Genomic DNA, 60,948 nt, shown 5'->3' on the forward strand with positions numbered 1-60,948 from the left:
TTAAGATACGGCAGGAGGGAAATAATGCCTCCATGCCGGGTTGGCCTGGTTAGGCCAATGTCTGCAATGGTAACTTCCATAAGCTCCACATTCTGAGTAAGATGCAAAGTCGTCTTTATTTTATTTTATTATTTTATCATAGGTTAGACATTTCCAAGACCAGGTTCTCCTCACCCTCCCTTGGTCCGCTCTTGGCCTCTGTTCCAAGATCCTTCCTGTCTCCTTGATGACGCCCAGCTGGCTTCACAGAGGCTGGCCCCATCCAAAATTCAGTAGCCCTTCTAGGTTGGCTTAGGCTAATGGTCTGACACCGTTTCCCCCCCCCCCAACATGCTTGGAGGTGCGGCTGTCTCACCATCTGGCATTTGCACCTCACTCGTTGCTTCTGGGTTGGGGTCAAGTGGTCAGTGGAGGCAGTTATCCCTACCAGTACTAGGCTTCAGATTGAGGTTGACAAAGAATTAGTTCAAAGCACCTTCCTTGTCCACCGCCATGTGGGAGCCAGAGATCAACAAGAACACTGGTCCTGGGGCCCTTGATCCAGGAACACCTCCCTATAGAGAGCTTCCTCTCGCTACTCCACCACGTCACTCTGGTCTGATGCCCTCTTCTTCCGAACCAGATGGACCTGCTTGTTTCTCACCACCTGCAGTCCCTAACTCCCACCTCACCTCTGGTAGCATACAAGCCCCTGATGTTGCTTCCCCTTCCCCTCACTCTTCCTCCAGATTTGTTCCTGCCAGTTGGGTGCAAAGTTCCTCCCCTGACCTGTAACCCAGATGGCCTTCATGATCTAGCTCCCAGCTTTGAGCTGGTCCACTGGCATCAGGGCTTGCCCAAGGACCAGCAGAAAGCAATTCTGAAGGGCTTTCCAGGACATGTGGGGCAAGACCAGATGGCCCTCCAAGGATGAATGAGGCAAGCCCCTCACTCAGTCACTCACTCATTCACTCTTTCTGCCCTTACCTGTATCTAAAAATCTCAGGATAAAATACAATCGACCAAAATCATGAGAACAATTATAAAACAATTGAGATACCCGGGTATGTGTGTGTGTGTCAATGTAATTTAAGGAAGAGACACCCACAAAACTTCAGGAATAACTTCCTTTTTTGAACTATGTACATTTTGTGGGGTCTTGAATGGTGATTCTTACATTTTAATGCATCTTCTGTGAATGTGTATTAGGAGATTCTGGCAAAAATGAAAGCCAGTTTTTGCAAGCAAGAATAATATACTTTTGCTTTTCATTTTATCATTAAAAGACACCTCTCAAAAGGCCAGTTTCATTTATCCTAATTCTACAATATTTTAATTGCTTAAACGACTGAAATAAACATAGAAATCCTAACTGGTTCTCATTGGCTTCTGGTGCCAAAGATAACAGAGGATCAACTCCTAGCTATTTAAGCTGCTGCAGTAAATAGCTTCTATTGAAACTGCGCTTTCCGTCTGCCTTGGAAAGCCAAAGTGTGGTTTATATGCATAGATCGACTACATATATTTCAGAGTGGATTTATGTTTGGCGTCATTGGCAGTTCGAAATGGAGTTTGCAGAGTGTTGTTTCCTGCTTTGCCCTTTGCACACCAGCAAACGTTTGGTCCTAAGGCCCTGGACAGCACCTGGCCCACAAGGTGACTATGCCCTTTCATGGGCTGTATGCATTTAGCTGTGTTTGTGGACAAAAAAGAGATCCACCACTTCTACTACTACTACCACTACCACCACATCTGTATTCCCTGCCAAGAAAATGATGACATCTGCTCTGGGGATAGAATTTCCTGATTAATTAGACTACAAATTCCATAAATTTCCATTCTGGGAGCTCTGAAAGACATATAGGCATCTTGCCGACATCTAAATGTGGTTCACCTGGGAGAAAGGCTTCAGCTGTGTGGAATGCTTTGAGGCTTAGCTCTACCAGCTTCCTGTTCCTGCCCCTATGCTAGGTAAACGTAAAGGTTCCCCTTGACATTTAGACCAGTCGTGTCTGACTCTAGTGGGCAGTTCTCATCTCCGTTTCCAACCCATTGAGCTAGCGTTTGTCTGCAGACAATCCTCTGTGGTCACGTGACCAGCACAAATCGACATGGAATGCTGTTACCTTCCCACCGAGGTAGTCCCTATTTATCTACTTGCATTTACATGCTTTCAAACTGGTAGGTTGGCAGAAGCTGGGACAAGCAATGGGAGCTCATGGATTCAATCTTATGACGGTTTGTCTTCTGACCTTGCAGCACAGAGGCTTTGCAGTTTAACCTTCAGCGCCACCACGTCCCATTGGCCGTATGCTACTCGGGAGTTTTCTTTCGAGACAGGAAGTGAGGTGGAGTTAGACCTAGGAGAGTCTCAAAGCATTCCATCCACTGAGGCCTTTCTCCCAGGCAGGGCACATTTTGGTGTCTTTAAAACGTTTGTCTGTTAGGTAGAATTCCCAGAGTGGAGAATTATGAAATTTGTAATCCAAGAAATTCAAAAACCCCATCCAAGTCTGCTATTCCTTTGAATTTGATTCTGGAAGTGCTAATACACTTCAAAACAAGGTCCACGTGTATTATACTCCAAAGCAGAAGCACTTTTTATTGGTTGGTGCAGAGGTTGCCACCCTACCACAACTTTTTTTGTTGGTGCAATGATAGTGGAAGGGGCACTGCTTCTGCTAGCTTGTGGTGGCAGTGCTGCCCCCAAACACTGAAGATTGTCAGGCCTGGTTTAGGAGAAAGACCTTCTTCTCTCCCTGTCCTTGAATCCATGTGTAGCAGTTCAGCATCACTTCAATGCATTATTTCACCATGTCCATGTTAATGTGTGCAGAGTAATAGCTTTCACCAAGCGAAGCTTTATAGAAGACCTGAAATGGCCAATTCTCCTCCTTCATCATACTCCAAGAAAACTAGGAAGGGAAAAGTAAATTACAAGGGAGCAGAAGAGAGGGGGGGTTGTTTGCCCCCAGCTAGTTGAACCCTGTCATTTCATAAAAAGTAAAAGCATTGCTGGTTCATAGCCAAGCTGAGGGCATTTATTTCATTGATTGCAGGCACTGGAAGCCTGCACCCAACGTGTCAGTGCACCAATGGCTGTGCATTTTTTGAGCAATGTCCAAAGATGGTATCTAATAGGTTGTGCAAGGAGCTGCATAACTGTTCACACAGTCTCTTCAACAATGGCTCACACTGTGCAACTAGCAACTATGCTGGCAGGGATTTTCACTCCATTAATTTTATTTTGTGGACTCCCAGTGTGGTATAGTGGGTAGAGTGATGGACTAGGAGGCTGGAGAACAGGGCTTGAATCTCCATTTGGCCATGGAAGCTCACTGAGGGGAGTGGAACTGGTAAAGCCACTCCTTAAATATCTCACATAGCTTGAAAGAACTATTAGGGTTGCTATTAGGTCGCAGAACACACAGAGAGTGTGCTATTTTGGAGTTTTAGGACAAAGGGCACTGCTCACCCTCCCAATTAGGGCAACAAGTGGATGAGGGATGTTTTGACCATCTCCAAGTGACACCTCTGTGAGGATGGCTAAGCCCAGTGTTATCTCCAATGGAATGATGAGGGAGACAGACTCCTTATGCTCACAGCAGTCTGTCACATTTGGGATGGGATTCTACAGGGGCTTTCAGCAACACCTTGCTTGAAGGGTGGGACTTTGGGGGAGAGCCTGCGTCAGAACTTTCTGTGAACTGGATGGAAGAGCTTCCACAGGTTATAGTAGCCCTCCTTCCAGAAAACCTGGAGTTTTACCTCTGCTTCTCAAATGGAATCATTCTATCTCCATTTTCTGTGCCTGAGGCTGCAATCAGAACAGAGGACTGCCCCGTTTCTTTCTCACATCTACTGCTTCCTGTATAGTCACATGTTGTGGTCACGTGACATATATCCTGTGATAGTGGTTCATAATTTTTTTAAACTCTTCTGCTTTTGGAGGGCGAATTAGACATGGTACATTTGTCTACTCCCCCTTCCTTTCCTTTCCTTCCTTTCCTTTCTATGCCCCTTTCCCTTCAAAAAGATATATAAGTGTGGGTAAATTGCTGGCCACATACTGATCTGGGCCATTTCCTCCTATTCCCGTGCTTCATTACCCTCGATAGAGGAGAAACCATGGTGCACTGCAGTGGTGGTCAAAAGCCAGTAGGGGAACAGATGCTCTGTATTTGACAGAAGTATACCAACAGGCGACATTCCCATTTGAAAATTAATTTTTTTTAAAAAAATTAAGGGAGTTGAACAACAGGTGAGGGAGGTGGGACCGCATGCCAGATGCATAGGAAATGAATTGATTTTGGAGTAAAAACTCAATGAGATGTTGGTTGTACTGTGTGATGAAACAGAGAAAAAAATATAGTAGTAGCCCCCCAATGACAATGGGTAGAGAAGGACTGCAGAGATGGGATTTTCACTCACCACCACCCCCCTTGTCCATCTAACAAGCCTATTCAGACCACGAGAAAGTGAAAGCAATGTGGAGGATATCTCAGGAGTCTCCTGCCAACTCTCCTCAGACTGAAGAAGCTACTTGGATGAGTAGCGAAACGTTTCAACCTCACAAGAAAGAAGTCCGGTTGCCATGACTCAACTTCCAGATAACCTCACTTGGATGACTGAGTATCGTCACAGATATAGGCTCCCAATGGACTGGATTTGAAGTGGAGATAGCATGGAAGGGGAATAAAAGAATTGATAATGGCCCTGCGCCGTCTGAACCCCCCCTCCAAAAAAAGGTTGACATTCACGAGGAGTAACTCAAAAATGTTTTGCTGATTTGACCACAGCCTGAGTCTGAGATGCATAGGAAAAAGTGACTAGGCTGATGTGAAGCCCTCAGAAACAGAGAAATCAGATATATAAAAGTGGGTTTTGTGCGTTTGCAGTGCCCAAGAAATAAGCCCCTTTGAGTTCAATGGGAGTTTCTTCCAGGAAAATGAGTAGAGGATTGCAAGAACACATTTAATTTTGCAAGGCTTACCTTTGAGAAGATATGTATAATGCTACACTATTAAGCGTCTTCTTTTCAAAAGGCACACACTCCCCCGCCCACCCCTTAAGAGTTTTTCCGTCTTTCTTTCTTGGACACAAAAAGCAAAGTGAGAGGCAATTTTTTTTAAAAAAAATGCTTTCTCTACCAGAACCAAAGGAAAAACTTCAGAAATTTGCTTCTTTTGGATATTGGGTTTTTATTTTTGTACTCTTGCTTTCTGTGACTGCCTGCAGCAAATAAACCTTCACCAAAAGAATGTGATGGGGGAGAGAAAGGAAGGAAGAAACTGCAGCATATTCATATTTTTTGTTTCCCTTTGCCTTTTCTTTCAGGGTGAGCCTGAAGTTAGCTGGGAGGGAAATGGCTCTGTTGGAAACCTACTGGCACTCATAGGATGATTTTAGTGAGAACTTTTTATTTACTTCCCTCTTGTTGCTGTTCTTTGAACCATCGCAACAACTTGGGAGATCTCAAAATGAAATTGCATGAGATCAGCTCTAGATATTGATGCCAGTGATAACTTCTCCTCGCTGTCCAAAGGGCTTGGAAGTCATTGATCAGGAAAAAAAAATGAACTACTTGTAATTAATTCCCTTATTACATTGGCAACATGGTATAGTTGTTACAATATTGGATTAGAATTTCAGAGGCCCCGATTCAAATCCCTGCTTCGCCATGAAGCTTGATGGGTGTTGTCCAGTCTGTTGTACTCTCTCAGACTGACCTGTATCATGGGATGGTTGGCAAATTTAAAGTGGGAAGAAAGAGACTCATGTGGGCCTCTTTACATTAATTACAGGAAAGCTTCGATATAAATGTAACCATCAATCAGTCAATACTGAAGCATAATGAGGAAGAACTCTGTGGTTGTGTGTGTTCAAGTCACCTCCGACTTATGGCAACCCTATGAATGAACAATCTCCAAAATGTCCTCTCCTCAGTTGCCCTGCTCAGTTCTCGCAAACTCATGTCTGTGACTTCCTTTAGGGAATCAATCCATCTCGTATTTGGTCTTCCTCTTTTCCTGCTGCCTTCAGCCTCTCCCAGCATTACTGTCTTTTACAGAGCACCCTGCCTTCTCATGATGTGCCCAAAGTAGGACACCCTCAGTTTCAATATTCTTGCCTCCAGAGATAGTTCAGGCCTTGTTTCACCTAGGACTCAATTGTTCATCTTTATGACAGGCCAGAGTACCCACAAAGTTCCTCTAGCACCAAATTTCAAACAATTCAGTCCCCCCCCCCCAACATCAGCTTTCTTTAATGTCCAGCTTTCACACCCGTACATGGCGATCAGAAATACAATAGTGTGAATGATCTTGGTCTTCAGCCCCAGTGACAAAGATAATGTTTTAATGTTCCCCTCACTGTCTCAGCTGCCTTTGTTGTTATGGGACAGTGTGTGGCCTCACCGAGGTGTGTTTTTTTTATCATGTCAATAACTTGTAGAATTCCAATGGTTACTTAGAATAAATAAAAAGTAACTTTTGTTACTTCTGATTAAGAGCAAGGCACAAAGTTCTTTTGCTTTTTAAATAGAACATAACTAACTACTTGATGGAGTAACTACTGTAACTATAATTTATAATGCATTGCAAGTAATTTTTCAACCTCTATACTATTGCGAGGATTACAATTCGTCACTGCTGGAAGAAACTTCATGGCTGGTATGCTACTGAATGCCAGCTCTTAGATAGCAAGAATGGAAAGATAAGGTGGCCACGTGTCCTTATTCTTTAGGGGACAGTCCTCATTTTGAAGGGATCCTTTACTTGAAGTGCTGGCCAGATGAAATCTAATTTTCAGACAAATTACCACCAGAAAGAAAAGCAGAACCCTTCAGGTTGCCTGTCAGAGGTTATCACCTGGACAGCAGCAAAATAAGCAGGCAGGCAGATGCTTTAGTCACAGTCTGCTCTGTTACACTGAGAGGTAATTGCACTGCTTCTTAAATTATAGGCTACCTCTCTTAATGATCTATATGAAGGGTGGAACAAAATTTGGCAAGTTTTTCAACCCCATTGGGAGGGGAAAAACATGAAAAACGATGGCTATATTTTTCATTCCTATATTAGACGGGAGGGGGAAAAAACAGATTTTATTCAAATTCTGAAGCAGAGCAGGAGTATTTGTCCATTTCTGACATGAGGGAATCTGAAGCAGGTCTCTTTGAAGCACCCAAAACTGCTTCGCCACTTTGGGGATTTGCAAAGCAAGAATTAAAAAGCCAAACAACAACAACAAAAAAGCAAGCCCATGTACATGGGAAAATGGAAATTATATTTTAACAGACTTGGAAGCTCAAAGCACAAAAAGATTGACAACTCAGGTGCTAATGAAAAACCTCGGCTCTCCTGGAAACCCCAATCACTGGGAGGAAGTCTCTCTGCCTATGGGGTGATGTTTGTGAAAACAGTATGTTGTAGAACAGAGAAATGGTGCTACATACCTTGGGTTCTTCTTCTCTTTCTCCTTCTTCTTCAGCTGCAGATCTCCATCCAATCAACTGCCTATATAACTGCCTATATAATGCCCTATGGTGCTTAAAGCACTCCCTGGGCCGTTTACAGTTTCATTAGGCAGGCTGCAGATTGCACCCAACTCCCAGCAAGCTGGGTACTCCATTTGCTGACCTCAGAAGGATGGAAGGCTAAATCCATCTTGAGCCGGTTACCTGCGCTAATTGTGATGAATCTCAGGTTGTGAGCAGAGTATTTGGCTTGAGGCTTGGGACTCGGGACTCAGGCCCACAGACTCAAACTTGGACTTGGGGAACTTGAACCCGAAGACTCGGATTCAGACTTGGGACACAGACCCAAAGTCTTGCCAACATCCCTGCTCATTGGTTTAGAGAAAAACTTGATCATACAAGCAAACACTAACCAGGGACTAGCAGTGCCTAAAGATATTACTTTCTTAGACTACCGTTTCCAGAATCCCCCAGCCCTTTGTGATCCACAGTTTTCACTAATGTAGTGATAATTTTTTCCTTCATGGATTGCTGCCTTGTCGTGGCGAAGGGGCTTGAGTAACTCAGAGAAGCTATGGGCTATGCCGTGCAGGGACACCCAAGACGGACAGGACATAGTGGAGAGTTCCGACTAAACGCAATCCACCTGGAGTAGGAAATGGCAAGCCACTCCAGTATCTTTGCCAAGAACACCCCATGATCAGAAACAAAAGGCTAAAAGATATGACGCTGGAAGATGGGCCCCTCAGGTCGGAAGGCGTCCAACATGCTACTGGGGAAGAGTGGAGGACAAGTACAAGTAGCTCCAGAGCTAATGAAGTGGTTGGGCCAAAGCCGAAAGGACGCTCAGCTGTGGACGTGCCTGGAAGTGAAAGGAAAGTCCAATGCTGTAAAGAAAAATACTGCATAGGAACCTGGAATGTAAGATCTATGAACCTTGGGAAGCTGGAGGTGGTCAAACAGGAGATGGCAAGAATAAACATCGACATCCTGGGCATCAGTGAACTAAAATGGACAGGAATGGGCGAATTCAGCTCAGATGATTATCATATCTACTACTGTGGGCAAGAATCCCGTAGAAGAAATGGAGTAGCCCTCATAGTCAACAAAAGAGTGGGAAAAGCTGTAATGGGATATAATCTCAAAAATGATAGAATGATGTCAATACGAATCCAAGGCAGACCATTCAACATCACAATAATCCAAGTTTATGCACCAACCAGCATTGCTGAGGAGACTGAAATTGAACAATTCTATGAAGATTTACAACACCTTCTAGAACTGACACCAAAGAAAGATGTTCTTCTCATTCTAGGGGACTGGAATGCTAAAGTAGGGAGCCAAGAGATAAAAGGAACAACAAGGAAGTTTGGCCTTGGAGTTCAGAACGAAGCAGGACAAAGGCTAATAGAGTTTTGTCAAGAGAATAAGCTGGTCATCACAAACACTCTTTTCCAACAACACAAGAGGCGACTCTACACATGGAAATCACCAGATGGGCAATATCGAAATCAGATTGATTATATTCTCTGCAGCCAAAGATGGAGAAGCTCTATACAGTCAGCAAAAACAAGACCTGGAGCTGACTGCGGTTCTGATCATCAGCTTCTCATAGCAAAATTCAAGCTTAGACTGAAGAGAGTAGGAAAAACCACTGGGCCACTCAGGTATAATCTAAACCAAATCCCCTATGAATACGCAGTGGAAGTAAAGAACAGATTTAAGGAACTAGATTTGGTGGACAGAGTGCCTGAAGAACTTTGGATAGAGGCTCGTAACATTGTCCAGGAGGCAGCAACAAAAACCATCCCAAAGAAAAGGAAATGCAAGAAAGCAAAGTGGCTGTCCAACGAGGCCTTAGAAATAGCAGAGAGGAGAAGGGAAGCAAAATGCAAGGGAGATAGGGAAAGTTACAGAAAATTGAATGCAGACTTCCAGAGAATAGCAAGGAGAGACAAGAGGGCCTTCTTAAATGAACAATGCAAAGAAATAGAGGAAGATAACAGAAAAGGAAAGACCAGAGATCTGTTCAGGAAAATTGGAGATATTAGAGGAACATTTTGCGCAAAGATGAACATGATAAAAGACAAAAATGGGAGGGACCTAACAGAAGCAGAAGATGTCAAGAAGAGGTGGCAAGAATACACAGAGGAATTGTATCAGAAAGATTTGGATATCCCGGACAACCCAGACAATGTAGTTGCTGACCTTGAGCCAGACATCCTGGAGAGCGAAGTCAAGTGGGCCTTAGAAAGCCTGGCTAACAACAAGGCCAGTGGAGGTGATGGCATTCAAGTTGAACTATTTAAAATCTTGAAAGATGATGCTGTTAAGGTGCTACATTCAATATGCCAGCAAGTTTGGAAAACTCAACAGTGGCCAGAGGATTGGAAAAGATCAGTCTACATCCCAATCCCAAAGAAAGGCAGTGCCAAAGAATGCTCCAACTACCGTACAATTGCACTCATTTCGCACGCTAGCAAGGTTATGCTCAAAATCCTCCAAGGTAGGCTTCAGCAGTATGTGGACCGAGAACTCCCAGAAGTACAAGCTGGATTCCGAAGAGGCAGAGGAACTCGAGACCAAATTGCTAACTTGCGCTGGATTATGGAGAAAGCCAGAGAGTTCCAGAAAAATACCTACTTCTGCTTCATTGACTATGCAAAAGCCTTTGACTGTGTGGACCACAGCAAACTATGGCAAGTTCTTAAAGAAATGGGAGTGCCTGACCACTTTATCTGTCTCCTGAGAAACCTATATGTGGGACAGGAAGCAACAGTTAGAACTGGTCATGGAACAACTGAGTGGTTCAAAATTGGGAAAGGAGTACGGCAAGGCTGTATATTGTCCCCCAGCTTATTTAACTTATATGCAGAATACATCATGCGGAAGGCTGGACTGGAAGAAACCCAAGCCGGAATTAAGATTGCCGGAAGAAATATCAACAACCTCCGATATGCAGATGATACCACTCTGATGGCAGAAAGTGAGGAGGAATTAAAGAACCTTGTAATGAGAGTGAAAGAGGAGAGTGCAAAAAACGGTCTGAAACTCAACATCAAAAAAACTAAGATCATGGCCACTGGTCCCATCACCTCCTGGGAAATAGAAGGGGAAGATATGGAGGCAGTGTCAAATTTTATCTTCCTGGGCTCCATGATTACTTCAGATGGAGACAGCAGCCCTGAAATTAAAAGGCGCCTTCTTCTTGGGAGGAAAGCGATGACAAATCTTGACAGCATCTTGAAAAGCAGAGACATCACCTTGCCGACAAAAGTCCGAATAGTCAAAGCTATGGTTTTTCCTGTCGTGATGTATGGAAGTGAGAGCTGGACCATAAAGAAAGCAGACCGCCGAAGAATTGATGCCTTTGAATTGTGGTGCTGGAGGAGGCTCTTGAGAATCCCCTGGACTGCAAGGAGAACAAACCTATCAATACTAAAGGAAATCAACCCTGAGTGCTCACTGGAAGGACAGATCCTGAAGCTGAGGCTCCAGTACTTTGGCCATCTCATGAGAAGAAAAGAGTCCTTGGAAAAAACCTTGATGTTAGGAAGGTGTGATGGCAAGAGGAGAAGGGGACGACCGAGGAGGAGATGGCTGGACAGTGTCTGTGAAGCAACCAACATGAACCTGACACAACTCCGGGAGGCAGTAGAAGACAGAAGGGCCTGGCGTGCTCTGGTCCATGGGGTCACGAAGAGTCGGACACGACTAAACGACTAAACACACACACACAGTGATAATTTTGATATACAGACATTCATCGCAGCATTCCAAATAGACACACTTTTGTTGTTGTTTATTCCTTAAGTTGTGTCCGACTCTTTGTGATCCCCATGGACCAGAGCACATCAGGCCCTCCTGTCGTCCACGGCCTCCCAGAGTTGGAACAAATTCCTGTTGGTCGCTCCGATGGCACTGTCCAGCCACCTCGTCCTCTGTCGTCCCCTTCTCCTCTTGCCTTCACCCTTTCCCAACATCAGGGTCTTTTCCAGGGAGTCTTCTCGTGAGATGGTCAAAGTACTGGAGCCCCAGCTTCAGGATCTGTCCTTCCAGTGAGCACTCAAGGTTGAATAGACACACTACTAAGAATGCTTTGTCATAGCGAAGGGGCTTGAGTAGTTCAGAGAAGCTATGGGATATGCCATGCAGGGACACCCAAGACGGACAGGTCCTAGTGGAGAGTTCTGTCTAAACGCAATCCATCTGAAGCAGGAACTGGCAAGCCACGCCAGTATCTTTGCCAAGAAAACCCCATGAACAGAAACAATAGACACACTGCTAAGAATAATTTTAAAAAATACCTGCTGCTGTGCTGGCCAGTATTTACAAATGAATTAAGACATTTCAACCAGTCTTTACTTCCATGAGGAGCTGTTTGTTTTTACCAAAAATCATAGATGAATGAGTTTTAATTGCTCAGTCAAAGCCAACCCTCCCCATGCTTGGATTACAGTTGGGATAGATCATAACAAAAGACATTATTGCTTGGTAAATCTTTCCTCATCTGCATCCTGAGGGTGGCAGGAAAGATTACCAGAATACAAGGAATTCTGAGAGGGGGGGAGATCATTTTATAATCCCTGCTAATCAGAAAGTCCCAGTGCTTCATCCCTGTGAGCCCCGCTCCATTACCTCCTCAAAGAATTTAATGTGTCACAAGATTCTTTCTTCTCATTGCTACAACAGACTACTAAAAATCTTCTGTCAGAAATTGCCCTCCTGTTTTCACAATATAAATCTGATGGATTGGGTTTTTGGATCTTGCTTGCTTTCTGACATAATTTATTTTAAAAAAAAAACAAATTATCTGTTTTTCAATCCAACACAAATATATGCTTGGCTTGCGTTTTCTGCTTGTAAATAAATTTGGAATTCACTGTCCTCTGAAGATGCTGGCCACAGAGACTGGCGAAACTTCAGGAAGAACAACCTTCAGAACACGGCCAAAGAGCCCGAAAAACCCAGAACAACCAAATTTTGAAATTGTCATTGTGTAAATGAGTGTGATGTTTTATATGTGCCTTTTGTCTTGTCTTGTATGTGCATAGAATATTTCCAACCTTGGCCACAACTGTGAAAATCCAAGACAGAGTTGAAAATAATCACCAACTCACAATGGAAAGAAAACAACATTTCCGTAAAAGATTCGAATGAAAGAATTGCTGAAGGAGCATTTTCGTCCCGTTTCCTTCTCACATTTTATGCTTGTGTTAAAGCATCACAGTTGTGTTCTAAAACAATGCAAGCTGTCTCTTGTTACTGTGTTATGTTCCATGCCACCATATCATGCAGCCTCAGGGAAAAGTAAACATGAAATGCTTAAATCTTCCACTAGAGAAGTTTTAATTGTTTTTCTTAATTGCTTGAACTAAAAACCTCTACCTTGCTGGGAAAAGCCCATGATAAGCATTATACCATGGAAGCATGTATGAACCGGCTTGCTAATTCTTGCTCAGTTTATCATCATTGCAACCTTAAACTGTTTTTTGTTGGAAACGGGAAAATATGCAAACAGACACTTGCACAAGTGAGTATGTAATATTGGGGGCAACTGAGGTAGAGATGTGTAATTAGTGTTCAACAACATATCCCCTCTTTGTCTTGCCTGCTTGGATGCTTACTCTTCCACAGATGGCTACTCTTCTTACTCCCACATCCCTACTCCTTTCTCTGTCTGTTACTCACATAGCTGGTGGTAGCAAACACTGCCTTTTCTCTCACCCACATATGTAACTGTGTTTAATAAAATGTTAGCATCATTTGAACTGCTTCATATAAAATCATTCCATGCAGAAGAATGACTGATCAAAACACCAACTAGCCAAATGGCTACTAGTCAGTTAAGTACCAGCTACGAGCCAACTTTTGTGCACTGCTAACTATCTATGTTTTCTCCCATCACTGATTTCCCAGTTCTAAGTAAGTAATTTATATAGCTGATTATTTCCCTGTTTCCCTAAAAATAAGGCCTAACTTGAAAATAAGCCCTAGTATGATTTTTCAAGATGCTTGTAATATAAACCCTACCCCCAAAATAAGCCCCAGTTTTTGCCCTCCACCCTTGTGCAGCAACCAGAAGAAGATGACATGACTGTATCTGAATAAATGTAGATTGTTGTGCATGAAAAAAAATCCCCTGAAAATAAGCTCTAATGCATTTTTGGAGCAAAAATTAATATAAGACCCTGTCTTGTTTTCGGGGAAACACAGTAAATCTATGGTAGGACATAGCTGCCCAAGTTTTGCACAGTTTTTGAGATAGAAAATTATACATTTAAACTGAGAACAGAGTTGAGAGCAAGAGAAAATCTTGAGCAGCCTTCACAGTTGAGGATATGAAGTTTGCTCTTCCATGTCCTCTCTTATGAGGATGGGATCTGCAAGGATTTACATCCTTGGTGCGTATGCGCCTGTGTACTCATACCTTTTATGCATGTGTGCTCAGCACTCTCAGAGAGAAGCTTTCTCTGTAACCCAGTGCAATTATTAAAATATGCTAGCTGGTCTTTTTTTGCTTTCTCCTTGAAATAACTCTTGGTGCTTGAGGAACATAAGTAGGATTAATTGTAAAATGTTAGCTCTGTATTCCCAAATTTCAAAATCTGTAGAGAGCTAACAAGACGATGACAGTGTGGTCAGGACTGTACTGAATGCATAATAAGTCTTCCTCTCTTTTTAACGAGAAAGAGCTGCAGGAGGAACAGACCATCAATATTTTACATCATATTTGACACTAAGTCTTGGAGCCTCATCTCAGACATTTCAATTGTGTAAAATGGATGTAATCTGAAATATTGTGGGGGTTTTAAAAATCATTTTAAAGACCTTTGATTTATCCTGTTCCTAACAGCTTAAATCTGGCAATCTCAGGATGACTTTTCATAGTGACCTCGTGAGGCTATCCCTATAGAAAATCATCAGAGAAATTCAAAAGCTATAAAAGCTTCCCTTGTGCAAATAACAGTAAGATCCCTGGTTCCTGAGAGCTGATATAGGAGATGAGCTTGATGGCTCAGCAGCATCCCACTGTCTGAGGTCATAGGTCTAAAACCTGAGATAAAAGCAGGACTCTGTGATGTCATAGAGTCAGAGAAGGCAAGCGTGGCATGGAGTCGAATGGCTTTTGTGTTCATTGTGGGAAAAGACACAAGGCAAATCCAGCCAAATAAGCCCAGAATCTGATAACCAGGTAGTATACCAACCCAGATCAAATTCAGGGTGAGGGTAGTGATGGCTGCAGAAATTACAGCCCAGCAGGTATTTATAGCACAGACGGCATGCGGGGAGTTTTTTTTTAAGGACCCCATTGCTGTTGAGAGCTGTAGAAAGCTGCCCACTAGGGTAGGGATAGCTTTTTGCAGCTCCCACATCAGTGCTACCAGAACTTATGCAGCAGGAAAGTTTGTGAGTTGCAATGCTGGTGCTTCGTTCCATGTCTTTGTCTCTGGTACAATGGACCCAGTTGCATGCACCCACCATCTTTCTCCCCAGTCCCCACCTCTCACTCCTGGGGAGACAACACTGTGCAAGTGCAACACAGGTTATACACACTTTCAGCTTAGCTAGTGAGCTCTAGTGCCGGGTGAGAACAGGTAGAGAATGTTGGCCATCCTTCAAAGTCACTTCACATGGAAAAGCACAATGCTCTCCTCATTCAGCATCACTGGCCTTCCCACTGGGATCCCCACCAGAAAGTGTAGGAAGCATAAAGCTTCTTTGAGGCTTCAGCCAGTGCCTCGAGACCTGGTAACTCTTAAACAGAACCATGAGTTTACAGTGGGAACATTGAACTTTGAGGGGCACCAGACAATGGCTGAAATCCTGTTGCTTAATAGGTTGCAACTAGAGTAGGCCCTCTGCCTCAGTGGGGATTTGGTGGGTCAACTCCTCCATAGGCTCCATTGATACAATGGGCCTCTCCTAGTAGCAACTCACTATGCAAAGCTAGAGGATTCAGCCATTGACCAACAAGAATACTGCAGTGATTTGATATCTTCATAGTTCTAATTCCAGGATACAGTTCGAGTTCTTACAGTCTCATATGCTACTTGTCGTTCGTGTGACTGGGAGGGACTTTTCTGGGCTGGCATGACTGTCAGTCTATCCAGCACTAACCAATCATTTGCTCTTGCCTCTGAATTCAAAGAGAGCCCCGCCTCTCTGCTGAGCGTTCCTTTCCCTCTCTTTAGTCTGTTGAAATCAGTTTATTAGTTTGCTGTTGATCTGTTCACAATTGTAAGTAATAAAACACTTTTATACTTTCTCCTACAAATGTCTCAGAGTGAGTTATTGAGACATTAAGTGGAGTTCAATACTGGTTTTAGTTCAGAGTCCTTAACATTTCTCCCTGCATCTAGTCCCCTTTATCATGAATAGGGTGACAGTTTCGGTCATGTATTGGTTTGTCCCATGAAGCAAGAAGTCCAGTTTATCTTTCACATCCCAGAACTTCCTTTGGTTTAGCAAGTAATCTATAGCTCTGAGAATATAATAACATGAACATAATCTGATAAACTCACTAACTGTCGTGTCTCTTAATACAATCACAATCAAATACCACCTGTAACTGATTAGTCTATATCATAAAGTATTGTTTCAAAGGTGTCTAAAGTACTGACTTAAAGGTACCTAACATGCATGTATATTTATTATGTCTCTCACCCTAATTTTAGCTGTTTTTACTGTGGAAGACAGGAGGGCCTGGCATGCTCTGGTCCATGGGGTCACGAAGAGTCGGACACGACTTAATGACTCAACAACGACAACAACAAAAAGTTAGTACAGTGGACCCTCGACTTACAGACGGCTCAACTTACAGACTTTTCGAGTTACAGACTTCTCTGGCTGCAAAATTTAGATTCGACTTGCAGCCAGAGAATTGACTTATAGACCAGAAAAATACCAAAATGGAATAAAAATAGAATAAAAACCACTGGTTATGGGATTAATCGGTTTTCAGTGCATTGTAGGTCAATGGAGATTCGACTTACAGACTTTTCGACTTGCAGCCACCATTCCAATACGGATTAATTCCTTAAGTAGAGGGTCCACTGTATGACTGATTGTAACTGTTTTATCTTGCCATGGTCTTTGACTGGTACAATAAATATTACTGAGAGAGAGAGATTAAGTGGCTTTTAATGAGAAAGGGGTGAGCTATCTGTGGAACGTGAAGCTATTTCCCTTTGTAAATCTGTACTTCCACTGTGTAGCAAAGAAGGAAAATCATATTAACCAGAAATTCAGAACTTTGTAACAGATACTTCATATACTAAGCAGCGGTTAGAAGCGCAATGTAAGTTGTCTCCTGCTGTTTCCAGATGGTAAAAGACAGGATATATTATTATAGAAAAGAAAGCCTGGAAGCAATTCCAAGTAAGCCCGTCATTATAAAAGCCGCATTCAAACTATCATTGTATTTATGCAAACTTATATCCCACTGAGTTTGTATTATCACTGTATTTTTGAATGTCCAAATCTCGTAACGTTTTGCAGAAGCGGCATCATTATATCAGAACAAGTAGTAGCAACCTGAACTGTTTGGTAATTCTAGGCAGGCTCTTTTCCAGAGCAGTGCAGATTCGGAGTCAGCTTAGTAGTAAGGGTCTCAGAGAGAGAGAGCATTCTAAACCTCTTGCAGATCAGCTGGATTTGTGTCTGGCAAAATTTAATATAATTTCATACCATTAAGGTAAAAATGTATATTTAAGAGCACCCCACCTTGCCCCCCCCCCTGCAGACACCCGTAATCATTTCTCAGAGCAAAAGATGTGGAAATGGATCTGGGCTTGCATTTATGCAACTTATTAGAGCCTTCTTGCATCTGCTATGCAGATAATGGGATGCTGATCCCTCTTCTGTTCTTCTCTGCTTTTGTGGGGAGCAAAGAGATAACAAAAGTTGAGCCAATGTGTAGCTAAGCGTTTGATGGGGCTTTTGTTACATGAAGGGCTGGCCCTGCCTTAAGGTGGAGGGAGAAAGCTGTTTCACTGTGTAGATATGGGGAATGGAAGTGAAAGCAGAGTAGTAATGGGGCAATGGCCATAGCGACTAAGGATCTGGGGGGCTGTAGTCCAAAAATTATCATTTCTAAGCTCTGGCTGTGATTGAGGAAGACGTCGGGCGTCAGCTCCCTGCATTCCTCACCATTGGTGGTGTGGATTAGGACTGCTATAACAGAGGTATAGTCTCCAAATCCTGTGAGGTACTAGTCTCCCTCTGTTCAGTGCTGGTTACAGTTCTGGATAGCACACTTTAAGAAGGATGGCAACAAACGAGCAAGTTCAGAGGAAGGCAAAAAGGACTGGAAACCAAGCCCTGTGAGGAAAAGACTGAACGAACGGGGCATGTTTAGTCTTGAGCAAAGAAGAGGGAGGGCAGATATGATAGCACTTTTCAAATACTTGAAAGGTAGTCATACAGAGGAGGGGCAAGATTTGTTATCAATCATCCCAGAGTGCAGGACACCAAATTATGGGTTCAAGTTACAGGAAGCCAGATTTAGGCTGAATATTAGGGGAAAGTTCTTAACTGTTAGAGCAGTACAACAAGGGAGCCACATACCTTGGGAGATGGTGTGTGTTCCAATGCTGGAGGCATTCAAGAGAAAGCTGGAGAACCCTTTGTCAGAATGGCTTTGATTTGGATTCCTGCATTGAGCAAAAGGTTGGACCTTGATGGCCTTAGAGGCCCCTTACAATCAATTATTCTATGATTCCATAGGTTCCACATTTTGCTCACCTTGTGCTCATTGGGGTATTCTGAGAATTGTTGTCTGCAAAAGAAACTTTCTCCGTCTTTGCTGCAGACCCCATAAGCTGTATCTTCCCATTCGCAGGCTACCACAAATAATATTAAACCCAGACAGATGTACAGACATCCACAGAACAGTCCTTCTTTTCTACATTGCCCTGCTTTGACCTTCTTATAGAGAATGTTCTTTTTTCTCCACTTGGACCGCAGCTCTCCATACTTTAAATTCATATCTGCACAGCTCTCCTCCTTTTGTGGTTAAGCTACAGGGCTGACCTACAGGAAGCTGAAGATGCAATCTGTAAATATGACTGATCTGTCCCTGGGAGTGGGGTCAGGCGGACTTGACCCAGCACTGAAGATCAGATCAAACCAATATGCTTATCCCATGGTGTAACAGGAAAGTGGTGACATTGAAAGATCATGCTGAAAAGGTCCTGCATCTTTGGTGGTGGGTGAGTCGGGGAACAGTTGCTTAGTTGACTCCTTTTTCTATTGCTTGAACTTTTGTTGACACCATGGTGGCAAGTGTCATAAAGAGGGAAAGAGAGCTTCAAAACATGGTTTTTGAAAAGGAAGCAATTTATTATATAAGTCATTCTGAACGGGGTGGAAGTGTGCCTTTTTGCCATTAAGGGTGCATTGGAATGCTCCTGAACCATTTTAGCTCCTTGCTAAAATTAGGACGGAAAGGACTGAGTAATCATCAACATGATCTTAGAACTACGGAGCTGGAAAGGACCCTATGGATCATCGAGTCCAGCCCCATCACAGAAGCACAGTGAAGAATTGAATTCCTAACCTCAGGCTCCATGGCCAAAGAGCTAAACCACTGAGCTATCCAGCAGTTCTTCACTACTTGTGGCATGGAATAATAATAACCATGCGCTATCAAGTCACTCTAACTTCTGCCCACCCTTTTCAAGGTTTTCTAGGTAGAGGATACGCAGAAATGGTTTTCCATCCCCTTCATCTGGTGGCATACAATGTGTGGCTTATCCATTTGCATGGACAGATGGATGGACAGGCACCAATACATATATGGGGGAGTTAAGTCCTTGGTGTAAATTCTACATGGTTGGTTGGCAAACAGGGCAGGAGGCCAAATAATTCAGGGGAAGTTGCATTCAAAGGCCTCTGAGAAGATAAAGCTAACAAACTCTACACAAGCCACTTTGTTCTAAAAATATCTGCCAAGAATAGACACCGACCTGAAAGCAAACAGCTACTGCTCTGATCTGCTCAGCAATATTTCTTTCTATAACATGTTTCCTGCTTGGATTGTTTAGACGAGACATTCCCAAACTTTTTTGGGCCACAACCATAAACACAACATGAAAGAAATATAGGCCAGCTCAGGATTGTATAAATCGCATAATGAACTTTATAAGGTGGTACATGAAGAATTGTTACCAGTCTGTGGCCCCTTTCTAAAGTGCCAAGGACCTCCAGGGGTCCATATGGTCCCTGTTAAGAATGGCTGGTTTAGACATCTAATGCTGTTCTTCACTCAGGTACTGTCCATTGTGCACTTTGTGTCCTCTGATTCACTCCACTGCAAAAATACTCAGACATAGCACAACATAGAACTGTCATGATGAGATGGTTGAGGTCTTTGGAACCTGAGCAACTGTGGCTCTAGTCCATATTGATCCATGAAACTCGCTGGGTGACCATGAGCTATTCACCTTGACTGGTAGGTATTGCTGAATTCTTCTGAGAATAAGATGTGGGGAGGGGGAAGACCTGTGTATGACACGTGGAGCTCATGAGACAGGGAGAGTCAGGATATGCATGTGACAGGCAAACAAACAAGCACCACTGAATGTAGCATCTGTGTTTGCCAAACACATGTGAATTTGTATTCCAGATGAACATCCAGCAGTTTTAAGATGGAAAGCTTCTCATTCTACAACTAACAGCCAAAATCTTGGTGGCATTTATGCATGGTGTGTGTAACTTGTTGGAGCTAATTGTGGCTAACTGATGGGGTGCTAGGATGCATCTTGATCAAATGCCTGGACATCTACCTGCTTATGCAACCAAGATGTACCTCATCAGTTAGCTGCAATTAGCCCTGGCATGCTATACAAACCTGACACTAACACTGATAGGATTCTACCAGGAAATAAAACTGTTAAAAAATTACCATGTATCCTAAAATCCCAATCTTGGCTTTCTCTCTGATTGAGAGGGTCTCTGGGACAAGGAGAAAACAAATGACTAGTATATGAAAAATTCCACTATAGAAAAACAAGTAGGCATAGCAGGAGGAGTCCTTCAAACAAATACAGAACTCTAGAGAGTAGAAATCTTTTCCTTCTACATCCATGTGCCTCATCTGTTTTTTCAGACTTTCATCGTTTGTTCCCAGATGCTCCCTCAAATCCATAAAGGCTAGAAACTCAACTTTAAACAAAGCCAAAGATGTTAAGATGCTACTCACATCATGGGAGGCTGCATAAAAACAACCACACTGGATAAACCCCACTGTGTATACACCATTGTGTATTTTTGTATAGAAAGGTGAAAAATTCTAACCTTAGCAACTTAGGATTTAAAGTTTCCAGGTCTCAGAGCACTGACTGAAGTCTTGGGGAGTAGGTACGTCTCCCTGGGTCTCCAGATGAGGAGATATCTTTCCAGGTAAGTAGTGCTGGAAGAGGAGAAGGCTTGTTTTTTGCATATGAGGATGGTTTTAAAGTCTAGGTAACCATATCCACTCCTTCCTAACTGACCCCCCATGGCTCAGTTAGAAGGTGTTTGAAGGTATGTTGCATTTGCACAGTAGGGAGAGAACTGGACTGGAGTACACACCTGGCGAGTACACACACACGGTCCCATCCTGGCATCCCCAGACAGACAGACAGACAGATCAGTATTCGTGGTAGTTTATGTTTGAAGGTGGTACATGTTTCAGTCTGTAAGTTCCAAAGGTCTGCTCTGCCTTTGATGGTAAAAAATAAAAAGGATTTTTAAAAACCCAATGGAGGTGCTGTGTTATTATCATTCTGTTAAACAATGTCTAATTAAATGCAGGAAAGCGCTGCCCACCGGGGAGTGGTGTAATTTGAAGATTGTCATAGGCAATTGCATTTGTTGTTCATGAGGACATCTTTCCCCCTTTTTTCCTCATGAGCTCCTTTGTCACATTAACGGGAGCATTTGATTCAGAGAACAGAACCGTAAAGGAAGGTGGTAACCACACACAGCAAGCTGCTAATCACGAGGAAATTATAATGGCTTTTTTAATGGTCCATTGTCATTTAGTTATCTTCGTGGAAGGACTACCTTCCATTTACAAGATGCTTCCATTAGCAAGGGTGCATAAGAGGTCTACGCTGTGTATATATTTTGCACATGGAGGCAAAGGGCTGAGTACATATTGAAAATTAATTCTGTTAGTATTGTTGCATTTCCCAAAAGAGATGATAGGAACTGAAGAAGCAGCTGCTGTGCTTCACCCTTTCCTTAACTGGCTTATGTTTGCTCCAGACTGTTTCTCTCAATGTTTTTCTCCCTGCAGCATTCAACAGAAGTGCAAAAATAAGTTTAGAGTACAATTTCACAAATGTCTATGGGGCTTAGGAGTGGGGAAGCGGTAGATAGATTTGGGCACCTCCTCATGGTCAACACGGTGGCGCCCAGGGTAGGCAGCACTGCCTGAGGGATGGGCAGGAATCTCTCCCTTCCAATACGCCAAGACAAAGGAAGAGGAAAATAAGATTTCCATGCCCTCTAAATTTTGGGGTCCTACATTAACCCATGATGCTCCACGGGTCCAATTCCTTCTTTGCTTGGACAAAGACTGTGATAGCACGATTGTAAAGGTTAGCAAAAACCGGCCAAAATCCTGCTGCCAGTGTAATTCAAATGGCAGAACGTTAGGCAGCATATTGCTGCAAGTTAGAAAATCAGAGTAAACATTATTTGTAATGCACGGAGCTGCACAACTAAGAATCGTAGAATAATGGAATTGGAAGGGACCTATAAGGCCGTCGGGGCCAACCCCCTGCTCAGTGCAGGAATCCAAATCAAAGCAGATCTGGCAGAGGGTTGTGCCATTTTCTCCTTAATGCCTCCAGCCTTGGAGTGCTCACCACTTCCCAGGGTAATTGGTTCCGTTATCATACTGCTCTAACAGTTAAGTACTGTATTTTTCTGTGTATAAGACACCCCCATGTATGAGATGCCCCCCACTTTTCTAACCCAAAATTAAGAAATCTAAGTGGGGCTTAGCAAGTGTAGGGGGGAAAGGATCAAAGTACTGCAGGATTGCTTTGATACCTGCTTTCTCCCTTTGTGCCTAGCCCCACGGGGCTTAGCAAAAGGAGAGGGAAAGGGATCAAAACAATCCTGTGACTGCATGATCGTTTTGATCCCTTTCCCACTTATACAGCCATGGGATTGCTTTGATTCTTTCCCCCTACACTTGCTAAGCCCCATGGGACTTAGTAAGCAGAGGGCAAAACAAGGATCAAAGCCATCTTGCAGCGCTTTGATCTCTGCTTTCCTTTTGCTAAGGCTTAGCAAGTGGAGGGGAAAACAGGGATCAAAGACCTGCAGGATCACTTTGATTTCTGCTTTCCCCTCCACTTGTTTTCTCTCTCCTCAGCTTACTTCCGTGTATAAGACGACCCTCAATTTTTAGTCTAAAGATTTTAGACAAAAGTATAGTCTTATACATGGAAAAATATGGTAATTTTTTTTTCAACAGAGCCTATTTCAACACAGACCAGTGCTTGACATGCAAGTGGCAACAGGCACAGCAAAAGAGAACTGCAAGACAGCCAGTGGTGTGGAAACCATTTCCTGTCACTCACCTCACTCACTTACCAATCCTCCCCAGATCAGGACTCATGCTTCCTGTACACTTCTCTGGACCTGGACTTTCAGGGACACTAGTGAAGCCAACTGGGGCCCCAGCTGGACAGACTGTGCCCAGGGAGTTAGTGCCAGAAACTCAACCCCCTTGGAATGTGAGGGAAGGGGCAGAAGGAGCTGACTCTGAGCCTTTAATAAAAGTCCCACGTTGGCCTTCAGCCTCCCATAAACCGCCTGAATGGGGATGATGATTTATTTTACCAGATGATTGTAGGTATTGGAGTATGAAATGCTAAGCAGTGCAGCAGGGTATAGGGTAACCACTTTTTATAGTATTTTGGCTTGGCCTAATAAAATTATTGCCTGGATCCAGATTGTGTGTTTCTCCCTCTCTTCATTTCCTGATGGCCGACATAATTTCTCCTGCTTGTTATGCAAGCAAATCTGTATTTGATCCGAAAACTCCCTAATCATTCCTCATACTGTTTCTTGTATATATGATACTGTGGTGTTGGCCCTTGTGGCCCCAGCTTGTCTTTCCCTCACAAAGGCTCACGTCGCGTTTTCCTCTCGCTGCTACCAGTGGATTACCTCAATCCACAATATAAATGACACTTGTCTGAACACTTGTCATGTGAACAGAAACAGCACTTATTTATTGAAGTGAAGTAGACTGAATAATAACATACTGTAGGTTCTTCAGATTCACATTATTCCGAAGCAATTCATCAACAGTTCTCTCAGTACATACTTCTTTTCTCTTGCTATATCATTGCTACCTTCTCTACCTATTTTCTTAACCAATTCTATCTCTCAGTATATGTTCCATTTCTCTCTGACTAATCAGCCTTATCTGACTCCTCCTTCTCCCACCAAGCCTCATGTAGCTGCTGACTCCGCCTCTCCAGTCCTCTCATAGGTACATGCAAATCAGCTCATGAATATGAATGTCATGAGTGACATGGGTGATCGGCACAGATGCCAATTTCACTTTTATTAAAATATGCTGTGGAGCAAACCCTCCGGGGAAACATTTATCAGATGATTTATTCTCTTGGTGAGTATTCTCATATCCATGGGTTCCAAATTGAAATGTAACTATAATGCTTCTGAGTGGCTCAAAAACCAGTTGACTTACACTGTAGCATTAGATTCATTTGCAACAATGAACTTTTCTATTCATAAGGAAAGATCACTTGGCTTATTCTCCTTAAACAGAAACACTGCATCACATTTATTTACTGTTGATGTTTATGTGTGGCCTATGAATACAATTCCTGGAACAGTTTTGAACACTCCAAAGCAAAACAAAGAGCTTTAAGAACATACAGTAACATGACCTTTTCCCCCCCTGCACCAAAAGCAGTGAATAGAAGAGAACACAGTAACAACATACCCAATAATTAATGATTATATACTGTCAAATTGATTCCAGTTTATGGCTACCCATTCAATTTTTTTTTTTCATGGTATAAAGTATGGAAAAGATATTTACCTCTCCCTTCTTCAGGGGGCACTCAGGAATTGTGTTGTTGTTGTTGTTTAGTCATTAAGCCGTGTCCGACTCTTCGTGACCCCATGGACCAGAGCACGCCAGGCCCTCCTATCTTCCACCGCCTCCCGGAGTTGTGTCAAATTCATGTTGGTTGCTTCGATGACCCTGTCCATCCATCTCGTCCTCTGTCGTCCCCTTCTCTTCTTGCCTTCACTCTTTCCCAACATCAGGGTCTTTTCCAGGGAGTCTTCTCTTCTCCTGAGATGGACAAAGTATTGGAGCCTCAGCTTCAGGATCCTTCCTTCCAGTGAGCACTCATGGTTGATTTCCTTCAGAATGGATAGGTTTGTTCTCCTTGCAGTCCAGGGGACTCTCAAGAGTCTCCTCCAGCACCACAATTGAAAAGCATCAATTCTTCGACAGTCAGCCTTCTTTATGGTCCAGCTCTCACTTCCACACATCGCTCCTGGAAAAACCATAGCTTTGACTATGCCGACCTTTGTCGGCAAGGTGGCGTCTCAAACCACACAGGCTGGCTCTTCGCTAACAAGGTACATTGGGGAATCAAATCCAGCTGAGGATTTTTTTTAAAAAAATCAGAACAAATTACATAAAAATGCTTGATTTTTTTTAAAAAAGGATTGCTACTACACAAATAAAATTGAAATAGGAGCTAGAAGAGAGCATTGCAGCCACCAAATGCACCCTCTGTGTGGGCACATTCATCAGCTGTTCTACGAATGGTATATGAATGGCAGACTCTGCGATTCTGTGGCACGCTTTTTGTTTAAAGGTATCAAAAGATCCCTATGGAATTTATGCAACTCAAGAGTGTGATCCTATAGGAAAACAGGTTGTATTGGGGACCACCTCTATTGAACAGTGACAACAGAAAAATAATGTTGGGTCACATAGTAGTTACAGAAAGCAAAAGTCTACATTTATTTCTAGTAAAAAGTAAGGAAACTAATTTTTGTAAACCCCCCCCCCAAATGCCCCACGTTTATTGAGAAGCATCCAAAATCAGTATTTATTGAGTGCTAATAACAAGAGGAGGTTTTTTTGGTGGGAGGGAGGACAGCCAAAGCAGGATGCCAAGAACACTTTTTTTCCCAGTGTACTAAACCAGCAATCAAAATATTGGCCCTGCTCCTCACTTTCTCTCTCTCTCTCTCTCTCTCTCTCTCTCTCTCTCTCTCTCTCTCTCTCTCTGTGTGTGTGTGTATGTGTGTGTGTAAGCCAAGTTTTTTATTTTTTGTAGAATTCAGAATCATAAAGATGGCATGTTGTTTTCTGAAAACGATGGAGCCACAAGAAAGCTTTTGCTTGAGTAGCTCCTTATTACTCCCTTCACTGAGTGGGAGGTTAATTTCCCCAGGCTGTACGGTGGCTTAGCTTTAAGAGTGGTCCAAAAAGTTGGATAATGCCAGTCATTCCATTAATGCATTGCACTCTGCTCAATACAAGTCCTGTTTCTTGTCCTAAGCCATGTTTATCTCACAAAACCACCAGCTCTGGACTGTGCAAGCCAACTGAGCTCAATTTGAGCTTATGTGTCAATTCTCTAGTTAGCCCCTAATCACCAGCCATTTCTCAGCAAAAATGGTGGCCCAAACTGCCAGGAAGGGGCTCCACACACAACCCGGGACAATTATGAGATCCTCTCATTAATATGTATTTTATTTTTTCAAAGCTAATTTTAAAAAAATTAACATTTTAAAAACTGCAGAGTTCAGAAAGTTTAGTCATTTGGGATATATTTCCAACGTAGCATGGCCTGTCATTTTACCCACTGTGTATGCTGGGACTTATGTATATTTCAGGAATGCAACTTAATCAAGGGATGATCCTTCCAGACAAGGGCTGCATATCTGAAAGCTCTGCCCTGAGAGCAGAATAGTTAAATGCCTTGCTGGTGTGCTGCACAGAGGGCATAATTATCTTCTGGAACTGACTGCCACAAGGCATGGCTATGATGGGCTCTAATTTAGGTGGTTTTCTTAATGGATTGACAGGACTTGGAAAAGTTCCCTCTTTGATCAGTTGAAGGAAGTTGTTCGTTGCTGCTGATCTGTTCAGTTGGGTGCTACTATATGTGCAGTAAAGAAAGTAGCATGCAGAAGTCTGTAAGTTCAAGCAAGTATAAGTTTTTTTGCTGTTGTTCTTTCTTCTGCAAATGTTTCAGAGCGAGTTATTGAGACTTTAAGTGACAGTTAATGAGAAAGGAGCGGACTCTGTGTTACCTTGTAAGCTATTCTCTTCTATGCAGCAAAAAGATAATTTTACTAGGAATTCAAAACTCTGCAACAGGGACAAGCACAGTGGGCTGTGAAACTTGCTTTCCTCCCACACAATCTTAGAAAAAGAAATCCTAAAAAAGAAAATCTTGTCCTTACATGTAGCCTCTTAAGTCACAGCAATCATCACATTAACGTCTGTAACATATTGCACATGTATGGCACCTCTAGGAGGAAGGAATCTTGTAATTTTGCTGCTTTGATCATGGTTGCTTTATTGAAATGGCAGGCAGGGGATCAGTGGTGACATTATTGCGGAAAGTACCAAATGTACACAAAGAGGGAGGCAGGCTTGAGGGTTACCCCGAGTTTGGAGACCAGCGGAACGTGGCGATAACCTAAAAGGCAACAAGAAAGTAAGATTTAAATTGAATTCATCGTTGCAACATACACCCGAAGTCGAAAAACATTGCTCTCTCTTTTTTGAAATATAATTGTGCGCCATCAAGTCGATACTTATGGCAACCCTTTCCAGAGTTTTCTAGCTATAGAATACACTGGTTCACCGTTCCCTTCTTCTGGTGGCACCTTGAGACTGTGCAGCTTGCCCAAGGCTACCCAGGCTGGCTCCACTCGTAGGAGGCACCGTGGGGGAATTGAGCTGCCAACCTCTAGCTCTGAAGCCAGAGACCCAACTGACTGAGATATTCAACTCCAAAATTCCACAGCCAGCATGGACCGAGCATCTTTTTACATTCCGTCAGTGCATGGCTAGAGTCCAGGAGTTTCCCTGAACAAATAGAGGTACCAATTAAAATAAGGGTGCGTGAGAAGACCTTTATTTTCAGACCTTGAATACAATATAAAGAATGCTGGGCTGGTTGACTCTCAGGCATTCCATCTCTCTTATCACTGTGTTTCTTCTAGCCTTTCCCTGATCTGTTTCAGCAGTTCCTTTTGACTTTGCCTGACATCAAGTGACTCTTCTCTCTCTTTCTTTCAGTTGTGGCTACCCTGTGGAAATTAACCGGGAGCTCTAGATGGAGGTTTTTGAAGTCAGATTAAAGTCGCGTGTTTTTTGTGTCAGTTTGCGCGTCCTCTTGGGATAACTCTCGAATCAGAATGGAAGCTGCGTTGTACTGTATATCAGCTGAGCCCAAGAGGAGATGGGGCACCAGTGTTCTCTGTTACAGGTAGCAACCCCCTGAGATTTCAGGCAGCCGTCTGAGACCCGGCTAGTTTATACTGTAGGTCTGATGACTGGCCTGATCTCAGGACTCATTTGTCTGTAAAGTTCAGATGTTGGAGCCCATTCTCCAAATCTCAGGCTTTGGAACTGAAACCTGAGATCATGGGTCACTGCCCAGTTCAGAAACCTTTGCTTTGGAGGTTCACTGTCGTTCACATGGTTGGAAGACCTGCCATTAAAACATCTTCATTGGCATTCCAGCCTTTTTAACTACCTTGCATGCTCTAGAGCCACTTCTGCTCCAGGAGCGTACATCTTGGCCTTTAAAATTCACTTGGGTGTCGGCATTGTTAGTCTGTCTTTCTCACACATAATTATGCCACTGTTGCCAATGGTTCTCTGCCCACCACAACATCACAAGGGCCTCTGGGCCTCAGGTTCTGTTCCTGAGACCTCTACAAACGGGATGCCCCTAATCTATCAACACTACCCATACATAGGCCAGTATCCTATCCGCAATTATAGATTGAAACATGCGTAGGATTCACACTGCCAAAGCCCCTCTTCCACCACTTCAGTACAACACTCACAGAATAGGATAACAGCAGCTCCCCGTTTTTCCCCCTTTGAATTGCAAAAGCAAAACATGATGCTTCACAGCTGCCCATGGGGGTAACATCTGGCTTCCAGGTTCTTCACAGCCAGAAGCTGCAGGGGGCAAGGCAAGATTCTGGCTTCTTTTCCTGCCGTGTCTTAGCCCCAAGGCCTATTGAAGCCTAGAATTGTCCCCGTGGTTGGCTGAGAAGCAACTGCATTTGGGAAGCTGATGGGTGATAATTTAGAAAAAGCCCAACCACGTCTACAATTTATGGTTGTCCAGGTGGAGTGGGCAGACAGGATACTAGCCTTCAGCTGTTGTCCCTGTGCACATTTCTGTCCGGCTTGAAATATGTGTCCCATACTTTTAATACCTTCCCCTCAAAAGATTTAAAGAACATCCCTCTGCTTGTAGAGCATAACTCATGGCTTGCCACAGGCTACAGGCCTCCGAAATGGGCAGATCCACCAAGGTTACTGTGAGTCCGTTCCAGAACAATCAACTCAGAACAGCAGGCACAGATCAACTGAGACTGGGGAGAATACCAGAACAGCAGAGAAATTGCCATGACAAAGCTTCACTCATTCTGATTCTGAATTGAGAATGCAAACAGACAGCAAGCCAGTGATCTTGATAATGCACCCAAAGAACGGAGCGTCGATTCTAATTTAGATTAGTGGTAGAGGTATTCCACAGGCATTTTTTTAAAAAACGGCTGTGTTCTGAACAATGATTGCAAAATTGTACTATGGAAAATGGCTCTGCAGGCTGAGAAGTTTTCAAAGGTCCAAAGTGTACCTGACTTGTAATTGCATGGAAGAGTAAGTCAGGAAATTAGAGATGAGCACAAACCTCAGTTCGGTGGTTCGGCCCCTTTTGGCGCAGTGCCCTCATAGGTGCTCCTGTGGGTGACACACACCTCCCTCCTCTGACTCCTCCACATGACCACCTGTTCATTGGTGGCACCTTGGGCTTGCCTGCCCCACTTCCTCATCTGAGTGGGTGGCTGCTGGAGGAGGCGAAGGAGTTGTGCTGTTGCTAGTGAGTGGCAGAGGAGGCAGAGGAAGGAAGCTCACTGCTGCAGGTGAATGGGCAATTGCCTGGAGGAGACAGGGGAAGGAAGCGCATGGTACCCATGGAACACCTATGCGGGTGCAGCACCAAACCAGTTTGAACTGCCAAACTGCACTTCATGCCAAGCTCTATTTGAAATTGTTCTCTACTTTTATTTCATAACTATTCATTATATTACTTGTTACGCCGCAAGTAAGTAGGTAGAAGAACTCATAACTAGTTATTTCCAAGCGTTGGAAGGTACGATGGCCTGCAACGACACACAGGTGAAATCTATGAACCAGAAAGGAATGTTTGTCATGCAGCTAAAACTGACCACCTAGAATTAGTCTCCTTCAGGCTTGGCTCAAGATATTTTGCTGCTTAAAGCAAAAGATAATATACTGACTGCACTTCAACGTTCAAATGCACAAGCTTGTATGCTGATGGTTGGGATACCATACAGTGGTGCCTCGCTAGACAATGATAATCTGTTCCACTGAAATCGCTGTTTAGCGAAATCATTGTCTAGCGAAAAGCATTTCTCCATTGGAATGCGTTCCAATGGGGAAGAATTGTCGTTGTCTAATGCGTTCCAATGGGGAAGAATTGTCGTTGTCTAGCAAAGATTGGCCGTAGGAAAGCCACTTTGCGAACCACCGATCAGCTGTTTAAATCGCTATCTTGCGAAGCTTCGGTCCTGAAAACACCTGTTTTGCGAGTGCAGAGGGAGCTGTCAAAATCATCATCTAGCGAAAATCAGTTTGCGAAGCAGGGACCAAACATTGTCCAGTGAAATTCCCCCATAGGAATCACTGTTTTGCGAATCACTATAGCGATCGCAAAAAGTCAATGTCTAGCGAAAAAACTGTCATGAAGGGTACAGTAACTGTCTAGCCAGGCACCACTGTACCTGAAACAGTAGGTCAGGTTAGGGAGACCCAGGACATGTTGTGTGACACACACAACTGTGTTCAAAAAAAGAAAAGAAAAAACTACGATGTTCAGGAAGAACAATCAGGAAACTGCTGTTGCTGTGCTCCAGTATCTGTGGTCTGAGGTTATTGCCCCACTTTACCTAATGATAGGGCCAGCTTTCTCTCTATCATATTAAAATAATGAATATCACCCTGAGTCTAACAACTTGCTGTGAGTGCAGAAGCTGTGTAGCTACAACATATATAGAGGATGATCCTTTCATTGTAATTGAGGTGGCATTTTCAAGTTCACATCCTACAATTCTGGTTAAGGGAATGGGTCGGCTGCACAGGCAGGAATGAAATGTTCACAGTTCAACATAAGCTTAAACCAATTTGCCATTGATTGTGTTAAGCACACTTAAATCTCCTTTGGCTCTTGGGCTATGCATTCATTGTGAAGAATGCACTGAGGGTCCCACAGCAGGGGAAAAAAAAGTGATTTAATTTTACAAAACAAGAAGAGGCTTCATTGTCTGCTTTTGTGCTTTTGGCAAATAGTAGAGATTAACTTGATTTAGCTCTTCTAGAAAATTACCTTTCCATTTAGTGGCACTGCTAACTTCCCACCAGTAGATTTTAAGGCCTTTTTATTTATGGTTTTCCTGATATTGATAAAGAGACAGCTTTCCCTTCCATAATAAGATTGTCAGATGCAGTTTGACAGTATATAGATGTTGCCATTTTGTTACAGCCTAAATATTTCATGATGGTTCCACACAATGGAGGGAGCTCCTGTCGCTTGTCCCAGCTCCTGCCAGCCTAGCAGTTCGAAAGCATGCAAATGTGAGCAGATAAATAGGTACCATCTCAGTGGGAAGGTAACAGCATTCCATGTTTAGTCGCGCTGGCCACGTGACCACGGAAACTGTCTATGGACAAACGCTGGCTCTACGGCTTGGAGACAGAGATGAGCACTGCACCCTAGAGTCGGACACGACTGGACTAAATGTCAAGGGCAACCTTTACCTTTACAAGTTGCAAAAAATATAGCAAACCAGTTGACTGAATCTGATTCCACAACCATCGAATTATTTTTAGTAGGTAAAATTCTGCTTTTGTGTATGGCTCATTGGAAAGGTTCCCTCTAAGTTGTATGGCGTGACTCCACTCCCTCTGCACATCCATAGTGAGCGTTTCAAGCTTCTTAGGTTCTGGTCATGATGGAACCCCACATGAGGGGCAGAGTTGCTTGGGGGAGCAGAATCACACACAATGGGGGTGGAGGCCCACCCAGCAGGGTTGAAAATTAGAGGGAATGTTGTTTCATTGGGCTCATTGGAGATATGCAATTAACATCTAATAGGTCAACAGAAACAAACAAACAAAAGCAGGGAGAACTGTAGCCCCAGGATGTAGAAATTCCTTCTGTATTAAAATTGATTTAATGGAGCTGACCACAGACCAAATAAACAGAAAAAGAACTAATTAGAGTAAAATAAACATTGTATGTCTAGATAATAGTTATAATTACAGATTAAATGAAATATTATTTTAAGGTCCACTAGAGATGGGCATGAACCAGAAAAACCAACAAATCAGGCTTGTTCATGACCCAGTTCAGGGATCCTGTTTTGCTTTGGCCAAACAAAGTGCTGAACTCCTCCCCCCCCCAGCACTTGGTTTTGCTTCAGCAAAATGGATGCCCATCGGCCTCCTTCTCACTGCTCCCCATCCCCCTCCCTCCCTGTTTCTGCCACCTCTGGTGCCGTTGCCACCACTCTCCTCAGAAACAGTGGGCCTGACTTCCCTTCCAGGATCTGGGCCTGCTGCCCTTTGTGCATGTGCCCAATCGTAAGGGGGTGCATGCACAGAGGCAGCAGGACTGGCTCCTGGAAGGAAAGTGAGATCGCTGTCCCTGGGTGGAGTGGGGTGGCAGCAGTGGCAGACACAGCGGCAGAATCAGATCGTGAGATGACAGGGCAGCGGGAAGGGGGTGGACGGGCAGGGGGTCCCCCCAACACAAACCTGAAAAATGAACTGCAGGCCGGTTCATTGGGGAGGCTGTGATTTGTGGGTAGCCACTAACCACAAACTATCACATATCCCCATTTTTCCAGTTTGCATTTATCTCTAGTGTCTACCTATCCTAACACAGAGGTTTTGCACTAAGTGGTAAATTCCTAATACTCGACTGTACCAAGCAACCAGTGAGTTTTACGAATGGGAGAAAATTTCAGATTCTTTAAAAACCAGGATTCAAGAACATTCACAGCCTTCCTCATGTTCAAGATGGAAAAAACTGGGGGTTTTAAAAATGTACATGTGTGAGAAATCAAAGCAGACAGTTTTATCTAACCAGCCATAAGGTTTTGAGGGCTTAATGCTTAAAAGCCTTGTTATCAGGCTGCAGATCAAAATAGTCATCCTTAATGGGATAATCTGTAGCAGCAATAAATTTTGTTAACATATGGAGGAGAAGGGAGGTTCAAGGTCCGTTTTCAATCACACCTCATTATAAAATTTGTCGCTGTGTAAATCTACCATAACCCGCCTATGCTTTTTTGATGGAAGCCGGGGTGTGTGTGGTTTTGCAAAGGGGGTTTGCAGTTCTTAATTCTCACTGACTGATGAAGTGGGTTTGATCCACAAAAGCTTGCGTTAAAATACAGCAGTTAGTTTTTAAGGTGACATAAATGTTTTTCTCTCTTGTTCTTTCATTTTTGTGTTGCAGTTGTTGTTGTTTTGGTCTGATATGGTTGCACACGGCTACTTCTTCCTTAACTCTCCCTGTGCATCTTTCCTGCAGTGCAACACTTACCTTTATTCATGCTTAAAACTGGCAAAGTAAATTGACCAAGGAAGTCATTAGAAGTTAATGCCATCTGATCTTCTACAACAAAGCGTACTAAGGCAAGATCTGGTACATGGACGTTAAATGTGAAAGTTTCATTCCACTGAGGATTCAGAGCTGAAATAAAAAGGGGAGAAAAACATGTCTGATATACATTTTTAGTACAGTTTTTAACTTTAACCATGAGGAATGTAATGCTTTTTGAAGATACATGAAAATCCTGCCTCATTTTGCCTCTTCCACAAATGTCCACTAGACATTTTCAAGGCTTACTGTTAAGTCGAAAGCAACAGAAAATTGGTTGTTTTTGAAGTGTGCTTCTTCCAACGAAATCACCAAAAGACAGTTCAGAAGGAGGCAAAAAATTGAGCATTCATTATCTAAACGAGAAGCTGGGTTGCACAGATAGCATTTGTTTTCATGAGGAGAGGGCATTGGCCACAGTGCCTGCCTACCGGAGAAAAAGATGGTGGACACCACAGCAGCAGTGGCCGAACTTACCAGGCCCTTCCCACCCGCCCCCTTTGAAGAGGAAGGAACAGCAGCTTTCAGACCCTATCCTGTCCACAGAAGAGACGGGCACAGTGGTCCAAAGGAAGAGAGCACAGTAGGATCCAGGGCACCCTCATCCCAAAGAAGGAAAAAGAGGATTAGGTAATGGTAGCCTGTTCAGCCTTCACTGTATGGTATCTTCAGAATCAGGCCCAATGGTCTTGGTTAGATATGCAAATTTACACTTGTTTTTGTGTGCAAGAAGGATAAACTGTAGAAATCTTCCTTGCCTACAAAAAGGGGAAGGTATTTCCTAGACCCTGATGTTGGGAAAGAGTGAGGGCAAGAGGAGAAGGGGGCAACAGAGGATGAGATGGTTGGACAGTGTCACTGAAGCGACCCACATGAATTTGACCCAACTCTGGGAGGCAGTGGAAGACAGGAGGGCCCAGCGTGCTCTGGTCCATGGGGTCACGAAGAGTCAGACAAGACTTAATGATTAAACAACAGTTTCCTAGAATCTTCACATTTGAAAGGTGGTTTTAAAGTAAATGGTGCACAGATGACGCACATAGAGCACAAACTGCCTACATTTATAGAAACAGCTAGAGTTGGCCCACTGAATCCGTGAATGGTGAGTCTGCATTTAAGCAAATCCCACTGATTCAGTGGGTTTCCTGTTGGCCTCAAGAGTTGTTGCATGTTTGGATGGGTTGTTTTTCTCTTTCTGATCAGCTACTCATTCTTTGCTTGTTGAGGGAGAGGATCTCTCCTACTTTTTTAAAGGAAACAACACTGGTTTTGTGCAGAGAGAAGCTTGCACAAATTGCAAACAGGCTTCAAAGGAAGCTACAACTCCCACTGTCTCACTCTCAAGCAGGTGAGGAATCTGACAGGGATTGAAATTTCATCCCTGAGGTGTCTCGTATTTAGACAGTCTTAACAGACAAGAATGAAGAAGTATCATTCCCATCCCTTGTTTTCAAAAATCACCGGAATGGGTACTTTTCCTTATTCCTCCCAGAAGTCCTATTGCGAGGATCCCCCTCAATTCAGGCAGTAAAGAAGTGTGGAACAGTGACAAGTCAGGGCAGGGGGAGGAAAAGCAGCAAATTTACTGCCTCTATCATCCTGTGCCTGTGGCTGAATATCAGGAAAAACATCTTGACTGTTAGAGCAGTACGACAATGGAACCAATTATCTTGGGAGGTGGTGAGCACTCCAAGGCTGGAAGAATTCAAGAGAAAATTGGATCTCCATCTGTCAGATCTGCTTTGTTGTGGGTTCTTGCACCGAGCAGGGGGTTGGACTCGAGGGCCTTATAGGACCCTTCCAACTCAATTATTCTGTGATTCTATGAGGCAGGCACTTTTCCCAAGATAAAGGCAGGACTGACCCTGGTGAATTCACACTGAAAAGCAGACTGAATGTATTTCTGACCCATCCCTAGACAATTTAGCTGGGTGACTTTGACAGGCTTTGTAAATTATTTAATTAAATCAATGAGCCTCTTATTCAGTCTGAGGAAACTTTTTTCCCCCACTTTAACTTACCGTTGTTCTTTATGACAGACGTCTGATGTTTGGCGATATCTGCTGGAACACCATGGATTTCAACTTTAACTAAAGGGTCAGCTTTATTACTCTTAGACAGGTTACTTGGTGGCAGCTGATAACCACTAATGATCTGCATAAAGAAAAACTATACATCAGCGTGCATGCTTTGCTTATATTTCTAAAAGTGGACCCCTCACTTTCCATTTCATATAATACATCCAGCGCTGCGTCCCAGCCGAGATCAATCCTCGGATGAGAGCTTTTTTAAAAATATAGAACAGAGTTCTCTCTAGCAGCATAATCTTTAAATCTCCTGAAAATTCGAGCATTATAGCCATTAGCTTTACTAAGAGGATTGCTATAACATGGACTCCTATAGAGTTCAATCATCTGCTCAGTGGCAGCAGCAAGAGGTCTTTGTAAACTGCCTTGGAGGGAGGAAAAACATTTCTATAATAATATATGATTTAAATTTTTGAGAAAGTACTTCATCATTTTACCCTTTAAATATATATATATATATATATATGGTCAGGAATGCATTGTGTACAATGAGTAAAGGCAAAACTGCAGAACAGATGGATGGATGACATCCTGCATGTACAATCTTCTTGTTTGTTGATATGGCAGCTCAGTGGCGTTCAGATTGTCTTGGTCTAGGGTTCTTTGGAAGCTAATCAAGGATTCCACAGTTCCTTAAACAAAATAGCTTGCTGGACATCTCAGTGGTTTAGGTATCTGGCTGTGGAGCCAGAGGACGGGAGTTTGATACCCCACTGTGCCTCCTGGGGGAACAGCCAGCCTGGGTAGCCTTGGGCAAGCTGCACAGTCCCAGAATGTCCACAGTCAAGTCACTCCTGACTTACGGTGGCCCTTTTCACAATCAAAAATGGCTTATGATTCCCTTCTTCTGGGGCCATCCTGGGACTGTGCAGCTTGCCCAAGGCCACCCAGGCTGTCTCCTCTTCCAGGAGGCACCGGGGGGGGGGGGATTGGACTCTGAACCTCTGGCTCCACAGCCAGATACCTAAGATACTGCACTATCCAGCCAGCCTATGTAATCACAGTTTAGAATGCTCCATTTTATGAAGTTAAAATGGAAATCACTATGATATAGTGGCTAGCATGTTGGATTTGGGACTGAGAAATCCATAGTCTGGTCTCTGCTGGGCCATGACAGACGTGGTGTAAACTTGGAGCAGTCCTTCTCTCTCAGTCTCCCCTACTCTATAGAAAAAGGGGGGGGGAATGAACCGACCAAACAAGCATGCACTGAGGGAAAGAATACTTCTTTCCTTTCCTTTATGGAATCAATGACTTCCTGTCATTTTCATCAGGCCATCTTAAAATTTCCATTTTGACGAGGGAAGAAGGGGTGGGTAGAACCCTCCTATTCGGTTCAAGAGCATTTAGCAAAATGTTCATTAAAGGTCAGCACACATACTGGCGGAGAATGCATGTTCTGTGAAAAGACCTAAAAAAGAAAAAAAAAGGAAAAAAACACTCCAAAATGTACAGCACTGGCATTTAATAACCTGTCAAATGTCTTTGATAACTATTTGCAATGAGCTAGCCATGGAATTTATAGTATTCAAGGTATTTTCAGAAGCAACTATAGGAAACAACCAGGAAATATTACAGATAATAAATCAAACTCATTGGATTTATTTATGTCCTAACAGGCAATTTTCCAAGACCATCTCCACACATGAACATTGTCGCTTGCCCTGAAAGGTTTAATTCAATTTGCCATTTTTTACGCACTCGTGGTAATGTTCTAAATTGTAGCTGCAGAATGATCTGAGTGTGCTGAAAATGAGATCTACGTAAATAGCAGCATTTAATGGGGCTGTCTTACAAGCAGACTGCAGGAACTCCGTGCCTATATGCTTCGTAGTACCTCTCATCCCAGTCCTGCAATATTTTGCAAGGTCTGCAGAGAAACGAAAGTTACATTACTAAAAAATGAAGTAACTTTCCAAGCTCTGCCCATGGCTGGGGGCAGAAAATTTTGTGGGATGCTCAGAATCCTCCCTGCCAAGAAGGGTTTCTCAAGTCATAATGAATCCACTCGATAAGCCCAAAGGTTTGTGAAGCAACCAACATTCAGGAAAAGCCCTGGGAATAACCTCCTTATCAGACATTATTTCCCATCGTCACTGTAGCTGCCTCAATAACTGGAATACGGTCTTGCTAAGCTGGATACGTATGGAGTGGAAACAAGCAGATTGCCCACTCCTGGGCTGACAGAGACATAAGACCGTTCCCCTCTCCCCCATCACCAAAATGTCAAGCTTTAGCTATGTCATGAGAATCGGAAGATGGGTGGAGCCCTTCCAAAGGACTGCCAAGGACTATCATTGATTATCTAGGAGAAAAGATGCCAACTTAATAGCTAGTCAGCAAGGCCAAGGAAGATTTGGAACTGTGGTTTCTTAGCAAAGAGGATGTATCTACTACACCATACAGTTACAGCAATCTGATACCACTGAAATGACCATATTGTAGTGTACTGTAGATAGTGTATAGTAAATAGTGTATAGTAGATTGTATAGTATAGTGTAGACAGACTCTGAAGGTAAGTTTGGAATAAAGAAGGAGAAATTTGGGTGTTGCAAACCTTTCCTCCGATATGGCCATGGGGAACAGGTGTAGACACTTGTTAAATTCCTTGTTCTTCTAGACTTGGTCAGTTTCTATGAGAAACTTCAACAGGCAACTTTCAAGCCCTGTGAGATTCCTCACTTCCAGCCAGAGCAAAACAAAGATCATTTCTTTCCCTCTCTGTGATATATGTAAATGTAATCCAGTATCTTACGTGCACACAGCATAGAAAGCTAGTTGATTCTTGGGAAAGATGCAAATAATCCATGTAGTGCTTCAAGTTCTTAAATAAAGCAATGGTTGACCTATTTTGGGGTACATGACACAATTCTGTGCAGAAATTAGCCTTTTTGTGCAAAACACAGTGCTGTGAATATCACTTATTAGGGTATTTCTTACAGTCTTCGATGAACAGAAGAAATCCCTTGTCAGTGCATGGATAAGAGAAGCAAGGATCTACACCCTCAAGCAGGAGGCTGTCTGCAGGGAACAGAGTCCCTGTCCACCACAAATATGCTGCTGAACTACATATGAACCATTTAATCTAAAATGAATTTGGGAGATAGAATATCTAATAATAGAATATCTAATAATTGCTGATGAGAAGTGCAGAGTTGGATCCATTATGCAAAATAACGGTTCCATAAATGCTCAGTAAAAGTTTCAACAAAACCATCTTACCTTTATTGTCAGTGTAATGGGGCTGTATTTCGCAGCCATCTGATGTGGGTCGTAGGTTGTGTCTCTCCTTCTCAGAAATTCTGGCTTTAACACAAAACCACAACCGCCATTGTCCAAAAATTTTCCATTTAGTAAATCCATTTGGACTCCTGGTGTTTGGAAATTTAAGGCCACTGGAAAAAAAAGTGGTTTTTTAAAAAAAGATATATACACGTGCAATTACACACCACAGTAGAAGCAAGCCAGGTGTAGGTGTGAACGATAGAAGCAAGCCAATGGAATTTTTCCCCATTCCTTCATTCAGTTTCCATTGCCTGCCTAGATATTTTGTTTGGTAAACCTGATGACAGGGGCTTCCCCTTTCTTTTACATTGATGTGAGTCCTTTGGAGAGCAACTAAATATCCGGACAAGCATCGGAGAAGTGAAACACCTTTTTGCAAAACAGAATATTGTAACATAACTTAACATAATTTGTGTATGTACAGTGGTGCCTCACTTAACAACGATAATCCGTTCCAGGAAAATCGCCGCTAAGCAAAAACATCATAAAGCGAAATAAAAAAACCCATTGAAACACATTGAAACCCGTTCAATTTGTTCCAATGGGGTAAAAACTCACTGTCCAGCGAAGATCCTCCATACAGCAGCCATTTTCGCTGCCTGTATGGCGAGGAATGCGTCCCTAAACACAGCGGGGAGCCATTTTAATTACCCGACGGCCGTTTTGAAACCACCGATCAGCTGTTAGAAAAACATCGTTTTGCAAAGAATCGGTTCCCGAAGCAGGGAACCGATCATCGCAAAGCGAAATTCCCCCATTTAGACCATCGTTTTGCGATCACAATTGCAATTGCAAAAAGATCGTCGTAAAGCAGATTCGATGTAATGCAGGGCAATCGTAAAGTGAGGCACCACTGTATCTTATTTAGAGCTGGCTGGATACCTCTGTGATTTAATTTGGATGTGGAGCCAGAGGTTGGGGGTTCAATTCTCTACTGTGCCTCCTTGGAGAAGAGTCAGCCTATGTGGCCTTGGGCAAGCTGCATAGTTCCAGGATGAGCCCAGAAGAAGGGAATGGTAAGCTATTTCTGAGTGTTCTCTACTTTGAAAGCCCTGAAAGGTTTGCCGGAGTAAAACACTAATATGAAGGCATTAAACAAAACAGAGATTTCAAATAAAAACTGTTCATGATCTGGCATGGAAGATGGTAGACTGCTGTGCACTAATATATGGGAGTAAGTCTCTCCAAACTCAGTGCAACATCCATTGAAATAAAATATACATAAGAACTCTGTGTGCAGAACAAGACATTCTTAATGGCTGCGAAGAAGGGACTTTGTTCTAGTTCCTGTAACACAAGCTCAGTGATGAATAACACAAGGAGCGATTCAAATATTTATATCTCAAAAAGAAAGGCTCTTGGGTCCAGAACCTTCTTTCAATTCTCATGGAAATCAAGTCACTCCTCCTATGTGACCCATTCACTTCTGGCTCCTGCAGTGACATTTATAAAACATCCAATTTTCTACAGTGCGGTTTGCACAAGCCTCGAGTGGCACTCAATTAATGATCTTTTCATTCCAGCGAGATGTTCCCTGCCAGCTACACATTGCACCAAAGCTTTCGGTGCCAAAGAGTTAATATCATCATAATAAATCAGCTTGTCTTTTGTTCTATGTTATATGCAGATTCTGTTACGGATGATGAAGATCAAAACAACCGGTAGCTATAGCAGAAAGGAAATACAATTATTTCCTCTGCTTTCTTGGACGCTTCAAGTTGAAACAAACTGTACAATTGCATACAGGGATTCGCTGCAATTCTGTGGGACAATGTGGGACATAGTAGGAAGGAAACTCTTAGCCAAAACCCTGTTCCTTAGAGTCATAACTTGCACTAGAGTAGGCCCAAGGCCAAGATCATCTACACTCTCCTATTTTCAATCACCGTGTGCGGGTGGAGAAAGCTGGACAGTTAAGAAAGCCAACAAGGGGGAAAAAATCCATTCATTTGAACTGTGGTACTAGAGGAGAGCTTTGTGGATAACCTGGAGTGCCAGAAAGAGGAACACGTAGGTCCTGGATCAAACCTGAACTCTCTCTGGAGGTAAAAATGTCGAAGCTGAGGCTGCCCTACTTTGGGCACATTGTATGAAGGCAGGATTCTCTACAGAAGACAATAATGCTGGAAAAGGCGGAAGGCTGTAAGAAAAGAGGAAGACCAAATACAAGATGGACTAGCTCCCTAAAGAAAGCACAGGCTTGAGTTTGCAAGAGCTGGGAAGTGCTGTTGAAGATTTTGGAGATCACTCGTTCATAGAGTTGTCACGAGTCGGAGGGGGCTTGATGGCACAAAGCAACAACAGTAAGTCCATTGAATCACTGGGGATTTAGTGAGTCAACTCCCTCTTAAGTTTTATTGATTCAAGTGGCCCTTTCCTTCTGAGATATAAATGTTTGAGAAGCAAATATCTGTTGCACGCTACTGTTCTGAAAGAGAAGCTACAACGCCTTTGCATTCAGATTTCTGTGCTAGACAACCTTTCTTTTTTACCAGCGGCCCATTGGAGCAATGCCTCGTCCAACCAGTTTGGGTTGAGGTGCTCCTCCGTGCTTGGGTCATGGACTGTTCCTACTTGCTCCAAAGGAAGTCCTATCAGTTTTGATGGGCTTCCCCCTCAAGAAAGACAGCCTTCCTTGCATTGGCCCAGCTTATCATTCAGTTACAATTTAAAACTCAAATTAGAAGCGAACACCAAAGGAAAACAGGCGCCCTGTCGGAAGAGCCCTAACCTTGGAAGTGAGTAAACAAGGAAACAAAGGAAAGTGGTTGGCAGAGAACCGTGAAAGAAGGAGATCTGTTCTGCAAAACTGAGGTGGACATTTGTACCTAGGAGCTGGAGGAGAGCCAGTTGATCCTCTCTTCCTGATATTTTTTAACAGCAATTGCTAACTCCTGGACTTTTGCCTATGGGATGGATCCAAACTGTTCTTTCTCCTTCCATTTGTATTTCTAGGGCAAAGAACAGTTGCAGCTGAGTGCCTCTTGTGGCATCCATTTATTGAAGTGCAACCTTATTTGCAAATGCACCATCTCCGCTATGACAATCTCTACACTGAGGTTAAGCAAACTGGGAAATGCTCTGCTGAAGGCAATGAGTCTGTTCATTTGCACAGTTTTTTAAAAAATTTCCTCTTAGGGCAACAACATTCTGTGTCTAGTCACGCTGGCCACGTGACCACAGAAACTGTCTTCGGACAAACGCTGGCTCTACGGCTTGGAGACGGGGTTGGGCACCGCGCCCTAGAGTCGGACACGACTGGACTAAATGTCAAGGGGAACCTTTACCTTTACCTTAGGGCACAGTGGTTAAACTGCAGTACTGCAGTCAAGACCCTACTCCCAACCTGAGTTTGATCCCAACAAGCTCAGGTAGCTAGCTCAAGACTCGCCCAGCCTTCCATCCTTCTGAGGCTGGTAAACTGAGTACCCAGCTTGCTGGAGGGGCAGTGTGTAACCTACATAATTAAACCGCCCAGAGAGTGCTCTAAGCTCTATGAGGCAACATATAAACAGCACACTTTGCTTTTGCTTTGTTCAAAAGGTAGAAACCACACAGAGAAAAAGACCGTTCTGTACAGTTTATGGCAAACAGGATAGTGGTCATTGCATTTGACTTCATTTCAACCTCGTTCTTACCTCTGCCCCTGAGTCCCATGGAAGACTTACCACCTCAAAAACTGTACCGTGTAAATGTGAGGATGCAATATGATATTTAAAAAAAACACAAAACCTACCCATTTGGCAACCAACATTCCAGAATTCCTGTGGGTCATAATTTGAAGAGTCCGTCCTGGTCCCTTTGGGATAAATTCTTGTAATGAAGCGGACAGTGTGTGAGACGAAGTCAGGGGCTGAAAGACACATTTTCAAAATCGTACTTCAGGGGGGGAAATGGTTAAGGTACAAATTAGTGCAATTTTCTTCTTAATAATGTTGTTAAAATGTAGAATGTTGAGAGTATTTTATGTATACACTAGGACTCCTTTATCTGCCGGATCAGTATCCACTGATTCACTTATCCAAGGCCTGAAAACATTAAAAATATTAGAAACATCCCCAAAATATATATTTCTAATGATGAACTTACCAGACCCCACCACTAGTTGGAACCAGAGATCATGTTTATAGTTAACATTTGCTGTTATAATAGTGTTTGCAATAATATTTTTCAGCATCCACAGCCTTGGAATTGACCCCCTGTGGATATGGGGTCCTACTGTATTTGTGAACGAGACAGACCTTTTATTTGGCAAGGCGAGTCAACTGCAAATAGATGTTTTCAAAAAATTGTTCCATAGAGATGCACAGGCAAGGGTGTGCCCATTTTTGAATAATGTAATATTTAAAATAGTTGGTAATTTATGCATACTTATAATAGGACCGGCCCAACTGTTAGGCAGAGTAAGGCTACTGTCTTCTGCTGCTGATAAACCAGACATACTGGTTGTGTGTAACAGGGTATCAGATCCTTATTTATCACACCTTTGTCGGTGATAAATAGGAATTAGTGTGATTCTTTTCTGTACCGACTGAGATTTCCTTCTGCTCTTAACCCACCCTCCCAATGATGAGGCCATGTTTCATTTGCTTTCTTTTTCTATACACGTCTCCAGCAATCTGAGCAACTTCATTGTACAAGACTGGGAGGATTGCTGTTTAGTTTTATGGATCATCCAAAGGCTTGAACTGGGGTTGCCTACTATCGATAGATGCTTGGCTTTTCATTGTGCACCAGCTACAGAAACTGTAAGCCCGAGTTTTTGTCTCAGTCTTAGCAGCAAACAAGGACTCTCACTCAGCTGTGAAATTCCCCATCCAGGTGCACCGTTGGGTTGAGATAGCAAAAATCAATGAGCTTAAAGAGTTTTCCAGGTATTTCTCGTATCCCTTGTGTCATGTCGTCTCTGTACTATGCCTCTTAAATGAGCTGGCTGCCCTCCTGGGGTATAGAGGTGTTACTTGCTTTTCAGTGTTATAATAAGATTCAGCAAGCCAGTTTAGTCAGTTTTTCCCTATGGAATGGTGGGGGAGACAGACAGAGAGAGAGAGAGAGAATCCATGCTGGCTTTGGGTCCAAGCTTTACAGAGACTTACCACAGTGCTGAAGTACTTTAAAGGATAGGGTTTAGCACCTGGGATAATTTCTGTAAAGTTCAGACTAAAATCCAGAAGAGATTCCTTACTCACGTAGACTCAGAAACAGCCATCTCTTTGGGCCACTGGCAGATTGATTTTTCGCTGCCTTTTAAACTGGTGGGGCCAGTCTTATAGTTCCTGTCACTTGGCAGGTAACTAGCAAAAGAGTATACTTATTTAATGATTTTTAAACCCTTGGAATTACCTTTCTTTTTAATAAGTTTTTGGCCCTTCACTTCTCCGATGGAATTATTTTGGTAAAATTTCTGTTTCTCCCTGGAATCTTCAAAGCTGACGAACTTTCGGGATGCTGTGAAAATCACAAGTTCTGACAGCAACATGGCTACCTTCACCTTATGGCCCTGGAAAGAAAGGTTAACAAGTGTTATAGCCCTGCAACGTGAGGTAGTCGAGGGTGACCTTCTCGCCAGCTGTCTGCATTGGATGTTAAGGATGTATATCTTCTTGCATTTTATTCTTGGTAAGAATGAGAACTTTCAAAATCATTAGTCCAGTAACCCAATGTCCCATGAAGGGCATTTGTGTGTTCCACCAAAAGTGCTAAACCATCCACTGCTGAATATTTACCTTGTCCTTGTCCTTCTTTGGAGGTGCCTTCTTAGGGAGTGCCTTCTTTAGCAAATGCCCTTTAGCATCATCTTCTTCCTCTGATGCTGATGTATCTTCAGTTTCTCCAGTCTGGCCCCGACATCTCTCACCTCTCCGTTGAAGGGTATCTTCCAGTGTACCAACTTTCTTGTTCTTTATTAAGATCTTGAATTTTAGTTCCTGCAGAAAGAAATATTAGAGCATTCATCATCATCATTTTATTTTATTTTAATCTGTGCCACCTTTGTCTTGAAATAGAAAACAAAGGCAGCTCACAAACAGTTATAGAAAGCATGCAAATAAAAACACAGGAACGTATGTCACTAAAAAACCTAATTACTCATATAATAATATTAAAAGGCTAGTGAACAGAGCAATGTCCGTGCAAAGTTTTCTAAATTACAAGCAAACTATATTAGTTTAAAACACGACAAAGAGCCAAGGAATATTCTAGGTCTCACTGACTAGACCATATGAAGAATTCATGTCTGGAAGGAGTGCTCCCTCAACTACAAAAAGAGGTATAACTGTGAGCAAATATTAAAAGGAGAAACACTGCTACATTAAAATAATATCTCTACTTTCTTCTGTCCTCTCAGGCACATGTTTCAGTAGGTGTGTTTGGCTGCTGCTTCACAGGCAGAGGGGAACCAGCTGTATGAAAATGGAGTACGATGCAATGCTAAGCAGAAAACAGAAAAACGTAGGACTGTATTGATGCCTGATGTTAGAATTGTGCCATTTGAGCACATTCATATGTCCATTTGATTCTTTGCTTTTACCCGGAAAGTCTGTGTTTCAAATTGTTCCTACTACTTGAAAAACAGTATGCCTGTGCTGTGCTATGTTGTTCTATACTATACTATACTATACTATACTATACTATACTATACTATACTATACTATACTATACTATACTATACTATACTATATTATACTGTACTATTTGAGGCCTAGAAGAGGTCAAGGTGGGGGTGAAATATCCTTCCAACAAGCAATTGAGCATTACAGTATTTTTAGGCCAAATTTGTTCTTGTATTGCGGACCACAGAGCCTTCACAGACTTGGGGATTTGTGAGGTACACGGGCCAAACAATTCCCATCCCTGGCCACGGGCTAATGAATCCATGTTCCCATGACCTCACATCCTTTGCAATACCGACCATTACTACAGGCATATGCTAACTATCTCTCCAAGAAATTCAAAACAGTATTTGTGGTTTCCCAGCTTCTCCTTTTTTTTAATGTTCTAAACAAGCTTGTGAGGTAAATTAAGCTGAGAAGTAAAGACTGTCACAAGGCAGTTTTTTTGTTCATAACCATATTATTTTATGAGGAAGCCATTTGGACACACTAATGAAATCAATTAATCACACACACATAGCTTACAGGAATAAGCTTTTAAAAATTTTCTCTCAACTCTTCGGCAGAAGAAGAGATAAGTGAGATTAAGATAGTTTAGAACAAGAGTTTGTTTGATCGCATGAGGGATAAAGACAGCATTCTCCCCTCCTCCCCTCTCAGTTTGTAGATAGTTCCAACTTCAACCACTTCCCATAAAAGCTCATTGTTTAATTTTCCAGAAGATGAAGGGGGTCATTGGGGGAGGAACAACTGTACCTCTGGGGAGGGTAGTGCCGATGGCATCGTATCATCCAGTGTTGAAGTACACAGAGTGTCTCTGAGAATGTCCAGCATATGAGCTGCCATCTTCTCCTGTTGTGGTGGGCTGCAGTGGTTCTCCAAAGATAAAACAATGGGATAATCTGATGCCTGAAAATTAAAAAATGCAACATTAAGGCCATTGAGACTAAATGTGTAAATCTTGACTTCATCTTCTTCTCACAGGTGAGAATGAAACAGTTCAAAGGTTTCCTTTTTGCTGAGCAAGATTATAAGGCATTTTGTGGTTGGTTGGTTGATTGGTTGGTTTTGGTTGGTTTTGCATTCCATGTTGGCAAAACATTTGCTAAAGTTGTTGTGGGTTTTTCGGGCTCTTTGGTCATGTTCTGAAGGTTGTTCTTCCCAACGTTTCACCAGTCTCTGTGGCCAGCATCTTCAGAACACGGCCAAAGAGCCCAAAAAAACCACAACAACCATTAGATCCAGGACATGAAAGCCTTTGAGAATACATTTGCTGAAGTGTTTTTGGATTTTGTGGAGAAAACCTTAAGCTTGGCACAGACCAAAAAAACAAACACCCAAGAGTTCTGACGTAAAATGCAAGTTTTCCACACAGTTTGTTGGTGATTTCTATTGCTGGTTGTTTTTGCTATTGTTGTTACTTGAGATGGCTTGTAAATATTCGTTGCATCCTTGCTTTGGACCCTTTCTTTGCACCCAGAAACAACAGCAATGAAATATAACAACTGCTAAAAAGCACAGAAGTATGGCCATATTCATTATACTCTGACATTGTTGGAAACTGAACAATGGCACATACAGTGGTGCCTCACTTAATGATTACCTCGTTAAACGACGAATCCGCTTGACGATGAGATTTTTGCAATCGCTTTTGCGATCACAAACCAATGTTTTAATGGGCAAAATTCCCTTCCTGACAATTGGTTCCCTGCTTCGGGAACCGATTCTTCGCATTACAACGATCAAAACAGCTGATCGTCGGGTTTCAAAATGGCTCCCCGCTGTGCTTTGGGACGGATTTTTCGCTGCACAGGCATCAGAAAATGGCCACCCTATGGAGGATCTTCGCTGGACGCTGAGGTATTTAGTCCATTGGAATGCATTGAGCGGTTTTCAATGTGTTTCAATTGGCTTTTTTATTTCGCTTGTCGAGGATTTCACTCTACAGCAATTTTGCTGGAATGGATTATCCTCGTCAAGCGAGACACCACTGTATAGCAATTGATCTATATCTATGGGAGGAAGGGGAATAGGAAGATAGATAACCAAGTATTTTTCTTCTTGTCTTTTCTAAATCTATAGGTAGATTGTGAGTTGTGGGCTCATTTCCTTCCTTCTCCTCCCACTGGGGCCACTTTACTGCTCTTCTATACCAGTATAAAATACCAAATAATCCTAATATAAATTAAACAAGGAAGTGCATGGCAATGAACATAAGAGTTCAGAGCCATATGTCAGGTGGAACGAAGATTGAAATCCTGTTGCTTAGTGTAGTCACTCCCACTACAGTAGGCCCACTGAATCAATGGGAATTTTAGGAAGTTCTGTTGTCTCAATTGGATCTACTAAAGTAAGTTTCAGCTAGAGTAGCCCATTTGAATTATAGTGCTTAAGGAAGAGTTGACTCACTAAATCCCCATTGATTCAGTGAGGCTATTCTAGTGCAACGTAGTACGCAAAAACAACAGGACTTCATCCAAAGTGTTACTAAAATTGACTATGATAACAATGGAGGTAGCGTTTATGAGATCCTCATGACATCATAATTCAGACTCCTCAGAAATCTGAATTTTTGTCAGTTTTTACATTTCCCTTGTGAAATTTGGTAGGGAGATATATTTTTTTGTTGCATGCTGTCACATCAGTTATACCTTATGACGATACTTTTCAAGATTTCCTAGGAAGAGAATACTCGGAAGTGGTTTATCATTCCTTTCTGGGGGATCCCTGGGACTGTGCAGTTTTCCCAAGGCCACACAGGTTGGCTTTTCTCATAGGAAGCACAGTGGGGAATTGAACACCCAACCTCTAGCTCTACAGTTAGATGCCAAACTCACTAAGCTATCCAGCCAGAGATATATTTGTAGCCTATAAATATTCAAGTATTTCTGTATAAGTTTCAGAACAATAAGGGCAAGCTGTGACGAAGTAAATGCTTTTGCACTATGTCTTCTGTTCTTCCTCCACACATTCCCCAAGACATTTCTAAATCTTTAACAGCATGGCTGAGATCCAAAGAGCCCAAAGGCTTATCTGGCATGCATTCAACAAACAGTATTGCTTTGGTGTCACTCAGAGAGCTTTTTTTAAAAAAAAAAAAAACAACACACACACATTAAAATTCCCATGCCCTTACTCTGTTTCAGGTTGAAGACATTTTTGCTGTTTCTGCAACATATTTTTATGTTGCCTTATACTTTAATTGCTATTTTTTAAAATTGTCATCAATTTTCAACTTCTTTCTTTCTCTTTTCAAGCTGCTTAGAAACCTCTGCCAAGGGTTGCCAAGTCAGCAGCACCCCGTTTCCTGAAATTCCAGGCCAAAATGATGGCAGCAGTTCATTGTGATGTTATGAGGCTGCCCCTGATGATGACAGAGAGATAGGGCAGGCAAGGGTTGAAGGAGAGGTTTTTCTGGAGATTTGCAATGCTCTTGCCAGCCTTTGTGCAACAAGAAGGCTCATGAGTCATAACCCCGGTGCTCCACTCTGGAGTTCCATGCCCAACTCACTCAGAATCAGACTTTCCCCCCCTTCAGTGCTGGGTCTTTTTAAGTGCTTTTAAAAGGAGAAAGGTGGGATATAAAGATTATGTATTTAATTATTTGGTTTTATTATATATATCTCAAAAACAGAAGCATTAAAGTTCCTCTTCTAGGGTTAATGGAACAGGTGAGGATATATATATACGCATTGTATGTTTATAACCAGAATATATAATTCTGGTTATTAACATACAATGCACCTCAGATTTCTACACTCACACCACTCCCCCCCTGTTTCATTAACCCTAGAAGATGAAATTTAATGCTTCTGCTTTTTTAAAAAACAAACCAGAGTTTCCCAGTATAAGTCACCAGAGAAAACTGTGGTTAGTTCAAACTGCTGAGGGTTATTGCCAAATGGAACTGAACCATCAGAGAAAAGTATGGGAGCCAAGCTCATCATCAAGCATTCTCCAATATGAACCATTTGGTTTTTTCTATGCCTGAACAAAGCTACTCTGCCCCTTTGTATTATACTGTCCTTGGATAAGTAAGACAACAGAATTCCATGATTCCTTTAAAAAATTCCCTCGGTCAACCAGTCATTCAGAAGAAAGCGTGCCTAAAGTGAAAGGTCTTTGTCTGATGGGGGTGTGGGAGGGAGTTCCAGAGGCTGGGAGCAGCAGCAGAGAAGGCCCTCTCCCATGTCCCCACCAAGCGCACCTGTGAGAGTAGTGAGATCAAGAGAAAGGTCTCTCCTGATGATCTTAATACTCAGGCAGGTTCATAGCAATTTATTTCATTGTTAAATCTTATATTCTACCATTCCTCACCCCGCTCAAAAAGAAGAAGATTATCAACCCACCTCAAAGGCATGCTTGTGGATCACATTGATGACATTCTGGAAGGTGATTTTGCTTGTTAAAGTATGTCCATGATAGACAACGGGTTCTTCATTTGGCCCATCCCAGCAGTCAATTTCCACACAGCGGCATCCCTTCTTTAGGGAACTTATTATTTTTTTTTAAAAAAAGAAAAAACAAATAAAGGCAAGAGTAATAATCATTTTAATGTAGAAGCCTCTGTGTCCTGTTATAGAGGTCATACTTCATTCTAGACATACAGAAGACTGCAGACTCTGTCCATAGAACCTGCAGGTAAGGCTAGGAAAGCATCTGGCAAAAGACCAGGAGAATCACAGCCCGTGTATACTATTTGGCTACAGAGACCTATTTATATTCTCTGAAGAAGGCAGCTTCCTTGGATCTTACACGAACATTCATGTTGCTTTTTGACTCCCAAGAAGCACGTGTTTCAGTAGAGAGCCTCTATTACTCCAAGGGTTTGAACAGGAAGGAATATTTTCCAATAACTTACAGCATTTTTCAAAACAGATCTCTGTCACAAATGAACTTGAGCTATCAGAACAAAAATATTCAAAAGGACTGTTTGTTGCAGGGGAATAAAGCAACAACCAAGGGTCTTTGGGGCTCTGAAAGACTTTTAGTTATATTTGGCACAGGCCAGAACATACTGGAGCTTCCAGTACGAAATTGGAGACCTCTCTGGGTCATAACTGCCTGTGCGTTCAGACAAAAATCTTAGTTTCCCAAAGCACAATCTACATGCCAAGTTCCATGTCTTCATTTAGTACTAAAAATAAGAGAGATCATGTTAGAAGTGGATTTATTCATACATGCAAGCAAAGATGGGCACAATCTGGAAATAAGGTGAATCAGGGCTACCCACAAATCACGAACCACTCACGGACCCTAGAAAAGTTAACAGGTCCATGGTTTGTTTTTTCTGGTTCATGCCTTGGGGAGGGGAAACTAACGTCTCCAGCCCCTTCCGCTTCCAGGAAGCCAGGCCACTGTCTCTAAGGATGGCGGTGGCAGAGGACAAAGAAGAGGAGGCTTCAGGACCGGTTAGGGAGATGATGGGAACAGTGAGAAGGGGGCAGAGGGCTTCGTTTCATTTCGCTGAAACAGCTTGCAGAACCCAAACCAGTTTTTTTCAGTTCTTAGTTCAGTTTGTGAGTAATGGGCTAAGACTATTCACCTGCCACCTATATTTCTGGACTAAATCCAGTTGTTAGTTTCTACTAGAATAAATGTATTTAAACAAGTGTTGGCTAAACAAATTGCTTTCATTTAATGGGTCTACCTAGGTGAGAGAAACAACAGAGATTAGATCCCTAGCTAGCTACATAGCTACATAGCTAGACAGATAGCTAGATAGCTAGACAGATAGCTAGATAGCTAGATAGCTATAGAAAGAGACAGAGACAGAGACAGAGACAGAGACAGACAGACAGACAGACAGACAGATATCTGTCCACCTTGCCTTTCTTTCAATCAGCTCACTCCTTTGTGGGGTAAGCCAATGTAATCCTCACAACAACTCTGGTAAGTAGGATACTAAATTATCAAAAGCCACATAGTGATCATTACAGCTGTACAAAGATTTGAAGCGCCTGTAGTGCAGGGAAGCAACAGAGAAGTGCTTAATCTTAATTCAACCCAGTGCATTTCAAGCAGCTTTCTTTCTTCCAGGGCTGATATATCTTCATCACACATGCCTGGGTTGTTGTTATGTATTGCCAAGTCTCTTCCAATTTATGGCAACCCTGTAAACGGTCCTATCCATTAACAGTCCTGCTCAGGTCTTGCAGATTCAAGACTGTAGATTCTTTGGCTGAATCAATCCATCTCATCTTCAGCCATGCTCTTTCCTGCTCCCTTCAGCTTCTCCCAAGATTATTCTTTTCCAGTGACTCTTGTCTTCTCACAGTGTGTTCAAAGTATGATAGTCTCAGTTTAGTCTTTCTTGTTCCTAGAGAGAGTTCAGGCTTGTTTTGCTCCAACAAGCCCATATTTCTGACACCTTGTTGTTGGTCCTGAGGTTTCGACTTATATACCACCTTATACTGCTAGAGCACTCTCTCAGTAGTTTACAATTATGCAAGCAACACTTTCTTCCTCAATACTCATTTTACCAACTTCAGAAGGATGGAAGGGTAAGTCGGCCTTGAACTGGCTACCTCATCCCGTTGGGATTGAACTCAGGTTGTAAATAAAGGCTTGACTGCAGCACTGCAGTTTAACCACTGTACCCATGAGGCTCTTTTACATTTGCCATGAAGTCACTGTCACATTAATAAAATGTGATTTGCCACAGCAAATCGTAAGAAGGAAATTGCACAAAGAAAAGTGAACAAAAATGCATCAAACAGCACTGAGACGGCGCCTGTGTTCCACAAAGCAATATTTCTTCAGTCTTCTGTTTGGCTACATAGATCATCCTAATGTCAAAGTGAACACTAAAATCAAGATATTTTTGATGCAACATTAGTCGTGAATGTTAATTTTATTCATAGTCTTTCCATATACATTGCGCTGAAAGCATTTGACATCAAAACTGCCAAAAATATGCAGAAATACAAAATTCAGCCATCAAAATAATGAGTCCTTAATGTTTCAACAGACAGATCATTATGACCGATATCAGTTGTAATTATTTATATATATGGGGAGCTATTAAACCATAGCAGTTTGTTAAATCATACTTCAAAATACAGTAAAGCATATAAAAACCAATCAATAATTACTAGATAATTACTAAGTATTCAGAAGAGTAAAATAAAACAGGTCAACAAATATAAGTAAACAACCATATTGCCCAATAGGGTGAGATATGTTCAACAGGAAACAATCAACAGGCCAAGAAATATTAAAATAATTAAGATATGCTATAATGGGCTGGAACAGGACACAGACACAGACACACAGACACAGACACAGACACACAGACACACACACACACACACACACACACCACCGAAGCAGATTCTGCCAGTGGAAGGGCCCTGCTGGAGAATGATAGCTATGATCAGCATCTTCCATTGATTTCATTGGGACTAAAATGTGGCTCAGTTTTGTCTTGGTTCAACTTCATGAAATCACAGCACCATTAACAAACTCCTTAGGTTCGAAAATGTGTTGTTGGCAACCAATGAGAATACATTATTGGCAGAACTAGGAAAAAGTGCTTCTTTAGACTTTGGCCAGAATCCTATTGCGATTCACATTAGGGTTGCACTTTATTTATTTAACATAAATTTACCCCACCTTCCTCTATAAAAAAAGGACCCAAGGTGGCTTACATCATTAAAAGGCAATAAAAAAAAAGAATCAAACAAATGCCACACTAGAAATGGTACACAAAATCAACACCAAGAACACATTCAAAGCAACAAAGCATTAATACTCCAGTTAAAACCCCCTCTCAGGTAGCCAATTACTAACCCTGCTGAAGGGAAAGATTTTTCATTTGCTTGCACCAGTGGGACCAGCCTGGAGTTCCATGGTCTGAGACCAGTGACAGAGAAGGCCCTCTCCCATGTCCCCACCAAACACACCTGTGAAAGTGGTGGGATGGAAAGGAAGGCCTCCCCTGATGATCTTAACACCTTGACAGCCTCATAAAGGGAGACACCTTTCTTGAGATAGCTTGGACCCCAGCCGTTTAGGGCTTCATAGCTTTAAACCAGGACTTCGAGCTGTGCCTAGAAACAGATCAGCAGCCAGTCAAGGGAATGGCAGCTTAATTGCACAATCAGGTCTGTGAGCAGATGTGCAAGCAAGGAGCTTTGTGGCAAAATTAGCCATGGCAAGTTATGCAGATCTTACACACCTGAGTAGGATTCTGGCCAATTGTTCGGAAAACTTCTCCACCTCTGGGGGATTATGAAAAGCTGTAACTTTTCCCAGCCCTGAGAGTTAGGTTATAAATTAAGTAGATAAGGAAGAGAAATGTCTCATTATGATCGTAACCCATATTTCAGATTTGTTTTTTCCTGTTGCTCCTCATCGGATTTTCCCCCTTAAGATCTGAAAACATTTCTTCTTAAAAGACATATGAAAGAAACCTATCTGCACAGATTGTTTTCCCTCCTCAAAGATATGTACATACTTGGCGTAGCCCCACAGGTGACTCGGCCCTATGAGCTGGTCTTGTATCAGGTAGGTGTTGTGTGATGAATTTATAAAGTAATCACACATCGGATGGCTCATATCCTGGTAAATGGACTTGTGCTCTTGTTTAAATATGTTGCACTCTTCCGAAAGCATGTATCTTACGAAGCCTTCAATGGTCATCTCCTTTTTGCTTCTTGCTAAAATTGAAATATATTTTAAAAAAAGAAATATAGATAAAATGTTTGAAATGCCTTTCTTTGTACATGTACTGGCATTAAAGGATTACGTCCGGTGATTAATCTCAGATAGAGTACACTCAATGAAACCACAGAACTTACATAAGTGTTGACTTACCATCAGTGTCGCCTTGTGTTTGGTCAACTCAACATTCTTTCAGTAGGCAGCATCCAAAAACAAAATAAGCATAGTATTGCAGACACCGAGGGAACAAACATTAACCATATATCTCATGCGCTCTTAATGCCTCACACTTTCTACGGTCTATCACTGATTTTCCAGTGAGAAGATCACTAATCGTGGAACAAAATGGACGCCCTTCCCCATTCGCAAGTTTCTTTTGATGTGGACCTCCCTAGATGTGGTAGTGATATATTCTAGGCAGAGCTGTTTGTAGGACTTGGGGTCCAAAGAAAGTAACTTTTCTGACTTCTTGTTTTCAAGCAGGGGTGGGAAGTATGGAGGTACAGATCTCTGGGGTCCAGGCTTTTTGTTCACCAAAAGAGGGCGAAATGCAAATCAGTGCCTCAATACCTTTTGTCTTACCTTGAATCTGCAAACTCCCAGCAGGTCTTGCTATCATGCTCCATTCAAAAAGAACAGGCATGGCATTCAACCTAACGTTGTGGGCCATTTGTTTTCTCCCTGGCTCCAGATTTTCCACCATCTTTGTCTGGCAAAGTGTTCTGCACTCAAAATCTAACCTCGTTTCTGATGTTTTATTGATCCAACTAAGGTATTACTCAACCTCATAAAGGCATTACTCAGTTCAAGCTATTACTCAGCCCAGAAATGGTATTATTGAACCCAAGTTCAGAACTTTAACTCAGTGCCAACTTGACAAATTCTACTGCCAATCTTTCCCATGTTTCCCTTTTCATTATTACTAGATTTATTCTTTTTTTAATCTAATGCAAGAATTATGTTTTTGTTGTATTTTTGACTCAGATCACAGAAGTGTTACTTTCTAAACTCTGTCTCTCCCACCTCAGAACTCTGACAACAGACCTGCCCTCGTTCCTGATATGTACACAAGCAACCATATCTTCATCTCTATTATATTTTTCATACTTGCTTTTTGCACGTTAATATTGATGGCTCCTCTTCTTATGTTCTTGATGCTTTTATTTTACCTTTCTGTTTGAATTCTTCATTTGCCTGAGTCTTCTCTCTTTTTAATGTCTGACACCTTTTGTTCTGTCAAACATCTCCAGTTTTTTTCTTTCTCTCTCTCTTTACCTTACTGAACTTATTTGGCACTTTCCTCTCTCTCTTTTTATTATTATTATTATTATTATTATTATTATTATTATTATTATTATTATTATTATTATTATTATTATTATTATTATTATTGAGAGGCATCTTAAACTTTATTATTTTGTCCTCTCATTCTTATATAAATGTACAGGTAATTAGAATTGAAGTGCTTATCTCACCAACATTAGATCTTTACCTAAACATTATCTATACTACCACCTATATCTGCAGTTCAGAACATATTTCCGCACAAACAAAATCAGTAGCACTCATATCTAACATCGAAACCCTATGTGTATCTTGTCAATTGTAACTAGCGCTTAGTTCAGTGGCCGAGGGTGTGATCAGACAGTTGTTAAAGCATGCACCTGATTGCATCAGAAAGGGTCACTTTCCCAGGACAAATCTCATTAAAAGTGCCCCCTTCTGTTTGTTCCAGCCTCACCCTTAAAAGTAAAAGCCCTACAAGTTGACCAAAAAAGGGCCAGCTTGGCTATGGATCAAGGTAAGGGCGGAGCACATGTCCTTGTGTGTCATGTGATTGGTGGGAAGTATAGCGCACTAGAGCAGTGGTCCTCAACCTTGGGCCTGCAGATGTTCTTGGACTTCAACTCCCAGAAATCCTGGCCAGCAGAGGTGGTGGCGAAGGCTTCTGGGAGTTGTAGTTCAATAACATCTGGAGGCCCAAGGTTGGGGACCACTGCACTAGAGCACTCCACTAGCAGTCCGAACTGTCAAATCCTTAGTGATCAGACAAAGAAATCGCTCACATTGTGCACGACTTGTGGCTTGGTACAGAGTGAGCTATTTCCTGGCAATCTCACATATATGGGCAATAGTGATCCGACCCAACCCTAATCCATGCCCAAGCTGGATCTTTTCGGTCCAATGGCAGGGCTACTTTTTGGGGTGATGGATTGGAGTGATTCCTGCCTGGATGAAAGGGTTCATGTTAAGAGAGATCATTCCCCACAAGGTGACTCTTTCTGGTGCACTCAGGCACAGGATACAACTACAGTATCAAACCAAATCAAAGGGATTTGGCTTTGCTGCAGCTTGGCTCGCGGTTAGAGATAGGCATGAACTGCTGGTTCGGCAGTTCAGCCTGGTTCGTTAACCACCACAACAGGTGTTCAGTGGTTTGGCACCCCGTCTCTTCTGGTGGGCACCCGTTTGGAAGCACCGTCTCAGCTTCTCTGCCCTGGGCATCGCTTCTGAGTGAGTGCTCACTGGAGGAGGTGGGGCACCAAACAACCACTGAACACCTAGTGCGCCAGAAAACGAACCAAGACAAACCACCAAAATAACAATTTGTGTGCATCTCTATTCACAGTCTATTTTATGCTTGTGTTCCAATGAAGTGATTACACAGAGACTATGGATTGTTTAGTGGAAGATTGCAGTGGAAGATAGGAGGGCCTGGCCTGCTCTGGTCCATGGGGTCGCGAAGAGTTGGACACAACTAAACGACTAAACATCAATGGATTGTTTTGGTGCCAGTGTCCGTACTCAGTGCTTTGATCCACATCACAACCCACAAGCCCCCTCCCTTTGATGTTGCCCTCTGCCGATCCTCAGCTCTCCTTTTATGGTTCATGGTAAAGCTGGGAAGCTGTTTAAAGTGTTGTACGGCACTAGAGAAAAGGGGACAGTTGTCCAAAGTTCCCCTTAACATGGAAACAGCTACCCACAAACCACAGCATAGTAGTTTGCTGAAGTTTGCTGGAGTTGTTTCTATTTCATAATTTTTTAATCCTTTTTTTTCTTTTTTCTTTTGATCCATGCAGAGGTGATCTAGTGCTAAACTTGGTAGTTTTTTAAAATAAAAAACAGCACTTCCCCTCCATCCTTTTGAACAGGGGCCTCCAAACTTTTCAGTATGAGGGCCACATCATATATTTTATACATTTTCAGGAGGGAAAGGGGACTCAAGCAATCCCCCACTCCCACTGTCTTTGCAAAGACAGTGGGGGATCGCTTGGGCCCTCCTTGTCTCCTCTTCCTATGCCCGGGCCAGATAAAAAGGCAAGGCAGGCCAGAGGTGGCCCACCAGCCGTAGTTTGGAGACCCCTGCTTTTGAAGAATGAAACAGCCGATCACATGAGGAAAAGCCTGTTCAAATTGTTCTGGATTGAAAAATGTAGAAGCCCCCAGCCGTAGGGGAAAAAAAACCCCAACAACTCTGTATCGGGTGCAGAAAGGACCATACTAATTCAAATTGATCTTTGCATCCTATGATCTGTTAAAAAAATACAAATTCATCTATTTTACACCTGCAGCAAATCCTGCAGTATTTGACTGTGTAGTTGAAGTCACAACTTTCCCACCATCTGATTGCACCCCTACTCATGGGTAAGCATGTGTATGTGATCCACATTACAAGATTGCAACACAATGCTGCAGTCACAAACATGCTTCAGCCGCGCTGTGTTCTGTGTAAATTAAAAAAAGCAGTTCACCTATATTCCTTTCCCCGTTTTTACTTTTTGTTCATTCCCTGTATTTTAAAGCTTATTATAACACTCCATCTTGTGTTTCCACCTCATTTTAAACGCTGAGTACACCATTATTTCCATGATCCCAGTCTGTCCCACCCACCCCTCACTTTTGATTCATGTCTGTTTAAGCTCCTTTATTATCCCGTCTTTTTTCTTAAGAGCTTGGTATATTTTTGATGCTATTTAAGTACGTAATAATAATACCATATGTCATGTTGAACACTGAGCCACTCAAGACTATTGTCACTGGTTCCACCCATTACATTGGTTGCAGTGATTTATTTAATCTATAAATATAATTCAATCACTGAGGAAACGAAATTGCTTCCAACACTATTAGCCTCTTGCAAAGCAATAAGTAGACCTTGGGAGGCCAGGATATGACACAGCTTGAGCTAAGGTAGCCACAATCACACTTAGGCAACCCATTCTTTGTGATTTTGGAGCCTGAACTGGAGACCAATGAGTATGGCCTTGGGATGTCATAATGGGGAGGGGACCTTCTCCTTGTCCTCCTCCTCCTCCTGACTCTGCTTTCACTGCTATACAGTGGGGTCTCGACTTACGAACGGCTCGACATACGAACGTTTCGACTTACGAACCGCTCTCATAGGAATATATGGACTCGACTTACGAACTTAGATTCGAGTTACGAACTCTTTTTTTCCCTTTTTTTAAAAGCTAAGTCATCTTAGGTTAAAAGGAAAAAAAGAAAAAAATATTCCCCTCTAGTGGCAGAAGGCGGAATAGCAGCTTCCCATTAGTTTCTATGGACGAAAAGAGCAGATACGGATTAAATGGTTTTCAATGCATTCCTATGGGAAATGCAGATTCGACTTAAGAACTTTTTGACATGAGAACTGCCTTCCAATACGGATTAAGTTTGTAAGTCGAGACCCCACTGTACAAGGTAGCACAGGAGCCCTAACTGGTGTGTTGTATCTCCCAAGAACACTCTCCTTCCCTGTGGAAAGATGTTACAGGCCAAACAGCATGTGAGGACAGGAATCAACAGCTAAGGTTGGTATCCAGTTCGCTGAAATCCATGAACGAGGTAGAGGAGTAGCAGGAGAACTTTCCTTCTCCCATTGCACCACCACCAGAGCTTTAAAAAGTTTCGTTCTTGAGAATAAATCCAAGAATAAGGTACCGTTAACATGAGCATGGGTTGTAAGTCCCAGCTTGCATGGCCTGTATATTATTATGGATGGTATGAACCAACAGTGTGATGTGGCTACAAAAAAAGGCAAATGCTATTTTAGGCTGCATTAATAGAAGTATAGTTTCCAAATCCCATGAGGTGCTAGTTCCCCTCTATTCATCACTGGTTAGACTTCACCTTGAGTAATGTGTCCAGTTCTGGACACCACACTTCAAGAAGGATGCTAACAAATTGGAACAAGTTCAGAGGAGGGCGACAAGGATGATCAAACCAAGCCTTATAATAATAATAATAATAATAATAATAATAATAATAATAATAATTTATTGTCATTGTAAGTATATACACATACAACGAAATTCACAGACACCCAGAGACCAGACACATGCACACACATAAAATTCCCAAACACTCCCCACCCACTAAAAGTCCCCCACTAAAAATACAAACATCTACACCGCAGGCCAAGTTACACAGTCCAACTAATTATTCACTACTGGTGGTCTTTAAGCTCATTATTAATTGCAATTATAGCTCTGGGATAAAAACTATTGAGAAAACGTGTGGTCCGAGTCTTAATTGTTCTATATCTTCTGCCAGATGGTAACAGTTCAAAAAAGTTATAAGCAGGATGGGAAGAGTCTCTCAGGATGCTATGTGATTTCCTTAGACAGCGGGATGTGAAGATGTCATCCAGGGTTGGTAGCTGGAGCCCGATGATATTCTGGGCAATTTTAATGGTTCTCTGTAGAGCTTTTTTGTCCGCTACAGAGCTACTCCCAAACCATGCCAGAATGCCATAGGTTAGGACACTCTCAATGGTGCTACGATAGTATGACAGAAGCAAATGCTGAGATAAATTTAACTTGCCGAGCATTCTCAGGAAATACAGCCTCTTCTGTGCCTTCTTCATTAGCATGTTGGCATTTATAGTCCATGAGAGGTCCTCTGAGATGTAAGTACCCAGAAATTTAAAACTACCAACTCTCTTATGAGGAAAGGCTTAAAGAACTGGGCATCTTTAGCCTTGAGAAAAGAAGACTGAGGGGTGATATGGTAGCACTTTTCAAATATTTCAAAGGATGTCCTACAGAGGAGGGGTAGGATCTGTTCTCGATCATCCCAGAGTGCTGGACACGCAACAATGGGCTCAAGTTAAAGGAAGGCAGATTTCGGTTGAATATCACGAAAAACATCCTCACTGTTAGAGCAGTACAACAGTGGAACCAGTTACCTTGGGAGTTAGTGAGTTCTCCAACACCAGAGGCATTGAAGAAAAACATGGATAATCACCTGGCAGATATGCTTTGATTGTATTCCTGTGTTGAGCAGGAGGTTGGACTTGTTGGCCTTGTAGGCCCCTTCCAACTTCATTTTTCTATGATTCCATGATTCTATTCTATTGCAACATTTCTGATGAAGGAAGACAAGACAGAGGTGCAACAGGTGACGAAAGAAAAGCAAGAAGGCAAACTCTGGGTGTGACTGGGTGGCTCTCAAGCCATCCTGTCTAGTATGATCAAGTCTTCTTTTCCTTTAAAGGGAAAGCTTTCCATTTCTCAAGCAAAGCAGCTTAGGCAAAGCACAGAGGAGAAAGTTGCTTAACTATTTTGAGAACCTGAAGTCACGTAGTGATCTTCAGAAATAGGAAGCTTCCTTGCCACTCACCTTTGGAGGAGCAGGGAGAAGAAGTTTTGCATTTCTTTTTAATTGTTGCAAACCGACACAGCACATTAACAATGCTTTGAAAGGGCTTTTTTTCTAAAGCCCTCTCAAAGCATCACTGATGTGTTAGCCACAATTAAAAAGAAATGAAAAACTTCCTTGACTTCCAAAGGTAAGTGGCAAGGAAGTTTCCTGTCTCTGAAGATCGTTAAGTGGCTTCAGCAAAAGGCCAGCCAGTCAACTGCTTTGGTTTAAATCCAAGTAGTCACATACACTGC

The 60,948-nt window shown here is 42.5% G+C and overlaps 1 protein-coding gene across 1 annotated transcript; it reads right to left on the bottom strand.

The window, feature by feature from the left end:
- Positions 1–27,016: 27,016 nt before the first annotated feature.
- PLCZ1 (phospholipase C zeta 1) lies at positions 27,017–55,755 on the bottom strand. Its single transcript, XM_020804210.3, has 10 exons — positions 53,844–55,755; positions 49,735–49,879; positions 46,142–46,294; positions 44,501–44,701; positions 44,118–44,274; positions 42,511–42,627; positions 38,712–38,884; positions 35,424–35,556; positions 33,346–33,495; positions 27,017–27,165 (listed from the first exon to the last, which is right to left on the bottom strand). Exons 1-10 carry the CDS (start codon positions 54,026–54,028, stop codon positions 27,077–27,079), a joined length of 1,503 nt encoding a protein of 500 aa, XP_020659869.3. The 5' UTR covers positions 54,029–55,755; the 3' UTR covers positions 27,017–27,076.
- Positions 55,756–60,948: the final 5,193 nt, after the last annotated feature.

Source organism: Pogona vitticeps, chromosome 5 (genome assembly GCF_051106095.1).
Source record: "Pogona vitticeps strain Pit_001003342236 chromosome 5, PviZW2.1, whole genome shotgun sequence".
NCBI lineage: Eukaryota > Metazoa > Chordata > Lepidosauria > Squamata > Agamidae > Pogona > Pogona vitticeps.

Coding starts and splice junctions, on each gene's coding strand:
- PLCZ1 (XM_020804210.3), bottom strand. CDS start 54,028: ATGACCATTGAAGGCTTCGTAAGATACATGCTTTCGGAAGAGTGCAAC. Junction 44,275..44,500: donor CAAAGAAGGACAAGGACAAG/GTAAATATTCAG, acceptor CTTTCTTTCCAG/GGCCATAAGGTGAAGGTAGC. Junction 27,166..33,345: donor AGTTTTAAGCATGAATAAAG/GTAAGTGTTGCA, acceptor GTTGCCTTTTAG/GTTATCGCCACGTTCCGCTG.